General features: G+C 43.5%; 2 protein-coding genes across 2 annotated transcripts; one reads left to right on the top strand and one right to left on the bottom strand.

Moving 5' to 3' along the window:
• Nucleotides 1–577: 577 nt before the first annotated feature.
• Nucleotides 578–2,476, top strand: LOC309556550 (zinc finger MYM-type protein 1-like; the record flags this gene model as incomplete). Its single annotated transcript, XM_082258999.1, has 1 exon — nt 578–2,476. The coding sequence occupies one exon, from the start codon at nt 578–580 to the stop codon at nt 2,474–2,476; it is 1,899 nt and encodes a 632-aa protein (XP_082115125.1).
• A 39,709-nt stretch (nt 2,477–42,185) lies between these two features.
• On the bottom strand, nt 42,186–70,699 carry XKR9 (XK related 9; the record flags this gene model as incomplete). Its single annotated transcript, XM_082258998.1, has 4 exons — nt 70,562–70,699; nt 58,716–59,244; nt 48,985–49,187; nt 42,186–42,841 (listed from the first exon to the last, which is right to left on the bottom strand). Exons 2-4 carry the CDS (start codon nt 59,036–59,038, stop codon nt 42,186–42,188), a joined length of 1,182 nt encoding a protein of 393 aa, XP_082115124.1. The 5' UTR covers nt 59,039–59,244; nt 70,562–70,699.
• Nucleotides 70,700–72,089: the final 1,390 nt, after the last annotated feature.

The raw sequence follows: 72,089 nt of genomic DNA, 5'->3' as shown, positions 1-72,089 counted from the left end.
CATCTTTGCCTCTACTTCTACCCAGCATAACAGCATAAGCCTGCAGGTGGGTTTTTGCATGTGTGTGTGTGTGTGTGGGGGGGGGGGGGGGGGTATGCCTAGGCTACAACAAGACAACTACAATTTAATGTAATTTTAACATTTTTTATCATTTCTGAATATGCCTATGTGTTATGTTCCACTGCTCTGTTTTTTGAGTAATGTGCCACTATGTTGTCTGATAGAAATGCCTGGAGCTGAACCCCCACTCAGCCCCACTGCTGAGGATGAGCCTCTGTCAACTGACCCTGCTAACTGGCCCTCACCTGAGTCACCTCTGACTGACAGCTTTCGGACTGAGCTGGTTCGCAGAGGACCAAGTAGGTTGCCAACTGACTTTGTTTTCCAGAGGAATGAGAGTGATGGACGAAGTTGCCATCACCAATATTTTAAAAAGACATTAGTTAGTGGTGAAAAGATGGCAAGAAGTTGGCTAATATATATTCCATTAAGAACAACAGCCTCTTTTGCTTCTGCTGCAAATTGTTTTCCAAGAGGAACATTCATTTAACAATTTCAGGAATGGCAAATTGGAAACATGCGAGCACTCACATCACATGAAAACAGTACAGAACATCTCAATTGCATGAAAGCATGGAAGGAACTGGCAGTGAGGTTAAGAAGTGGACAAACTATTGATAAGCAGGAGGAGGCACTACTTGAGGCTGAGAGGGTGAGATGGAGAGCAGTGCTGACACGTCTCACTGCTATTGTACAGTCACTGGCGGTTGGAAATTTGGCTCTAAGGGGACACACAGAAACACTGTTCACACCATCAAATGGGAATTTTCTCAAAGAGGTCGAACTTATGGCCAAGTTTGATCCCATTATGAAAGATCACCTCAACCGTGTCGAAAGAGGAACAGCAAGTCACAACAGCTACCTAGGGCATCATGTGCAGAATGAGCTGCTTGATTTGTTAGGCAGCAAAATCATATCTGATATAGTGGATGACATCAAACAGGCAAAGTTTTTTTCAATAATTCTGGACTGCACCCCAGATATAAGCCACATAGAACAGTTGTCAGTGGTCATTAGAGTGGTGTCACTGATGGAGAAGCCCCATATCAGGGAACATTTTATGGGATTTTTGAAGGCAGAGGAGTCCACAGGGCAGCACTTGGCATCCATGATCCTGACAAGACTTGAGGAGTTAGGAATTCCTTTTGATGACTGCAGAGGACAATCATGTGACAACGGGGCAAACATGAAAGGCAAAAATAAGGGAGTTCAAGCCAGGCTCTTAGAAAAGAATCCCAGAGCTCTGTTTGTGCCATTTGGGGCGCATACATTAAATTTAGTTGTGTGTGATGCTGCTAAGGGATCTGTGGATGCTATGAGCTATTTTGGTGTACTGCAAAAGCTTTACACATTATTTTCAGCCTCCTCCCAAAGATGGTCCATTCTGAAGAACCATGTGAGCATCACCTTAAAGATGTGGGCAGAAACAAGGTGGGAGAGCAAGGTCAAGAGCGTTGAGCCCATGAGGTACCACGGAGCTGCCGTGAGAGAGGCTTTAATTGAGGTGAGAGACAACACCAAAAACCCTGCTATAAAGGCTGAGGCCCAGTCTTTGTCTGAGGAGGTGGGGTCGTACCGCTTCAGCATCTGCACGGTTGTTTGGTATGACATGCTATCTGCAATACAGCATGTCAGCAAACTCATGCAGTCTCCAAATATGCATGTCGACCTAGCTGTGAATCTTTTGAAGAAGACTGAGCAAGGTCTCCAGAGCTACAGGGCAAGTGGCTTTGTGACTGCACAGATGGCGGCCAAAGACATTTGTGAAGAAATTAATGTGGAAGCTGTTTTGAAACAAAAAAGGGTGAGGTCCACAAAGCGCCACTTCTCATATGAATCACATGATGAGCCTTTCAGTGATGCCCTTAGAAAGTTGGAGATTGGATTCTTCAATGTTGTTCTTGATGCAGCCCTGTCAGCCATCGTGGAGAGATTTACCACATTGGAAAATGTGGAAAACAAATTTGGGGTTTTGACAAATTTCCCTAGTCTTGCAGATGAGGAGCTGGCAGAGCAGGGCAATGTACTAGGTACCACACTGCACTTCGAAGGGCATTCTGATTTGGACAATAGAGAGCTTTTGCAGGAAATCAAGAACTTCCCTCACCTGCCATCAAAAACCATGAGCCTCCTTGAGCTTATCACTTTCATGCACGGTAAGGATCTATCTGAGATCTACCCCAACTTTTGGACTGCTCTCAGGATTGCACTTACCCTGCCAGTGACCGTGGCTCAAGCAGAGAGGAGCTTTTCCAAACTGAAGTTAATCAAGACATACCTGAGGTCAACCATGTCTCAGGAACGGCTCACTGGCCTTGCTGTCATAAGCATTAATCATTCAGTAGGGGAGCATATCTCATATGATGCCATTATTGATGACTTTGCATCTAGAAAGGCCAGAAATGTCAGATTTTAGTTTCAGTTTGTGTTTTCTGTTCTGCAGTGAAATAATTTTATTTTCTTTAGTGTGATTTATTCTATATTTTATTTGTATATTATTCTTAATAATTTAAAATATTTTTTCTTAAATAATATTGGTTTGTACAGAGTATATTTAAGTTATGAGCAGTTTATTTATTTATTTTGCAAAAATTGGTCTGTTACGGAATGACATAATATTACTACAATAAAACGTGTGGTGTGTACAAAATGTGAAGTTTTGTCATGTTATTTTTTTTGGGGGGGGGGGGGGGGGCGCCGGGAGGGAGTCTCGCCCGGGGAGCAATTTAATGTAGAACCGCCACTGCTCATCAATTCGTTTTGAAGGGCATCTAAATTTCACGGTTGTCCTGTATGAAGCCCTATTTGAACTTACATAGACATCAAAGTTCTCCTTTTTACACAAAGTGGTCTTTGCCTTCCACCTGAAAATATTGTGTTACCTTGCCTGTGTTTGGTATCAGTTCACCTCAAGGAGATTTTTCTTTTGTCTTGATGTGGTGAGAGCTGTCAAGGTTTTGGGATCAGGAGCCAGCGTGCGTTCCAACTGGTGAAAGTTGCATCATAAGAAGTTCCTATCCCTACGTGTTTTGTCGCTACCTGGATGTCATCAGGAGGCAAGGCTTCCACCATTACTTCTGCAACTTAAATGTCCCTCCTATTGCTGCCATTGGTTAATAGAATTACTTGATGTATAACCTGCTAAAATGTCAAGCTGCTTCCGTAAATGAAATGTGAGAAAAAGTATTTTACAGTGAGTACAAAAATAATTTTTTTTCTGATCAACCAGGTTTGGAATTCAACTATTTGACAATTTGTCTCCCACCAGACCCTTTTGATGGGTTAAAGCCAACCAGCCCAGGCTTCAAAATCCATTACGTTGTTACGTTAGAGAGGATCTTCACCCTCTCCTACCACTTGGCCAAACATCTGCAGTAACTCACACACATTCTAGATGCAAAAGAAAGTACTTACATTGTAAACAAAATATAACAGTTCACAACATGCCTGGTGGAAGGCAACCTGTCGGGGGAACACTCACAGATGAACAGCAGATGTAGCAGAGCAGATCTCAGCTGAACTGACAGCATCAGTCTTGAGAAGCAGAATGTGGCCTGACCGGTCCGTGCCCAGGGGAGGTTTTCAGAAGAAGTGGCAAAACCCTAGACTTTACCTAATCATCTGGTACCTTTTCTTGCCACTAATACTGTCCCTGACAGACAGGTAACCTAACCCTATACTACCCACATGCTAAATGCACGCCAAACTCAACAGCCAGTGTCTTAAATAGACTCTGCCTGACCCAAGATGGCCACCAAAGTCACATGGCTTGTCATCATCCAGCCAGATTACTGCCCCAGTGCCCCAGGAAACCATAGAGGAACCATGTTCCTCTTCACATCTCCTTCCCCTGCACTGCCACTGCAGTTGAGCACCACCTGCAGTGGAAAAAATAGACTGCACCTGCCTACACATGCGCCAGAAAAATATCCACTGCACTGCTCATTCACGTCCATGCATCATTATGGGGGCTTGTTAAATGAACCCGTAAGAGACAGCCGGCTCCCTGGCAACCTCACATTAGAAGATGGTAGCACGGGACCTGGAGGTCTTAGATGGAGCGATGGCTTATACCAGATAGCACTGGATTCACTGGGGGGGGGGGGGGGTGAGTATGTAAAGGGAAGTAACATTCCTCTTTAAGTACCAGTCCACACATATAAAGCATACCTGAAAAATACAGATGAGAGCATCGCAGCCATTAACTTTTCTACCTTTATCAGCAATATAACATGTTTTTTTACCACTGTAATCTAATTGTATATAAATTTAACTGGAGATTTGACCATACATCCCAGTTTTTTGCTAACAAGATCTGACCATAAGTGGACTCTGATTTCTTCCTCTGCTTACATCAATTTGAATCTTGTAATATTTATTTGGTAATTCCTTCTGCTTGTTAAATACCCCAGTAGGGAACAAGCAATGTGATTTGGGTAAAAATTCATAGAGCCACAAAATTACGGATTTTTCCATTTGGCAAACCTTCACCAAAGTGTAAACATTCAATGCACCAAAGCAACACACCTTCTATTCAGCATGGTATTGACATGTAATGCCCTGTGGTATGCTAAAAATGGTGCAGATGCAATTTTAGGTCTGTGATGTTTATTGGCAGCCTATTCAAATAAAGTGGCTACCTTAACACAACAATAGGGCATACCAAGGAATAGATCCTATGGCACAGAGCAGCAATCTGGGCACAGTGGGGGACAGGCAGCATGCTCAGAGCAGCTGAACACAGTAGAGTAGTTCACAGGGCAAAGGATCACAGGAAAGTAGTTCTTAGGACAGCAGATTACAAGGCAGCAAATCAAAGGACAGTTTTTTACATGGCAGCCAATCATAGGGCAGCAATCACAGTGCATAGGCGTGAACTACTCATAGTTGAAGCTTTGATGATTGTAGAGTAGTTGTTTTGGCGATGAGGAGGAGTCCAACAGCAGGAGGCAGATCAGAGTGAGCACTAGGAGAGTCTTGGATTCAGTGGACAGAAGGGACAAGTCCTGGGCACCTGGTCACAGCTCTTGGTCCACACAGGCACCAAGGCAGGCAAAAAGAAAAACATAATTCTTACATGCACACCTCTGGCCCTAGCTTCAGGTAATTAAAGTGGTTGTAAACCCCTACATATATCCAGTGAATTTACTAGCCTCAGGTGATACACAGAGATTAAACAAATCTCCCCCATAAGTTGTACCTGTTTACCTGCTGCCGTGTCTTCTACACAAATGTTAAACAAATCTCCCCCCATAAATTGTACCTGTTTACCTGCTACAATCTCTTCTCTACATCCATTCAAAGTCCAGAATTTACACAGCTTTTCTTAGCTTCCAGAGGCAGGGGCCGGTGATCTGATGTCTGAGAGAAGTGAATGTTATTTGGGACCTGAGTGAAGGGGAGGGACATACCCCTCTACAAAATCTCTTAGGGAAACATGTATAGCACAAGCTGTCAATCACAGGTTGTGCGCTGGAGCTCCCTCCCCCCATCCCCCTCTATTCCTTGGACTAAGTACAGCCTGTCAGAAATGACTCAATCAGACAGCGAAGGAACAAGACAGCAGACATAAATCACACTCAATGTTTTGGATTGAGGCAAGTTCCATTATAGAAGGATATGCTTTGTTAATTTTTCATGTCAGAGGTTTGCAACTACTTTAAATCTAAACTGGGGCACAATCCCACAGCCAAGCATTCTGAACCTTGATGCCAGGTTGCCCTGTCAACATGCTACGGCCCCTAGCTCGATGAAATCGAGGAGTGAGGTAGTTATTTCAACTGAGAGATGGTGCTGGGTTGTGGGATTTACCTGGGGAGCAGGGTGGCCTGTGTGACAATCAATATTTGTGTATTGTCACTTTAATTTGTTTATTTTACTTTTTTTATCCACAGTTTTTCCTTTGTGAAAAAAACTGTAAAATAATGAAGCTACAGAAGGATTTTTTGGCCTAAAAAAAAGTCCAGAAAAGTTGTATATAAATTTGGTAACAATTAGGAGCCATATTGAAACCACCAAAAAACACCTTATTGTATTTATCTCTTCTTCCCAGAATATTTTACAAGTCATATCTGATCATCATAGAATAGAAACCCTTACAAGGTACTGTACATTATTATTGGTAATGAAAGGAACAAACATTCTTAGTTATATTAGGATGGCTCCCACCCACTAAAATTCCTTTGTCTGACGTGGAAACTACCTCTTTAGTGGGGAATTCCTAATTACATCTTTCCTTGCAGTTATGATACCCTTCTACACTCTGACAGCTGTCATTCCAAAGTATATCATTACACTATCGAAGCAAGGCTAAATGGTTTTGTCATCGGAATCCTTGTGTATTCTCAGTAACTATGCAGAGGTATTTACATATCTGTCATTACTCATTGACAACTACACAGTGACCTGCGTTTAATTTTCCCACAATATCTTTCAGCTCCTGTAAACTGGGCTAACCAAACTGTTGGCAAAGGATATAATAGTTTATGTCTATCTTAAACTGAATACTTAGGCAAGTTCAGTCATTTCACAGCTTGATAAAATTCTCCACAAGTCAGGTGATCCCCACACAAATGAGTTCCTAACTCCAACCAATTATTGACATACATGGGTCTGTGGTCCAAGCCAAAATGTCTGGAGAAAGGGGATTCCCTACTGGGATTTTAGAGGGATTTGGCAAGCCAAAAGATGATGATTCTACCAGGGTCCAGGGTATCAGTTTATCAGTTTAGGGGGGTTTCCTTGTATGAGTTCTTAATAAAATGTAATACATTTATTTAACCACTTCAGCCCCAGACGGTTTCACCACCTTCCCGACCAGAGCATTTTTTGCAATTTGGCACTGCGCTACTTTAACTGGTAATTGCACACTTATGCAACACTGTACCCAAACAAAAATGTTGTCCTTTTTTTTCCCACAAATAGAGCTTTCTTTTGGTGGTATTTGATCACCATTGGAATTTTTATTTTTTGTGATATAAAGTAAAGAAGACTAAGTGCCGGTTCACACTGCAGCGGCACGACTTCGGGGGCGACCTGTGAAGTCGCGTGCACTGCGACTTCGGCGCGACTTGCAAGGACTTCATAAAATGAATGTCTATGCAAGTCGCTCCAGGTCACCCCGAAGTAGTACAGGATCCTTTTTCTAAGTCGGAGCGACTTGTGTCGCTCCTATTAGAAGGGTTCCTGTACCGAGCAATCGGACCGCGATGGACCGCGACTTGTCAGGCTGACAAGTCGCGGTCCAAGTCGGATCAGTGTGAATGGGCTCTAAAAATGTTGAAAAAAATGTTATTTTTCGACTTTTATCTATTATAAAAAAATATCTAATGAACTCAAATTTTGTCACACATTTAGGCCAAAATCTATTCAGCTACATGTCTGGTAAAAAAAAAGAGTCTCAATAAGCATATATTTATTGGTTTGCGTCTACAAACTATGGTATGTATACTGGAATTTACGCAGCTTTTACTTTCTGACTGCCTATCTCATTTCTTGGGGTGCTAAAATGGCAGGGCAGTACAACCCCCCTAAATGACCCCTTTTTGGAAAGTAGAACCCCAAGGGATTTGCTGAGAGGCATGTTGAGCCCATTGAATATTAAATTTTTTGTCACAAGTGTTTGGAAAATAACAAAAAAACATTTTTTTTTTTTTTTTTTACACAAAGTTGTTACTGAAAAGATTTATTGCTCACTCATGCCATGGATATATGTGGAATTAGACCGCAAAATACATTCTGCTCCTCTTGAGTAGGGAGATACCACATGTGTGAGATTTTTTGGGAGCCTAGCAGTGTACAGGTGCCGAAAATCACTCACCACCTTCAGGATTTCAAAGGGCGTAAAATGATAATTTCACTTCCTCACTACCTATCACAGTTTTGGAGGCCCTGAAATGCCAAGATAGCACAACACCCACCTCAATAACACCTTTTCAGGAAGCAGAAAGCCCAAGCTATTTGCTGAGAGGCATGTTGAGTCTATGGAATATTTTATGTTTTGCCACAAGTTTCTGGGAATTTTTTTTTTAAACAAAGTTGTCACTTAAATGATATATTGCTCACACATGCCGTGGATATATGTGGAATTAAACCCCAAAATACATTCAGCTGCTTTTCCTGAGTATGGGGATACCACATGTGAGAGACATGGGCTGAAGGAAAAAAGAGAACCTTTCAGAGAACAGATTCCTTCATTCACAACTGTTTTGGAAATTTTATAGATAGGAAACTCCTATCCTCATATAGATTAGTGGTTCCAAATAACTACTGCAGTAGGGAACAGACACAAAAAGATACACTCTACATCTTTCCAAAATAACTGTCCTGTTTTATAAAAAGTTGCCCCCTATGGACCATTTGTTCTTCTTGTTCTGATGTCCTTACAGTATAATTATTAATCCCAGCTCTACTGGGCCAGAACTAGGGTGGAATCTGTGAGTTGCACAGACCCAGCAAGTGCCCTGGCTGTAATGCAGCATCCTTATGCCCAGTACACACGATCCGAAAATCGGATGACATTCCGTCCGTTTTTGTTTGGTTGCTAGTACACTCTCAATTATATCGCAAACGGGAGAGGTTACTTACAATACGAATTTCCTCGTACAATGCGCCAAAAGCTTCCGGTATGCGTAACCAGGCTGTAGCGTGTGACGGGTCGTTCTTTCCTTTCCACTCATGCGCTGTCTAATGCTCACCATTTTTTTCGTACGAACAACATACTGATAATACGATTATCGTACAATGTGTTATAATACAATAAAACATTTTTTGGTTGCACGACCGGATAATATCGGACGAACTGTCGTGATCGCCTCTCATAAGCTGTGTACTAACGATCCGATTATCGTCCGATCTTTTCAAAAGCGTTATTTTTCGTCCGATTTTCAGATCGTGTGTACGGGCCATTAGTCACCTGGTTTGCTTTCCTGTGTGAGTTTTAACGTTGGTATGGCTACCTCAGCAGGAAGCAGGAAAGCTGAAGACAGACAATCAATTAACTTAGCATGCTTGATTGGTTTACCTGCTGAAGTAAATAGAAACCTTCTAGGCCTTCAAATGGCACCAAAATGCACCACCCCAAAGGCTCTCTAAATCTCTACTATCTATGTAAATGTATACCCTTTTGATAGCTCACAGACTTTGGTAAAGCATTAAGCTTTGCTTATTGAGCTGAGGAAGAAGCATCCAATGAATCTGAATACAGAGCACCCTTCTGAGTGAGAATTGCATACTCAGTATGGGTATTGCCATCCTCGGTATGAAACCGGGATCAAATCTCCAAAAAAAAATAAACATCTTGGATTTAAGGGAGTGTATCCTGCACTGGACTCACAGCAGCTGATTCCTACGTCATTAGTTTAACACATGTAGATTTTCTTTGTCCCCAGTCTCCTGTAATACAGGCAATAAGGTGGCTGGATTTAAATGTATACATTTTTCATTATTATATTTGTACATAAACAACAGATACAAATTCAGATTTTATGAACCTTTCATTAGAGAAATATTTAGTTTGGCTGTTTGCAATATTTGCTGCACAGAATGTGGGACCGTTAAAGTTAAAGCGGAGTTTCGGCCTCAAATACCTTTTTTAACTAAAAATACCCCTATAATACTAATCCATCGCCCTTTACAGAACCGCTATTCTCATACTTACAAGGTGTATGGTATTGAATTTTAGTCAAAATCTTACATTTAAAAACGCTGTCTGGGCGCGGCCATCTTAGATGTGGGCATCTGAAGCCGCAGTGTAAACTGCTGTGTCCTTCTTCCTGATTCCAGGGAATGTTCTGGGAGTTTTTCCTGATTCCAGCCTCCTGGGAGTGATGACAAACGGCTCCCAGGATGCAATGCAAAGGCGGAAGTGATGTCGGTGGCCGCGGCCACAGAGGGGGGGGGGGGAAGGAGGAAGTACAATCAAAAATGCCCTGAAAATAAGGTAAGGGACCCCCGAAAAAAATTGAAAATGCCCAATTGTTGATCAGCATAGCGAGCACTCCAGGAATCACTAAAGTTGCAAAATAGGCCGGAACTCCACTTTAAAGTGATTGTAAAGTCTTGTTCTAAATTAAAAGAAAATAACAAACATGGGCAGCCCATCCTCCACTTCTCAGATCCCTCTTCCCGCCTCCTTCCCTGCTCCTAGCCCCTCCCTCCTGCCAAGTGCCCCCACAGCAAGGAGTTTGCTATAGGGACACCCGAGCCGAACTGCAGCTCTGTGTGTCCATTTGTTTGGCACACTGACTTTGATTGACAGCCACCGGAGCCAATGGCACCGATGCTGCGTCTCAGCCAATCAGGAGACCGCCAAGGGACTCGTGGACATCGCCGGAAAGAGATGGGGCACAGCTAAGTATTAAGGGGGCCAAATGAGGCTGTTACACACAGAAGACTTTTTATCTTAATGCATAGAAAAAAAACTACATTTGTGACTTGCAACAGCTTTTGGGTAATTGGCTGTGTAGCCACGCCCATTTGGGCGATATCTCCTCCCACATCCCCCAGGGGTCATGTGGAGGCCTGGCCCTACATATTATATTTAAACTATGGACTTGACCATGGCCTCCAGGCTCTGAGGAAGAGGCACAGCCTCGAAACGCGTCAGCCCTCTGCTTCCAGTAAAGACGTTGATCCTCTGGTAGGAGGCAGGTGTATGGAATTGATGTGCCTGAACTTCTTGTTTGTTTGTGAGTATTTGATTTTAAACAATTTTATCCAAATAAACTTGCTGAGGATAATGCGCTAGGCTGGTGCGCCCTTCTTTTGCTTTGTATTTTCAAGATAAAAAAACCTGCTGACTTTACAACTCCTTTAACCACTTGCCGACCGCCTGCCACAGTTTTACGTATCTCTACATTGGTCACGCGCGTGGTGCTGGCGGGCAAGCGAGCGCCGGCAGCGACGCGCTCCCGCCCCCACTAGGCAGCGGGATGCGGATGCACAGGGCCAGGGGCCGCGATTGCCGCTGCGCACCAGCGATCGCTCAATGCTGAGAGAGAAGGACGGTCAGCTGTTGTAACCACAGCTGACCATTCTTCTCTCTGAAATGATCACAGAGCACCTGTAATCCTTCTATATAGGATCACAGGTCTCTATGGTCATTTCACAAGCCCATCCCCCATACAGTTAGAAAACACTCCCCTAGGCTCACACTTAACCTTTGGATCACCCCTAGGTTAACCCCTTCCCTGCCAATGTCATTATTACAGTAACAGTGCATATTTTTAGCGCTGATTACTGTAGTAATGTCACTGGTTCCCCCAAAAGTGTCAAAAATGTCAGTTAGGGGTCCGATCTGTCTGCTGCAATGTCGCAGCCCCACTAAAAATTGCAGATCGCCTCCATTACTAGTAAAAAAATTATATAAATCTTTCCCCTAGTCTGTAGATGCCATAACTTTTGCGCAAACCAATCAAAATACGCTTATTGCGGGGTTTTTTACCAAAAATATGTAGCAGAATACAAATTGGCCTGAAAGGATGAAAAATTTTGATTGTTAAATTATAATTTTTTTGGGAATGTTATATAGCAGAATGTGAAAAATATCGTTTTTTTTTTTTTTTTTCAGAATTGTTGGTCTTTTTTTGTTTATAGCGCAAAAAATAAAAATTGCAAAAGAAAGTTCTATTTGTGGGAAAAAAAGGACATCAATTTTATTTCGGTACAGTGTCGCACGATAGCTCAATTTTCTGTTGAAGTAACACAGTGCCGAATCGCAAAAATTGGCTTGGTCATTAAGGGGGCAAACCTTTCTAGTCCAGAACTGGTTAAATAATTGACTAAAATAATGTCTGTAACTTTTGTCTAGTAGCACCTTGTATATAGCTACTGCTCTGATATACAGTGCCTTGCGAAAGTATTTGGCCCCCTTGAACTTTGCGACCTTTTGCCACATTTCAGGCTTCAAACATAAAGATATAAAACTGTAATTTTTTGTGAAGAATCAACAACAAGTGGGACACAATCATGAAGTGGAATGAAATGTATTTATACTTTTGCAAGGCACTGTAGCTGGGTGAACCGTTCATTACTGGGACCAGCTTGCATAAATATATCTCAATGGCTTGTTTTTTTCTATCATGCTCTTTGTGTAAGGACTCCAATTTCATGTTTCAAAAAGAGAACCTTTTCCTGGCAATATTATAATTTCTCATTGCGATGGTGTTTTTAGTAAGATAATACAAGTCCTTAGTTTCCATCTGAAAATATTTTCCTGATGTCACAACATAATACGAAGGAAATAAGTACTTGATCCCCTGCAGTTTTTATAAGTTTGCCCACTTACAAAGAAATTAAGGGTCTATAATTTTTCTCATAGGTGTATTTTAAATGATAGACACAGACTATCAACCAAAAATCGAGAAAAAACACAAACACAAAATGCTATAAATTAGGTTGCAGTTCAGTGAGTGAAATAAGTATTTGATCCCGAAGCAAAACATGACTTAGTACTTGGTGGAGATCTTCTCTAAATCCTTAAGTTTTCTTGGCTGTTGCTTGGCAACTGGAAGTTTCAGCTACCTCCATACATTTTCTGTGGGATTAAGGTTTGACCTTAATGTGCTTCTACTAGAGCCACTCCTTTGTTGCTTTGTTGCCTTGGCAGTATGTTTTGGGTCATTGCCATGACCATGACCGATCTTCAGTATTCTGGCTGAGGGAAGAAGGTTTTCAGCCAATATTTTACAATACATGGTCCCATCTATTGGACCCCTCAATGCGGCAAAGTTGGTCTGTACCTTTAGCAAAGAAACAGCCCCAAAGCATAATGTTTCCACCTCCATGCTTGACTGTAGGGATGGTGTTCTTAGGGTAATATTCAGCATTTTTCTTCCTTTCAGCATTTACAAGCTATTGGGGGAAACTCCGGCGATTAGGTCGCACAGTGCCACATGCGCCAATTCCAAATTCAAAAAGGTGTCTAAAAAGTGGAATGCTTGTGTAATAATTGTCTATGTACAAGTGGTACCCCTTTCCGAATAAGGGTGACACATATTCCCAAACAACCTTGCCGCTGCTCCCTATGTGGTCTGGGCAGTTGGGGGGCTCCACGCTGCTATATTTTCCCTCGTGAACCAGGAAACTCCATGTATAGCCTGTTGCCCTGTCACAGAGCTTATACATTTTGACCCCATAGGGGAGAACTGTTTAAAAACAAGGCGGCCAGAAAACTTAATCAGGGACTCATCTACACAGACAGCTAGTTGGTGCATTTGCAAGGCTGCAAATTTTTGGTTCAAGTGGTTTACGAGGGGCTGAATTTTGTGGAGCCGATAATTTTTAGGGTCACCTCAAGGAAGACAGAATTCATTGTCGTTAAAGTGCATAAACCGCAAGATTTGTTTGTATCTAGTCCTGGCCATGGCAGCAGAGAACACGGGCATATGATAAATTGGGTCAGTGGACCAATATGGCCGCAACTCATACTTTTAGTAACGCCCATGTTGAGGAATAGGCCCAGAAAATTCTTAAATTCGGAAACTGATAGCTTTCCATGCAAATTGTCTGGCAAGGGTCAAATTTGGATTTGCAGTGATAATTTGATTGGCATATAAATTGCTTTGGTCCATAATAGATCTGTACAGATCTTCTGGAAAAAACAGCTCAAGAAAACTAAGGGGAGGTAAATCTGCTGTTTACCCCTGAATTCCAGGATGGCAAGTGATTGGGGAAAGTACGGGCACTGCAGAATTTTTGGCCTGCCAATCAGGATTTGCAAGCACATCAGGAAGGGCCTGTCTTTGAATTCTTGATGGCTACTTGTGCTAGCCACCACACCAGATTGAACTGCACTTATGGGACTTGCCACATCACCAAGTGCTACTGTTGTGCTGGTTTGTCAATGACCAAGATGTATTAGGCTGCTAGTTCACCAGAAGGTAGAGCAGCACTAGTGCTGGCACTCTGCTGCATATGAAAATCATGAGATTGTAGCACCTCAGTAACCTGAAAACGGGGACGGGTACACTGAACCTTAGCAGGTACCTCCACTCCGTCATCAGAGCTATTTGTCAGGGTGCTGCTGCTCTCTACAGGTTTGAATACTGAGCCTGATTCTGACACTGAGGACTCCCCACTGCTCTCATCTGTCATGCTTAGTATCCTGTAGGCCTCTTTACTAGTGTACTTTCATTTGACATTTTGGCCAATAAATTTATAGGTACCTAGCATGATTTGCAGGTAAAAAAGCACCTGGTTGTCGAGGACTGTTATAATCGTTACAAAAAAATATAATCAGGGCTGACTCTGCTAATGCTGCCGTTTTATGTGCTGTGTATCTAAAGTGACAGTGATCTACTAACACTGCACTTGTTGGGGGGGCTAAACGCAGGTGCTGGCAGGTATCGGGACTAATCCTGCTAGGGCTGCATTTTTGGGAACACTATATGTAGCTCTGCCTCCATAAGGACTGCTTGATATTCACTCTGTGGGTTCCCCCTGGTTACCAGCACACGGCAATAAGCAAAGACAATTCCTTAATTCTCCTTGGCTCATACTCCAATAATCAGTCCAGGGGTATTTGGTAATTTTTGTTGTTTATGGTAGAATGGGGATAGGAGAAAGAAAAAGTGGGATAATCCAACTTCAACTATTCACAGTGGTTGAGGACTCCTATCTTCTCTACTTTGCAATAGGTATGGAACAGCCAGGCTGTTGATTCATCCTGCCACTTTGGATGAATAGGAATTAAGTCTCTTATCTTTAAGACAACTTGATGAACAATTAGTTATCTTCAGGACACTCTCCCTAGTATCCTCTTTCTCTTCCTCTGCTGACACCCGTCCATTGACTGTCCTACAACCCTTAGGTCAGGCCCCTTGACACGAGTCCCTGTACTCACGATATTGCAGTCCCAGGGTCTCCAGTGCCTCCCCTCTCAGTCAGCTGAGGAGGAGGAGGCAGCCGCCCCCTCCCTCCAGGACTCCGCTCTCCAGCCAAAGACCCCACAACACATGTGCCCCTGGCTTTTATACAGTATCCCAGAATGCACCGAGGCAACCTGCCCTCTGCCAATAATCAGGATTGTATCAAAAGCCTATGCACCCATTTGTCAGGTTTCCTCCCACTGTCCAACATGCCTCCCTATTGGACCAGCGTGAAACACTCTCCAGACTGAATGAATCGCATACTGAGCACAATGAGCAGACCTCACTAACAGATCCTGCTCTCTGGTAGGCAGAGGGCAATATAGATTTACCTGCAGCCCCTCTGGTAAGCAGACAGAGCTCAAAACGATACTCTCTCACTAGCACCTACCTAGGAGGGAGGGTGCTACAAATACTATTGGGGACACTAGTATAATTCTGATTTGATCAAAGATATTGATCCGCTCAGATTATACTAGTAATGGAGGTGTATAGTGTGTGTGTGTGTTAGCGTTACTGGCAATCAAAGGGTTAAAATGTGTTAGCGAATATGTGGTGCACAATGTGACACTGTCTGAGATTGACACTAACTGATGCTAACGCTATCCGGAGTCACCTGTGACACTAATACAGTGGTCAGAAAAAAGATCTGTACACTATTGACACTGTAATAGGACAGTGAAAAGGTTAACTGGGGGTGACCAAGGGGGTTACAACTTTATTAGGGAATATATGGCAGGTACCCTGACCCTATCTGGGACTGCTTCTAACTGTCACTAACGTTATCTAGCATCACCAGTGACACTAAATACAGTGATCAGTAAAGTATCTGTACACTGTACTTAATGACACTGTTACAGGGAGTGAAAGGGTTATCTGGGGGGAATTAAAGGGGTTAAATGTGCTTAACTGTGTGTTCTGGTGTCAGTGTAGTGCTTTTATTCACTTTAGATGCTCTCTTCTCTCACGCTGGAACGGGCGCGAATCCCATACAGGTATGCGATTTCACGCAGAGAGGCTGCCCTGCTGAAGTAAATGTACGTGGGGCAGTCCAGAACTGGTTAAAAATGTAAACCACAATACATACTGTATGCAATGGCTTCACTAGAAGCTGTGGATGACTGGCACCCCTACTCTTGGATGGACACTGGGGTCTTCACAAACAAAATGTCTCTAAAGTGCTATCATGTGTGGGGAAAAAGACCATAAGTAATCGTTTAACTTCTTAGAATATGACAGTGGATTTGTTGAGTCTTGCCTTTTAACAAGAAGTAAATCAGTGACTGCCAGTTACTGACAATTGAAAGAAAGCAAAATCATAAAATTTCAAATGAAACTTCATGCAAACAGAAAAAATATACAGGTAAAATACATTTGAATTATCTATTCTACCTGTCAAAGGATATGTCATTTTTTTGAGACATACTTGTGATCCAGATAACAAGCTGTACAAAAAGATGGCAACCACCCCAAATTATACCTTGCTTTTGCAGTAAGTGTACATGGAACGGTGATGCACATCATAAACAAACACAAATTTCCTAGCACACCTATAAGCTAGCCTGTAAAAAATTGAATTGACCCTGTTTAACCACTTAAGCCCCGGAAGATTTTACCCCCTTCCTGACCAGGGCCTATTTTGCGATTCGGCACTGCGTGAATTTAACGGACAATTGCGCGGTCGTGCGACGCTGTACCCAAATGAAATTGACGTCCTTTTTTTCCCACAAACAGAGCTTTCTTCTGGTGGTATTTGATCACCTGTGCAATTTTTTGATCATGCGCTATAAACAAAAGAATAGCGACAATTTTGCAAAAATAACAATATTTTTCACATTTTTCTATATGAAATTCCCCCCCAAAAAAATGTAAAAAATCAAAATTTTTTAACATTTTAGGCCAATTTTTTTTTTTTTTTACCATATGTTTGGTAAAAAAAAAAAAAAAAAAAATCGCAAAAAGCGTATTTTGATTGGTTTGCGCAAAAGTTATTGCGTTTACTAACTAAGGGAAATATTTTTGTCATTTTTATTGTTTTATATTTTTGATAGTCTTTAAATTGGTAGCATATATAGCAGTAGATCAATTAAGGGCAGGTTTTCCTGGAGGGAGTCCACTCTTAAAGGCATAGGGATACACTGGACGCACAGCACAAGCAGAATGGCAGCTGAAGGCATCCCATATGTACCTGTGCCTATAAGGAGGAGTGTGCACCTTCCAGGCAAACCTGCCTCTAATTTACCCACTGCTATATGTGCTCCAACTTTGAGACTCATGAAATTATAAAGTTAGGACCGCAGTATACAGAGGAGCCTTGGCTTCCACATATATTTACAAATGTGTGCAACTAAACTCTCTGTTATGAATTGTTAGACAGGGTCAATTTGTTTTGTTTTTTGTAGGGTAGCTGGTGCATGTGCTGGAAAATGTTTGTTTGTGTTGTGGTCCAGGTACCCCGGGCCAACAGCACAGCTATGCAAGTGGCCCAACAGTTTAGGCCTCATGTACACTGGACAGTGATGGAGAAGAATAACGCTGATGAGATTCTTTCCTCCTATCAGAATCTTCAAACAGTTCACTGACATGACTGTGCTAGGTAATGGAGTCATGACTGACTCCCAATTCTTCCCTACCTCCTCTGTGAAGGGGAATACCCGAGGTTCATATCAAGGCAGAGTCAGGTGCTCTTACTAGTATTAAATAATTTCATGTATTTAATAAGGTTTGGTGAATACATAACTGGATTAAATGGTGTGTTTTATATCTGCTTCCTGTTCAACTGTAAAGAGAATTCTTGGTGTACATAACTATGTCACAATAAATATGTCATGGTCACACTAGTCCACATTTCAGAAATATCTTAGAGTCATTAGTGACAAAATGTGATATGAACATGTCATATCTAATTACATTGATTCTAAATAGTAAAGTATTTTTAAATGAAGGAAGAATACAACATTTTAATTTTTGAACGAATTATGACTGCTTTCTCTTACATTGCGTGACTGTTTTAATAAATGTCTTTGATATGTGTAGCACTGCCCCCTTGGGGGTTGCTGGTTAATGGGTGTTCTTCAGCACTACTGTGACCCTGCAAACCGTCCAGACCACCTGACACACTAGGTTCAGACATTGTGTGTATACCTTTAAGAATTACACTGACAAAGTACCAATAAGTTTTGACTTTAACTCAGTGAGTATTATGTCATTTATGTATTCCCTACCTCCTCTGTGAAGGGGAATACCCGAGTATTATGTAAGTGAAATTATGTCAGTCAGCTGAATCCCTGCTGAATCCCTGCTTAAACCACCAGGGTTCAACCAGACTGACACAGCAACAACAGAAAAAAAGTAAGTTATAATATTAAGGTACAGTAGTGAAACAACGTTCTATCTTCTTAGCATGTATAGTTACTTCCTAGAATGATGCAGCAATATCAGATTAATGGAAAACTTTAAGCTTAAAGAAGAACTCTAGGCTAATGTATGCTATCAGTATAATACTCAGCAGTGTAACCATAAACTAGAATGTGTCCCCTTTAAGAACTATGTGTATCAATGTTCCTCCTTTAACAAGGCCTTGCTACATTCTTCACCGGCAGTTGCAGCTCGTAAACAGTTTCCACTGTGGTTTAGTATAGCAAAGAGGATCAAAGGTTAGATTGCAATTCTAAGAGAATTGATGTTTGCTGTAATGTCTGCAGTCAGTGTGATGATGAGATGGTATACTTGCGATCTGAACCAGGCAAAGACACCTTCTCTCACTCTGAGATGTTCGCCCATGAGTGCCCCTGCAGGATAGGTGATGCGATCTCCCACGCACCGGCGTCTGGGAACAGGCTGCGCTCCGCCACCCTATGATGTCCGACCAACCTCCACTCTGTCTCCTTCAGCAACACTGTGAAAGCATCCACAGTACAGCGACCAGCATCCGCTTTGCTATGGCTGAGTTCCGTGAGCAGGTCAGGCCTCGTGCACTAGGCCGCAGCTGCCGTCAGTCACACACACCCAGCAATCCGATCTGTGCTCATTGGGTCCAGGGAGCAAGAGCATTTTTAAGCTGTGGCGCAGATGGTTTTATATATTTTCCCATGATGCTCCACTCCCCCCTCAGCCTTCTGGGAAGATAGTTTCCGCGGGTCTCCAAACAATGATCAGCTCTCTGCCATAAACTATATCTCCCACAATCCCAATCTTTCACTTGCTAAAGGACGATTCCACTGAAATTAACATTAAAGGGGTACAGGAACAGTTCAAATAACAATGATAAATCCGTGTGTTTATAATAGTAATCCAATCCCGGCTACATGTTTTTCACATACCTAGATCTTAACATGTGATAGCTTGGTATAAGCACTGAGTTTTTGTTGTACCTCCTCTTCCTCATACCCTTTCCTTTAGTGTTAAAAAAAGTCCATTAGGAATGTTTGCTTTAAGGGGACACTATAGTGCATTTTCTGAAAGTAGACATTTTCAGTTATTATTATAACATTTTTTCTGTTTAGGTTCAGTTTAAGGCTAGGTTCACACTGGTGCGATGTGAAAACCACAGCATTTTCTGTGTGGTTTCTGCACCGCATCAGAATCGCAGGCAGTTCACACTGCACTCTACTAGCCGCTGCGGATGTCAATATAAAGTTAATGACAACCCCAAATCTCTTCGCAGAACGCAGTGAGAACTGTGGAATCGGATGGAATCGGATCCCATGCGATCCAATTCCATTGCGGACCAAAAAAAAAAAAAGGGTCCTGCACCATTTTGGCGTGAATGCAATTTCAGCCATACAAACTGTATGGCTGAATTTGCATTTCACAGACATCGCATGTGATGTGCACAGGAATGCGGTGCGAATCACATGCAATGTCTGCAATTGCATGAGTGTGAACCTAGCCTAAAGAAAAATAAAAAAATATCATTTGAAGTGCCACATAGTCACATATTTCAATCAGGTCTTTGCAAAGCAGCGTGGTCCACTGCAATGCTCTGGTGCCATCCAGTGTGCAGCAGAAAATGTGGATTTTTTAACACTGCACCACACATCACACCAACGTTATTGTGTGAAGGAGGCACATGAAAAAAAAAACACCAGTCCCCACTCTTAATGTGAAAGAACTACAGAGATCCCCCATGACACTGATTTGGCAAAGCATTAAGGGTTTTCATAAGAGAGATTTTTTGTAATGTGTCAGTGTGTGTCAGGTGTGTGTATGTATAATTTGAGCTTCAGCTATTCAGCTCTGTAAACAGACTATTTTCACAAGTGGTAAGGCAATCCCAGAAAAGTGCTCCACTTGCTGGTTTCAGATAGTAATGATAGGATATTCATTTTTTTCCTAGGAACACTATTTTTTTCTTGATTTGTTCAGGTATGACATGCTGAGGAGGAGTAGCCCAACTCACAGGTCCTATAATTTGATGAGAAAATGATTGTGCTATAAAATAAGAGTGCAGTCCTATGCATCCTGATCTCTGTATATCTCGTTCCTGAATGCTATAAGGTATGTCCAGAGAACCTTACCTACCCTAAACCCCTCTTCCCTTCTCCTATCCACAACACTTTTTCTGATTTCTTTCGGGGGGCTATTTGCGCCAACACAACCCTGAGCTATGGCTGGGGAGTGACAGATCCCCCCCCCCTTCCTGTTAGTTTTAATGTCTTTTATATGTGAGAATATATGTACATTTTTAATGTTAATTAATAGGAGTTAATGTTGTCAATTATAAAAAAAAATTCCTGTATCGTAACCAGGCAACCCCAATCCAAGTATTATTATATAATATCGTTCCTTGTGCTGAGGCGATTTTTGTTCATGGTTGCATGACCTACTGTATAAGAAATTTATTTTAATTGCTTAGTAAAAAATGTGAGCAAGAAAAGAATATAGTGCAGTCAAAAGTCACAATAGACTCAATACGCTCTAGACACAATAGACACTCTAGACACAATAGGCCACACAATGCGATTAGAGGAGAAGCGTTTTAACCTCAGGCTACGCAGGGGGTTCTTTACAGTAAGGGCTACAAGATTGTGGAATTCTCTACCACAAGTAGTAGTAACTGCAGGCAGTATGGCTACTTTTAAAGACTCTTGGACGTACATCTCAAGGATCAAAACATTCAGGGGTATGGGAAATAAATACAGCCAAACACACCTACACAGGTTTAACTGGATGGACTATTGTCTTTTTTCAACCTCAACTACTATGGAATAGTGACTTGGCCCTGTAGTTTTTACACTTCTGGCCAGAAAAAAGATATCTAATGTGTTACTATAAAAAACCCAAATGTCCTTCCTACATTTTGTAAATTTGAAGACCATTCAGTAATATTTGATATTTGACAATCTTCTTCACTATACAATGTAACTTTTAAATTTTAAACCAATATGCTGTTCATAATTTGCTGCTGTCACAATACAAGCTCTGGTACATGGGAGGCTGAGCCCGGTCAATGTAATTACCAGCGTATTTCCTCTGCCCAGGCAGCCTAAGTTCAGTGTATTGCCTGCCTTTGACACAAATGGCTATACCGTGCTGTACTTGTGTTTCGCAGGATCCAAACCCATTTTGCTGGATGTGGGTCCGCCAGGGTTACCGCTAGCAACAACAGCACATTTAAGCATGTTCTCCAAGTGTGAGGACTGAGACAGGAAACAGTCCAGCATCTTTGGGTTTTGTATTTATTTAGGAACTTAAATGGGAGAAGGGAATAAGTGGGATACTCCTCTGGCTCAACTATTCACAAAGTAATGGGACAACTGAGAAAAATGCCTCTTGACGCTGACTTGACACCGGCTGAATGCCGATCATTGCCGGTTGGCGCTTGTTAACGATGACTTGCTGTCTGTTAACACTTAACTGACTTTGACACTCCCCGGTGACACAAAGTCCTTTGTACTGCCCCCTTTGGCCCTCCTGGCTGAGGTAGCTACTTGTAAACACTGCTGCAACTCTTAACTCTTCAGGGCCCACACTGGCACCCTCTTTACAGACTTCTCTTCAGGGCTTAGACTCTGGTACCCCCTTCTCTAAGCCTCCTCTACTGGCTAGTTGGCGCCTGGATCCCTCTGACCTTTTGGAGTGGTCCCCTATCCTAGGCAGATCTTTGGGCAGTTTACAGTACTCACGACACTGCTTTCCTGGAAACGTCCACCCCAACAACTCCACTTGGTCCACAGCACACTGGATCCCGTTCTGCAGCTCAGCTCAACCTGCTGTCCTCTAGGCTGATCGCCCAGGAGGACACCTCCCTCACGCTGACAGGTGGAGAGACAGCCGTCACCCTCCTCCTGGGACTCTGCTTCCCGCCAAAGACGCTCTGTCATGTGCTCCCCTCAGATTTATACCTCATCCCAGGATGCATTGCGGTATATTCTGCCCACTGGGATAGATACAAGCCTGGTGTGCTATTGGTCAGGTTTCCTCCACTGTCCAATGAGAGCCCCTATTGGACACAGTGGGGAGACTCCCCAAGCTCAGTAGGCACACCTGGGAACACATGCCAGCCTGACTAATAATCAAGGCCCATCTGATAAGCAGACAAGGCCCCCCTTTATGGTTTGCTTAGCACCTACCTGGGAGGGTATACAATGGTGCTATTGTAAACACCAGACCAGCATACGGTCGTATGCAAGAAATAGAAAATATTCTATTTTAAGCATGCACCAAATGCTTTACTGGTGTTTACAATAACATCACTATACATGAGTACAGCAGCACAGAGCTATTCATGTCAATGGCAGGCTGTAGCTGCACTTGGGCTGCCTGGCCAGAGGAATTATGACGGCAGTTACATTGAATGGGCTCAGCTGCCCATGTACAAGAAATCTTGAAGTATTTAGATTTTCCTGTAAATAGATACAAGGTGTGCTTTATTGGTTTTTCTGTGTGTAGAGGAAACCCTCAATGAAAAATATGTTGAGATTCTTCCAGGAACAGTTGGTTTAAGTTTCCACGTTTATTAAATTGATTTTGGTTTGGCTACTAAAGGGGTTCATTTTCCACCCATTTGTCCCAGACAGGTTTGTTTCATTTTGTATAAGACCTTTAAGTTGCCAGCTATTTGTTTGTCTTTGGCCTATTAAAGTGTTCCCTCTGTTTTGCTGGCTTGTAAAGAATGGCAAGCATGTGTGGATACACCATATTCAGTGTTCACCATTGATTTAACGTAATGGTCTGTCTGTTTTATTTTATAAATTCTAAGTGAGAAACAAAAAAATTTGAGATCTAAAAAATACTTTTCAATCTGAAGTACCGACATTCAAAAAGTGTTGAACTGAAACTGTCAGGCTACTAACCCTTAATGGCCAACTTAAAGCCTGATGCCTCATACACACGCAACGATTGTTGGCCGTGAATTTTCGGCCAACGTCCGATTGGCCGATTTTCGGCTTGTTAGTATGATGCTTCCGACAACCGACTGCGACTTTTCGGCCGAACAAAATCTGGTGTGCATGCTATAAAATTTTTGTTGGCCGTCAACAGAACGGCCGATTTTCCGTCAGTCAGTACAGATTTCGGCAGACAAAAATCAGGTGAGCAAGGCTGGGCATGCTCAGAGAAGAAAAAGCACACGGAAAGTAAACCATCACATGACATCACTTCTGAAGTTGGTTGTTGTTGGCCGAGAAAATTCTTGCTCAGTCTAGAGCACATTTCAACCAACACAACAACACTGGACAAAAGACGGCCGATCGGTCGGCCGATAATCGTTGCGTGTGTACGAGGCTTGATACACACCACTGACTGGGTTGAATGAAAAAAAACTGACAGCTCCGGTCGGAGCCGCTGTACTAACAATCCAATGTTAGTGCAGCTATCTCCCCTGCTGTTCTTTTGTGTTTTGACATGGTATCCATGGCAGTAAAGGAAATTTGGTGAAATCTACAAACAGGGACACAGACAGCAATAAACATCTGTTAAAGCTGATAAAACAGAATTCCAGGAATTCAGCCACTTCCTAAAATATGCAGGATTACTATGGGTTTAGTCCAACATGGTGGATGCCACCTGGAGGACTTAAGTTATCACTTTATTTACTATATATATTTTACGTTTGTTAGTGATGGGAGCATACTGTAGCTATCACTATACCTTCAGCGCTCCAATGCAGGACCCTCCAGCACCTGCAGAGTCAGTCGCATGCATCCACTTTGCCTGCCCCTCCTGTTCAACTGCTCAATAGAAAAGTTATTTGTATTGTGTGAAACTATTCACACAAGACAAAGCTTTCAGTGAATGATCAGCAGAAGGGAGGGGTAGGCAGAGCTGCTGCTGAAAAAACTGTGTCTCTTCTGCCAGATTGCTAGAAGTAGCAAAAGCTGTACTCCCAGTGCTCGGTAAAACTGTCATCTGTAAATAACAGAAAATCCAGAAGGTGGCATGCACCTTGTTTGATCTAATCTATATAAAGCCAGTAGAATTTAGAAAGTGGCTGAATTCCTGAAGTTCAGCTTTAAGGTCCAAATAAAAAAATATCCCTTGCAGTGGAGCTGTGCCTGCACTGCAAAGCTTAATTGCTTGTTTATGTCTAGGGAAACAATACAAAATTAAATTTACTCACCCGATCTTGCGCTTTTTGCAGCTAGACTGGTCCCTACAGTGTCTGCACTCCCGCACTCCACCGGTCTAGGGTCCTGATGTCATCAAGACCAGAGCAGGGTTTCATTGCCCTGCAAAGGACGTGAGAATGCTGAGGGACAGTCCACCCCCAGATCATAGAGGAGCACCACCTGCTAGGAGAATGGAGGATCAGGTAACTAAAATGATTTCTCTTCTCCCCTACACAAAACAAGATTTTACCCCAACTGCAAGGCATAATTTTTTATTTGCCCAGAGTTGGGTTTTTAGGTGTAAGTTTATCAAAAGCTTTTTTTTTTTTTTCAGTTTTAGAGTAGAAAGGGGTTAAACGCCGTACCAGGTTATTAAACTCTTCATGCCAGTTGTACATGCGGCCTTTCGGTGATTGGGACTTACGGCCGAGCGGCCGCATATATGTGTACCAGAATGTTACCAGAGCTGTGCCACGCTCCCGGCACAGTTACCAGCTCCCGATCTCTGCTTGCCATTAGGAGTTTTCTGATCATGTCAATGACAGTCAATCACAGTGGTCACATGTTTAGAAAACCTGCCCCGCTCCCCAGCATCAGAAACCTCTTAAAGAGCCGGGAGGCACCGGCGTTAAGGGGTTATTATGCTTTTTTGTATCAATGGGAAAAATTCCCTTCCCAGAGATGCAACAGGACATTAGTGAAAAATTGAGTGAGGGGAATTTCCCTTCTAGAGAGTTGCCTCCAGAACAAGTGCCCCATTAGAAAATTGCCTCTCACCTCTTCTTCTAGGGACACCTCTAAAATTTGGGATTTACCCTAATTTTCTCTTTCAGTGACAATAGATACCAGCAAAATCAGAAGGGTGAGTCTCCCCAATTGGGACTCAAACAGCAATAAAAGATCTAAACCTTCTCCTCTCCATCCAAAACAAAAAAAAAGAAACATTTAAAATTTTGCCTAGAGATACACTTTAAGGCCTCGTTCACACTACCCTGCTGTGCTTTCCTCGCAGCGTGGGTGCAGTACAGGGTACCCGTGGTTTTCATGTGGGTTACCCCTCTCTTTCACATTGACTTCCACTACATTGGACGTTTTCTGAAAGTGCACCAAAAGTCCTGTATACTGGGATCAAAAGCTGATTAAAAGTGATTGGATTACCAAAAAATTGCCAATGTATATGGCCAGCATTTGATAAAATTGATTTTTACGGGAGCATATTTATTAGGCAGTGAATGTGACTTTCACCAAATATTTACTGGTGTTGAACCAATCACTGTTGTTTAACCACTTCAGTAGCAGGCACTTTCACCCCCTTCCTGCCCAGGCCAATTTTCAGCTTTCAACGCTGTCACATTTTGAATAACAATTACACAGTCAAGCATCACTGTACCCATATTACATTTTTATCATTTTTTTTCACACAAATAGAGCTTTCTTTTTATGGTATTTAATCACCACTGTTTTTTTTTTTTTTGTTTGTTTTTTTTTTGCTAAATAAATTAAAAAGGGACTGAAGATTTTGGAAAAAAAGTGGTTTTCTTTTTTTTCTGTTATAAAATTTTGCAAATAAATGTAGCACCCTCCTATATAGGTGCTAGAAGACAGTATAGTTTTTTGGTCTGTTACAAGAGAGATTGCCAAGTGTTCACTGCCTACCAGAGAGCCGGATCCATTGATAAGAGTCTGCTCATGGTGCTCAGGTGCAGCTCAGCTTGTCTGAAATGTTTCACACTGGTCTAATAGGGAGGCATATTGGACAGTGGGAGGAAACCTGACAAGTGGGGGCACAGGCATTGTTACAGCCCTGGTGATTGGCAGAGGAAAGTGCCTTGGTGCATGCTGAGTGACTGTATAAATGCCAAGGGCACATTTGCTTGGGGTCTTCGACTGGTGAGAGGGGGGAGGAGGGTGGGAGCAGCTGCCATGCAGACTCGGGTAGTCGAACTGAAGGCCTGAAAGTCAGATAGGAGCTGAGCCAAGATGTCCTGCAGAGCTCACAGGAAGGGAGACGATAGAAAGGATCAAATTCTGCCTACAGTGTACAGATATTTGAAAAAACAAAAGTTGTGGGGGTGGTCCAAAATGGAGCACTCCCACGGAAAACCAACTAAGGATACTCAAGCAATACAATAGTGCAAAAAGGTAAATTTTATTTAGGCACTTGTGCCTGTGAAAATGAAAAATAAGACTAAATACAAGGCAATGGAGAGACACACTGCAATGACACTGTTTAAAAACATACAATAAAAAGTGGCATTGAACACATGTGAAAATTGGACTGGAGCATGTCAAATAATAAATGAGAATAAACCAATAAGATAACTGGAATTGCTGATACACCTAGGGGTGATATGAGGCATAAAAACCAGCTATTAGGTTGAATAACTCATACATGACCTAACATACCACCAGGCATATGTCGAACAATGAGGTCGGCACGATTGCCAGGTGGTATGTAATAATCTCTATGGATGCATCCAATAGCACAATCTAGAAGCGTGCTCCTGTGAAAAATAAATGATGATATATGATATAGCCCACTGTCACCTGTATGGCTCACAGTATTCCCATGTGGGTATGTGCATGAGGCAAAAAAAAGCTGTAGATCGTGCAGTCCTCTCAAAGGGGAAATGTAAGGGGGCTGTGAGCTCCGGATGTAAAAGGGATAGAAGATAAATCACGGGGAGTTAGTGGGGAGATATGATGGTCGGCTGCTGGAGTCCAGTAAGACTTCGGATCCGCTGCTGCATGTGCCGGTGAAGCGAGGATGTCCTCATACGGCAAACTGGAGTACAGAAAGCAGGGGAAATGTTCCACAAGTATGAAAGTAAGTGCAGCTTTACCTGTAGGTGTTGTAAAGGTATGCGGTCCGGCTGGGCTCTAAGCGGGATCCATAGAGGTATGAAGCTCCGTCCCAGTCCCGTTGTGCTGTGCAGTCCGGTCCACTGTCTTCTTCGGAGCGGCGTTCAACCCGGGTGTCAGCTACCACGGCATACAGGATTCAGTTACTTCCTGGTATGGGTGAAAAACGTCACTTCCGGTAGGTACGATCCGCCGGGTGCCTGGTAAGGGGAACAGACGCTGACAGTGACCATAAGGATGACAAGCAGTGTGGACAATGCTGCACAGGGGGACACAATGTGCGGGGTGCCACAACGCCAATGCTGACGCGTTTCACCGACGGACAGTCGGTTTCTTCAGAGCACTGTTTTTAAACAGTGTCATTGCAGTGTGTCTCTCCATTGCCTTGTATTTAGTCTTATTTTTCATTTTCACAGGCACAAGTGCCTAAATAAAATTTACCTTTTTGCACTATTGTATTGCTTGAGTATCCTTAGTTGGTTTTCCGTGGGAGTGCTCCATTTTGGACCACCCCCACAACTTTTGTTTTTTCAATTTTGAATCCTTTACCCAACGGCCACTCTATGCTTTTCTCTAGCCCCTAAGTCGTGTTATTATACACAATACTGTGTGGCTAGGTACATTATCTGCTCCGGCATTTTTGAGGCCCATTACGGATTACCACTAGGGATGATCGAACTTTTGAAAAGTTCGGTTCGACCAGAAGACCCGAACTTCACGAAAGTTCGGTTCGGATTTCAGAACCCCATTGAAATCAATGGGACCCGAACTTCGGTAATCAAAAAACACCATTTTGAAGCCCCAAAACCCAATAAATGCCCCTAAAAAGTGCCTATGGTTCTGGGTCATGCCCCATTAACTATTAATCACACAAAAAAAAGTTCTTAAAAATTGTCATTTTTGATAAAAAAGCCAATTATTGAAAAATGAAAAAAAAAAAAAAAAAAAAAGAGATTTTTTGATTTTTACTTTGGATTTAGTATCTGGGGGGTCTAAAAGGTGTGCATGTGAAGTTTCAGCTCTGTAGCATGTCCAGAACCATGAAAAAAAAGAGATAATTTTTCAGTAGAACAGGGATGTGGTTCGGGAGCCTCCTTTAACTTTAACACCTATATGATCTTTTTTTCTGGTTCTGGACATGCTACAGAGCTGAAACTTCACAGGTACACCTTTTAGACCCCCCAGACACAAAATCACACAAAAAAAGTTCTTAAAAATTGTCATTTTTGATAAAAAAGCCAATGATTGAAAAATTATAAAAAAAAATAAATAAAAAAATAAAAAGAGATTTTTTGATTTTGACTTTGGATTTAGTATCTGGGGGGTCTAAAAAGTGTACATGTGAAGTTTCAGCTCTGTAGCATGTCCAGAACCCCCCAAAAATTAGCATTTTCTTATAATGTTTATTAGAACAGGTATACGGCTTCTCTACGGCACTTTTTCTTGCATTTATCGGGCATTTTTGGAGGCAGGCATGACTTTTTTTGGATTTAGTGTCTGGGGGTCTAAAAAGTGTACCTGTGAAGTTTCAGCTCTGTAGCATGTCCAGAACCAGAAAAAAATATAATTTTTCAGTAGAGCAGGGATGGTGGGACCCCTCTTTTACACTTATATGATCTTTTTATGGGGTTCTGGACATGCTACAGAGCTGAAACTTCACAGGTACACCTTTTAGACCCCCCAGACACAAAATCACACAAAAAAAAGTTCTTAAAAATTGTCATTTTTGATAAAAAAGCCAATGATTGAAAAATTATTAAAAAAAAAAAGAGATTTTTTTATTTTTACTTTGGATTTCAGATCTGGGGGGTCTAAAAAGTGTACATGTAAACTTTCAGCTCTGTAGCATGTCCAGAACCATACAAAAAAAAGATTGTTTGTATTAGAAAACTTTAAGCACAGGAATATGGCTTCTCTGCTGTAACACCTTGCCGGTTTAATAGAAGGCATTTTTTTGGGTTCTTTGCAGTCAGGAAAAACATCTGAATTTGTGTATAGTGGTACTGTGCACAAGTTCTGATGTTTTGCCTGCCTCCAAAACCCCCCAAAAAATGCCAACAAAAACACACCTGGGCATTTTTTTTTTGACGCTAGCGTTTTTTTTGGCATTTTTTGGGGTTCTTTTGAGGCAGGCAAAACATCTGAACTTGTGTATAGTGGTACTGTGCACAAGTTCTGATGTTTTGCCTGCCTCCAAAACCCCCCAAAAAATGCCAGCAAAAACACACCTGGGCATTTTTTTTTGACGCTAGCGTTTTTTTTGGCATTTTTTGGGGTTCTTTTGAGGCAGGCAAAACATCTGAACTTGTGTATAGTGGTACTGTGCACAAGTTCTGATGTTTTGCCTGCCTCCAAAACCCCCCAAAAAATGCCAGCAAAAACACACCTGGGCATTTTTTTTTTGACGCTAGCGTTTTTTTGGCATTTTTTGGGGTTCTTTTGAGGCAGGCAAAACATCTGAACATGTGTATAGGGGGTATATATAGGCATATATGTCTGAATATATACCCCTAGACATATATAGGTGTGATAGTAGCAGAAATATATTACTGTAAATGATTTCATTAGCGCAAGCATTTATTTCTGCTACTATCACACCTATATATGTCTAGGGGTATATATTCAGACATATATGTCTATATATACCCCCTATACACATGTTCAGATGTCATGTCTGACATCAAACATGTCCTCAAAAAAACACTGGCAGTGGCAGCCCCTGCAGCATAAAAAATGCTTGCTGGTGAGAAGCCACATACCTGTCCCGAAGCAACTCAGAGAAATGATCATTTCTCTATAGCGGTCACCCTGCTATGGAAGGGTTTTGTCACCCTGCCATAGCAGTCACTGTCAGTTAACCCTACACTACACTACGGTCCCCTGACACTTAACACTTTCCCTACAGAAACTAAATTTTTGAAGCTAACTTAAGTGTAAAGGAGCACTCTAACTACACTAGATATCCCTTTCCTCACACTAAAAATAGCTAAATGACACTTTTAAAGTAAAATTAACAGAACTGCTTCCACTCTCTTCCATGTCCAGTATAACAATGCTGGGAATATGGCGGGGGCGATCTTATATACTGGGGGGCGTATTCACTAATGATTGGTCTAGGGACCCCCTAGTCACTCCAATCACATTCCTAGCATTCTCCTGCCCCCTCAATTGGCTTTTGCTAATGGTTCTGGTCCAATCACGGGCTTTTAAAGCCCATTTCCTGAAGCATTGCATTTTGGGCGGTTCTGGTTGCCGAATTCCGAACTTTTTGGGCAAAAAGTTCTAAATTCGGCCGAACCTCGAACACCCAATGTTCGGGCCGAACCGATGGTGGACCCGAACCGTTCGATCATCCCTAATTACCACATACTGTTTATTACCACATACCTGTTTATTAGTGTACAGATATTTGTAATGGGGCCTGTCATGTGAGGACCATCACTTCAGTGGTGTCAGTCAAGGGAATGCTAAAAAATGTCCTGAAGATAAAGTATTTGCATCAAGTCTGCTGCTAAAGAGAGCAAGACGATTTAATTTATCCATACAAATGGCAGCATGGTTAAAGCAGTGTGTCTGCTCCACAAATAACCTGGTGAGGCCAAGTGAAAGTTTTCCTTATCTACTGTGAATAGTTCAGTTGGAGTATCCCACTATTCCCTACTCCCATCCAAGTTCCATAATAAATACAAAACCAAATACCCTGGCCTGTTTTTGATTAACGAGCAAATGGGAGTAAGGATGGATGTTTGAAAAAAAATCCCTTAGTGACGGTCTGTAATCTTTCTTCATAAATTTAGGCCAAAGACTATGAGATATATATATATATATATATATATATATAAATATATAGAGAGAAATATATATCTGAAAAAAGATCAATCCTGGAATTACATTTCTTGAGGCCTAGAAATACCAGTACAAATATTCTCCAAATTACCCCTTTCCTGACAGACTCCATGGCAGCATACGTATCGGGTTTGGCCCCGCCTCCAAACCTACCCATAGGACATCACTCCCATAAATCTTTGCACCTGTTCAGCACACGTGTTCTTTTTTTGTCCTCCTAATGGATTACCTGTATCCTACCTGAAGATGGATCCCAGGAGATGGATGTCTCTACCATTCGGGTATTGAGTTCTCCAATAAGCCCCAGCTGTTGCGGGGTATGGAGCAGGGGCGAAGATTCTTCTGACGTGCACCTTGGCCAAAAAGCCCAGCTGCTGCGGGTGGCCGGTACCCTGAAAGAATCATGAAGTCCGGTGTGTGCTGTATGCTCATCCATCCCTGGTGGCTAGCAGTTCGTTGGTGGTCGTGAGTACTCCTTGCCTGTCATATTTGTTTAACTCCATGGCAGCTTAAGTTTTTATTTCAGCTGGTTTTGTATGTTCTTTCCTTATTTCCTGTTATTTCCTGGTGGCTAGGGCTACTGAGCATGTGCAGGCGCCTCAGAACGAGGCTTGGTTCTCGCACATGCTCAGTGATGATGTGGAGCATGTGCAGTAGGGTTTTTCGGCGCTGCTTGATGATGTCAGCGGGTGCCATATTGAAAACCCTTCAGGTGTCAGCAGAGTGTGTAGATAATACACTCTGTTGCTGGAAGTCTGTATTTTGCTGTCGGTTTCTCGGTGTGTCTACCTGCGGCATCTGCTGCTGCTCTGCATTTGCCCATACGGTCTTCCTGGTGAGTACCGGCCCCAGGTTTTTGGGAGTTATTCCCCCTCTCCTCTTTCTTCCTCTCTGATCCCGTTGTCCGGCTCATCCCTGTAGGTCAGCGCCAGATGGAAGCCTCCTCAGCCCACCCTTAATAGGTATGTGGGGCTTGGGGGTTGGGGTGTGTAGAGAGGGGGGGATTAGGGCATCATTTATGTCCTGGCTCCCTGTTTGTCTTGCTTTTTTTCCTTTGTCTTACAGCCCTCCTAGGTCGGAACGGCATTCCTCACGCAAGAGTGAGCATCGCTCAAGTTCTCACCACCGGCACTCCTCCTCGAGATCTGCTCGGAGGTCACAGTCAGGCTCCCATCATCGTGGGAAATTATCTGCCTCAGCGGGCCCCTCGCGACGCCCAGATAGAGTGGGCTGTTGGGGTTGTGGTGCACGTGTCCCTGAAAGCAAGTCAATGTGTGACAAATGCTTCTCTCAAGCTGCGGGAGAGAGGGACAATCCAGACCAGCGACTGGAGGCCCTAGTCAAGAGGGTCGTCAAGGATTCCCTGGCAGACGTGGGAGTAGGTTGGGCGCAGAGACCAGAAGTGACTCCTCCAAGCCCTCCCCTTGGAAGACAGCCTAGGGAAGATCCTGAAACCTCTCAACCTAGTCACCTGTCAACTTTCCTGTCAGAGAGTGATTCAGAGATTGAAGATCCCTGCTTGGGATTTGAGTATGCTCTCGTCCCCTTCTTAGTCAGAGCGGTAAGAGAGACCCTGAATTGGGAAGACTCTGCTGTTTTCTCCGCCAAAAACAGAAGAGATTCTTTAAGCAGCTCTGCAAAGAGCGACTCAACTTCCCTTTTCTGGGTGAATTAGGGGATATCATTACTGAAGAATGGAATAAAGTGGAAAGGAAGAGTTCCATGCTTTCCAAAATGTCCCGGTTATATCCTTTCAAGGAAGAAGATGTAAAACATCTAGAATCTCCTCCCTTGGTGGACGCCGCAGTCATGAGGCTGGTCAAACATGTGACCCTCCCACTAGAGGACAGAGCCTCCTTAAAGATCCTTTGGATAGGAGGATGGATTCTGATCTTAAGAATCTACCTGACTGTGGGAATGGCCTGCAAGCCGGCAAAGGCCTTAGCCTCATTATCCAAAGCAATGGAGTTGTGGTCTGACTTAGTGGATGAGTCCTTTCTGAGGAGGCTGCCAGAAGTTCCCCGATTCAGGAACTTAAGGTGGCTTTGTCTTTTCTGGGGGAGGCATCTATTGACCTTATACGTCTGTTGGCCAGGGTTATGCTGTCCTCAGTAACGGCCAAGAGGGCTTTGTGGCTCCGCCCTTGGATGGCTGACCCAGCTTCCAAACAAGTCTAAAGCCGTATTCCTTTTGGAGGCTCCTCCCTCTTTGGGAATAAGCTGGATGAGGCGAAAACCAGGGCCACGGGCAGCAGGTCTGGGTTTCTCCCTCAGGCTCGACGCCTTCTCAATTCAAGGAAAGGACAACCCAGAAGGTATGTTCCTGACCGTGCCAGGGAAGCACGTACCTATAGGCCTGGCAGAGAATTTGGTCGCAACTGGAGAGCATGACAAACCTCCTCGCGGAAACCTTCTAAGAGTGTCCCCTCCGGTGAACGTGATAAGACCAAGTCTTTTTGAGATTGGGCCCACTCAGACATGTCGGGTGGGGGCTCGGTTGCTACACTTCCGGCATGTCTGGGCGGCCTCAGTCCGAGACTCCTGGACTTTCAGGACAGTCACGTACGGGCACAAGTGGATTTTCAGAGAAACTCCAAGATCAAGGTTTCTTCCTACCTCCCTGCCACCCTCAGGAGAGAAGCGCCAGGCACTATTTTCCTACATAGAGTCACTAGTTTCTCAAAGGGCTGTCGTCTCCGTACCAGAACCAGAGTGCAGCCAGGGAATCTACTCCCCTCTTTTCTTGGTTCGCAAGAAAAACGGAACATGGAGGCCAGTCATCGATCTGACCTTTCTAAATCAATTCATCAGAAAGGAAGGTTCAAGATGGAAACTCTTCTTTCTATTCAACAGGCGGTCCAACCTGCGGACTGGATGGTGTCTATAGACTTAAAGGACGCCTATTTCCATGCCCCTGTTGCAGAAGATTTCCAGAAATACCTCCGGTTTTCCGTCAATTAATTACACCTTCAGTTCACTTGTCTCCCCTTCGGGCTCTCCACTTCTCCACGAACCTTCTCGAAAGTTTTGCTGGCTGTGGTAGCTCTATTGAGAACAAAGGGCATTCGCTTACATCATTACTTGGACGATCTGCTCTTCTTGTCCCAAGACAAATCTCGGCTGTTGAAGCACCTGGACCAGGTGGTGTCCACCCTTCAGATGTTTGGGTGGCTGCTAAATCTAGAGAAAAGTCATCTAATTCCCACCCAGTCTCTCGTCTACCTCAGGGCCTTGTTCAATACACTAACAGCGACAGTGTCCCTTCCGGAGGAGAAAATCACGGTGGTCAGGGACAGGATTCTCCATGCCCTCGCATCACCTCACCTCCAAGCGCGTCAGTGCTTGAGAATAATCGGGACCATGGTGGCTGTAGCTCCCATGGTAAAGTGGGCCCTATGGAGAATGAGGCCTTTCCAAAAAGGCTTTCTTCGTCAATGGGACACCTGGCATTTGGATCATACCATCTTCATCTTCCTGACCCCAGCCATGAGAGCAAGTCTTCCATGGTGGCTGCAGCGGGAGCATCTTCTGTGCTGCCATTCTCTTGTACAGACCTCATGGGTTGTGATAACATCGGATGCCAGCAGCACAGGTTGGGGGGCTCATTGCCTCTCGGAAGTGTCTCAGGGCAAATGAAAATTCCCCTCCCAGGGGATAATGTCCAACATTCTGGAGCTACTGGCGGCCCTTCAAGCTCTGAAAGCGTTCCCTCACAGGTTTTCCAGTGATGCTAAGACTGGACAACACCTCAGCAGTCGCATACATAAGGAAGCAAGGAGGGACACGCAGTTGGTCCTTGCTGCGAAAGGTGGAGCCAATTATGGTCTGGGCTCAAAAGAACTTGTCTGACCTGTCAGCAGTGTATGTGTCGGGAGTCCAAGGTGTCCAAGCCGACTTTCTATCTCGTGTGCAGTTGGACAACGAGTAGTCTCTCCACGAGGAGGTCTTCGAGTGGATCCTGAGCCTGGGGTTCTCCCCAGGGGTAGACCTGTTTGCCTCTCCTCGCAACCGCAGGTTGAAAAAATACTGTGCGAGGTTCAGGGATCCTCAGGCTCTGGGGTTGGACACCCTCACGGATTGTTGGAGGTTCAACAGGGCATATGCCTTTCCCCCAGTTCCCATAATCCTTCAGTTTCTCCGGAGACTCAGGTCGGAGGCAGCGGAAATAGTGGCGGTGATTAAATTCTGGCCCAACAGGCCTTGGTTCCCTCTGCTAACACTTCTCAGCGTTCAGGAAACGATTCCGCTGCCTCTCATGCAAGATCTACTATATCAAGGCACCATATTGCATCCTTGTCCAGCCCGGCTGCATCTGAAGGTTTGGCTGTTGAGAGGGGAAGGCTACAAGCCTTAGGGTGCTCTGAAGGGACCATCTCTACACTTTTGAGTGCCAGAGGGAGTTCAACTAATAAAGTGTATGAGAGAATTTGGTCAAGATTTTCCTCTCATCTGGCCACTAGGTTCAAACCTCATTCATCCATCAGGATTCAGGATGTGCTAAACTTTCTACAGTCTGGTCTAGATCTTCCTCTATCAGTGAGTTCTCTGAGAGTTCAGGTGTCGGCTATTTCAGCCTTTACCGGCATTTCTTGGGCTACCCATACGCTAGTCCGACAATTCTTCAAAGGGGCAATGAGACTCAGGCCCCAGAAGAAGCCAAGGTTTCCCAAATGGGATCTCCCCTTAGTTCTGGACTTTCTATCACAACGATTACGTGACACAGATGAAACTCTTACCATCAAGGAGTTGACGTTGATGACCGTGTTCCTGGTAGCCATTACATCAGCGAAGAGAGTCTCTGAAATCGGAGCTTTAGGGGCACAGGAGCCCTTTCTAACCTTCTTTCCAGACAGGGTAGTATTAATCCCTATGCTGGAGGCTAGACCAAAGGTTACTTCAGTTTTTCATGAAAACACGGAAATAGTTCTGCCTACCTTTAGGCAAGAAGAAGATTCTTCTGTCCATCCACTGGATGTTGGAAATTGCCTCAAGCAGTATCTGGAAGCTACGGTCTCCTTTCGACAGTCAGATCATTTGTTTGTCACTTTCAGTGGAAAGAACAAGGGTCTTCGGGCTTCTTCAAGGTCCATCTCTTCTTGGATCATCCAAACTATCCAATGGGCTTATAGGGCTAAGGGCTTGACCCCTTCAGTGGCGATTACGGCTCATTCAACTCGTGGTGTCTCTACGTCCTGGGCAGTGTCCAGTCACGTCTCCCCTGAAGTGATTTGTAGAGCAGCGTCCTGGTCCTCTATAAATACTTTTTTGTCTCACTATTGTGTTGAGCCGGCGGCTCTTTCTTCTGTTAACTTTGGTTTACAAGTCCTGTCTGTTTGACAGAGTAAAATTAAACTTTTGTTCAGCACCTGCCCACCCTTTTGTGTACGGCGAGTTATTTCCCGATACGTATGCTGCCATGGAGTCTGTCAGGAAAACGGAAAATTTATATCAAATACTTACCGTAATTTTCCTTTCCTGATGGACTCCATGGCAGCAGGAGTTCCCTCCCGGATTCTGAGGAGGATAGTTACAGAACACGTGTGCTGAACAGGTGCAAAGATTTATGGGAGTGATGTCCTATGGGTAGGTTTGGAGGCGGGGCCAAACCCGATACGTATGCTGCCATGGAGTCCATCAGGAAAGGAAAATTACGGTAAGTATTTGATATAAATTTTCCGTTTTTTAGAAAGTAGACAGTCCAAGGTATTTAGTAAGTGGCATGGTGAGTTTTTTTAAAGTTGTAATTTTTTGTCATAATTTTTTGGAAAATGAGGACATTTTAAAATGTATTTTTACATACTGTCACCAGTGTAGTACATCATCATCATATAACTGGTGTGGCAGTGATCAGGGACACCGTCTAGTGATACTATGAAAAAAAAAAGAAAAAAAATGTTATGTTTTTTTTAAATGTTTTAAATATTTTTCTACTTTTTTTTTTTATACAATTTTTTTTACACTGTGACCGGAATAATAGTAACAGTGTACTACTCTATGGAAGTGATCAGGATCTTTTTTTTTTTTACATCCTATTATTGCTTGTAACAGTGAATTACACTGTTATAAGCAACCATTTTCTCTGAAGAAATCTATTCATTTAGTGTTTACTATTGTGATTAACTGTGATTGGCCACAGATAATCACATGGTACAGATGGGCTGTGATTGACCCCATCTGTACCATGTGATCACTGAGACCAGTCATAGAGATCAATACAATAGTACACAATGAATGGCATGAATAGAAGTCATCCATTGTGTACAATTGTCATGTGATCTGCAATGAATGGTCACAGTGTTTACATGGTACCGACAGCTGTGTCTGGTGGACACAGCAGGTGACAGATTGTGCTGTAGCGCGGCCCATGGAGCGCGCAAGAGGCACGTTCTGGGGGGGGACATCATAATATATCCGCCCAGAGCGGTGAATGTTCCGTCTGGCTGTGATTTTACTATGGACCGGGAACACATAAACCTGCAGTAAATGCATGGTGAATGTCACTGCTTTATAAACATAGCCCATAGTAATTTTTCTTCTATGTAATAGATTTGAGCTAAACAAACTCTTCTTTTTTCCAACTTAATCTATTTGTAAGGATTACAAAACAGAACTTTATTCAAGATTTTGTGGCCACCGTACGTCATTTTAGGTCCATATGAAAAATTCCTCTTGCTATGAGAATGTTAATTAATCTTGCAGAAGAGTACAAGGAATGTGCCACTGTGCATGTTCCAAGTTTTTTAGGACAAATGTCAAACTAAAAAAAATAGTCATAGAGTTATTGTCAACTAGTTAACTGACACATACTTACACTGCTAAATTTGGCCTGGGTATTTTGAAAAGTTTATGTCACAAAAAAGTTAAAGAGCAATTTCATGCAATATGTTAAACCAGTGAGAGAAATACTAATTCATTCCAGCAAATACTGCAAATGTGTCATTGCTGCAAAGTTAATTTAATTTACATAAGCTGCCATTTCCAACCTCTCCTAGTAGCTGTGATGCTGATCCAATAAGCAACTGAAACAAACATGCAGGTCAAATGTTCTAGCTGCATTTGGTGCATACTTTTTGCAGATTAGTGTCTCGAAATGTATTGGGGCCAAAGGCAGACAGGCAACTAGCATTTTCAGAAAAAATAAAGGCCACCATCATGTTTATTTTAGAAGAGTTATCCTTAATCTCAAATGTCTATAATCCACAGAGTTTCTCACATGCTGAGTGGGTGTGTCTCCTTTCTAAAACCTCTGCTATGTAACTTCCTCTTTCACTGTTTGGTGCATCTCAGATAAAGATTGAAGCTGGATGTATCTCCAACAGCATTTAAAATATACAGTAATTCTGTCTGGCAGCATTGACCTCTTGATAGCTATCTTTTTGTATGTCATAGACAGAAAGAGGTCTACAGTTGTGTCTATGGCAGAATGTTTCCTGCAGGTAAGTAAAATGGGCTTTCCAGACCACCAAATGGACCACAAATTGGAATGAGGTGGACTACTACAATAACTGAATGAGAAGTTGAAGCCCTAAACTAAAGTTGTGCTTCCAGTGTGCATTTCTAAACTTCATATTTAATTGTGATCATTCAACTAAAGTAGAATGGGCAGGATCTAGTTCTCTGCTGGGCTTCCATTGATGTTTGGGAGTCCATTGGTAAGATATTACCACAACAACAGCGCTGTGACAGGTTATTCCTGGCTTCTAAGCCGGGTAACTAATTGTCAACAATCTTAATTAGTTCTTTATAATTTCCTATGAATTTCCTATGAACAATCTACTAGGGGTGTTGCCAAAAAATCATGATGCTTGCCCTAGGTACATAGTTAGTCTGGTTAAAAAAAAGACAGTCCATCCAGTTCAAAGAGGTATAAAAAAAACACACACACACACAGACAAAAAGAAAACCTACATATACCCAATCATATACCCACAGTTGATCCAGAGGAAGGCAAAAAAAAAAAACCTAATAAATCATGATCCAATTTGCTCCAGCAGAGGGAAAAAATCCTTCCTGATCTCCCAAGAGGCAGACAGATATTCCCTGGATCTGGAACTTTTCCTTTAAATATTAGAATCCAGTTATATTTTGTGCATTTAGGAAAGAGTCAAGGTCTTTTTTAAAACAATCTACAGAGATGGCCAGAAACAGCTTTTGAGGGAGTCTTTTCCACATGTTCACAGCTCTTACTGTGAAGAAGCCTGAACTTTCTCTACTTTCCCAATATCCTTTTTAAGAACTGGTGCCCAAAACTGAACTGTATATTCCAGATGAGGTTTTACAAACGATTTGTACAGGGGTAAAATGTTGACTCTCTCTCTCTGGTGTCTATACTTCTTTTAATATAAGAAAGAATTTTGCACACTTTGGAAACTGCAGCCTGGCATTGCATGCTATCACACAATGAGATTAGAGGAGAGACGGTTTAACCTTAAGCTGCGTAAAGGGTTCTTCACTGTAAGGGCGGTGAGAATGTGGAACTCTCTTCCACAATTGGTGGTTGCTGCGGGGAGTATGGCTACTTTAAAAGACTCTTGGACGTGCATCTCACAGATCACAACATTCAGGGTTATGGGAATTGATCAGGCCACTGACACACACACACACACACACACACACACACACACCTGTACAAGTTGAACTGGATGGACTGATGTCTTTATTCAACCTCAACTATTATATAACTATGTAATTATTAAAGTGGAGTTCCGGCCACAAAATCGACATAGTCGATTTTGGGCCATCCGCTTCCTATTTGTCACCTGAAAAAGAAATGGGAAGTTACGATTTTTTTTTACTTACCTTGTAATTGCAGAAAGAAAATACTCACCTTTCTTCCACTTCCTCCCTCGGCCACGCGGCCCACGCCGTCACTTCCGCTTTGCAATGATTCCTGGGAGCTGAACGTCATCGCTCCCAGGAATCAATGCGCCTGCACCGGCCCCGACGTCAGTTCCGGTTCAGACCTTGCTAAACAGCTTCTGGGCATGCCCATAAGCTGTGCAGGGATGATGCTGCGGCTCCGGAAGTGACGGCGGGGCTGGCGCAGTGCATCGTGGGACGGAAGAGGACGCAGAAGAGGATCGCGCTGGCTTCAAGCTGCCCACACCTGAGATGGCAGCACTGGAGAAGAAATTTGAAAAGAGAGTATTTCTTCTAAAAGGTAAGTGCGAACCGGGACAGATCAGAGGCTAGCCATTGTGGAATGTACTAGCCCTGACTGTCCCGGGGGTATGTTCATTGACATTTTTTTTTTGTGGCCGGAACTCCGCTTTAAGCTTACCAGAACACCCAGATCCTTCTCCACTATTAATTCTCCTAGTTGTACCCCCCCCCCCCCCCAGTATGGATGATTCATGCATATGTTTAGCCCCCAAGTGCATAACTCTACATTTATCAACATTAAACCTCATTTGTCACATAGTGACCCAATTAAACAGTACATTGAGATTGGTTAGTAAGTTGGAGACATCCTGCAAGGATGTGTTTCCACTGCATAGCTTGGTGCCGTCCGCAAAGACTGAAATGGTACTTTAATTACCAGACTATATATCATTTTAATATAAAGTAAGGGTCGCAACTTTGAACCTTGGGATACACCACTAATAATCTTACACAATGAATCATTAACCACTACTGTCTGAATATTGTTTTTTAGAGAGTTTTCTATCCATTTACAAAACAGAATTGTCCAGGCTTGTAGACTTTACCTTACACATTAGCTGTGTGAAGGGAACTGTGTCAAATGCTTTTGCAAAATCCAAGTATACTATTTCCACAGCCACTCCTTTTTCTACAGACGAGTCTCCATATTTTATTTGGTTGTAAAGACAGAAGGTATTTTTATCTTAATGCATTCTTTGCATTAAGATAAAAAGCCTTCTGTGTGTACCGTCCCCCCATAATACTTACCTGAGCTATCTCGATCCAACGATGTTCACGAATGGCTCGGCCATCCGGAACTTTCCCTCCTGATTGGCTGAGACACAGCAGTGCTGCTGTCAATCAAACTCAGTTGGCCAATGAGGAAAAATAGGCGGTGGGGCTGAACCGCAGCTCTGTGTCTGAATGAATACATGGAGCTGCGGCTTGGCTCGGGTGCCCCAATAACAAGCTGCTTGCTGTGAGGGCACTCAACGGGAGGGAGGGGCCAGGAGTTCCAGCCAGGGACTCGAGAAGAGAAGGATCCAGGCTGCTCTGTGCAAAAAACATTCCACAGAGTAGGGAAGTATAGGTCTAGTAATACCGATTCCTCCTAGAGGACATTGATAAGGTGTGGGCTTGGGGGGACTTTACTGGTATCATACTCAAAATTGTACGACTACTCATACATTTGTATAAAAATTATATTGTTTATTGATATCTAAAAAGACATTGAAATTTACATGCTGACATTACAGAACATACATAAAGAAAAAATCAATACATGACCAACAAAATATTGGTTCTGTAATGATACCAGTAAAGTCCCCCCAAGCCCACACCTTACCAATGTCCTCTAGGAGGAATTGGTAATACTAGACTAGTACAAATTGGGATGAAGGTATCGATCATATTAACATAATTATATTTAATAGAGCACAATCTAATTAAGTACGAGAAGGGAAGTATAACATGTTTGTTATTTTAATAGAAAAAAAAATCAAGACTTTACAATCACTTTAAGGAAGGAAAAACTTACAAACTAATAAAATATGAAGCTTGACTAAAATTCTGGGTTCAGCCTAATATGAGACTTTTGAGGATGGCAGTCCCAGAAAGCAGCAAAAACGCAATCTGCCTTGCCTCTCTCTCCATACAAAAGGGATAGGTTAATTTTGGGTGGAATTGCTCTTTGGCTGCTTTATACTACATGTAAAATGAAGTATATCTAAAAAAAAAAAAAAGTTCTAGATTCTTCCTGAGCAACAATGATCAAAAACTAACTTTGTTGATTGATGGCAAAACACAAGACTTGCATATGCAGCATGTTTAATGAAGAACTATACAATGGCAAACATTTTTCAAGGCATGATAAATTGTTCTATTCTACGGCTTCTGATTGTGCAAGGGCTTCTGATTGTGCAAGTAGGACCATCGACTGCATCCTCCATGTTCTGACCCAAAAGTCTGAGGCTGGGGTGGAAACATGCATAGTACAAAATCATAGAAATAATACCCAATCCCAGTGAACCAACTACAGCAATACTAAGTATTACAAATACTAAAGTGTTTGTAAAGACTGGCCTGAGGTAGAAGCACAAGGCAAGAATTCCAGTCGTGGCTAGGGTCCGAACAACATAAAAAATAGTAATAGGAATTAGAGTCCTTGATCCTTTTATATTGAAGAAGGTAAAAACCAAAATAATTCCTACTACAGTCCTGTACAAATATTCCATCCTTTGAGTTCTGCAAAAATTGGTTTGTTCCTTACAAGCCCAGAAAAAGCCACCAAGCCCCAGTACAACCACCAGACCTGTGAAGAGGGGAACACTACAGTTTAGGAGAAACACAATACTGACCATCCAGGAGGTCAAAGTGAACAATTTATAAAATACATAGGAGAACATAGGAGCTCCGACACTGATACCCTTCTTTCCTTGCAAAGATTTTCGTAGGGACATTTGATAATCAACAGTGGACCATGAGATACTGGTAACAGATACCAAGATGGATGCATCTGAAATCAAAGAGAGACCATTAATTATTTTTTTGTCCACTGGGATCTCCTACACATTTAAAGCATATGTATGGGCAAAAAAACATATGTACATCTCTGCAATGCATGCACATTTCCCATGTGACCCTGCAAGTACAAAAAATACCTGCTGATTTGCACTCTTATGTCCTGGTATGAGCTGACAACGCACAGCATTTTTGTGGACTGAGTGGTATCAGGCCTGCTCAGTGTGTGCTCAACTACTCAACTACTTCCACTCAGTTCTCTGCAATATAAAGGCTAATCATTTTGTAAATAAGCACTGAGAAACAGGGCCATCTTACCGAATGGGCACGCTGGGCAGTTGCCCGGGGGCCCCACTTGCCTGGGGGGCCCCATCTGCCCAGCAACCCAGCCCCAACCAAGCATTAGTCCCGATTCCCGCATCCCGCCACCAAACTTAGCAGGTGGCAAGCGCCTGTCGGCCCTGCGTGCTGTTAGGCCAGTGGCCGGTGGAGGGGGAACCTACAACTGCAGGAATGCCTGTCCACCCCCATGGGAACAGGCACACACAGGACAGTCGAGTCTGACTCCTTTCCGTGTGTGTGTTCACCGGATCCAGCCGCCGAACTTGAAAGCTGTCATTAGCCTGGCACTGCTGTACCAATAAATGTCACCTTATCAATATTTTGCATTTTTATTCTTGTGGGTGATTGCGTAGGCGGGGCCCCAGTGCACTGCATTGCTCGGGGGCCTTTAATGCTCTTAAGAGAAAGCTAAGTAGACTTGTTGAGATAACACAAATGGTGTGCACAAGACACAGGACAGCTCTGAATTTCTAACAAGTTCAACAGGTTTTCTTTGCTTTGCATTTATCAAACAAATATATCAAAGTGCTTCCAATGGTAAATTTAGCAGAATAAAATGGAGCAAATATGAGTTCATTGTTAGAGTTTACATACACCTTTAAGCCAGGTAACTATTGTGTTGAAGCTTTACCCTTACAAGCTTCCCTAGTACTGGGTTCTCATGAAAGTATGCATATGTAAATAATAAACCACAACTGAAGCCCATTTGATTTGATACACTTATGGCGCTTTTCCACTGCATGGAACCGAACGGTTCGGCTCGCTTTTGTGCTTTTCCACTGCTGGTACCGCATGGTACGGTGTAGGAACGGTTCTGTACGGTACGGTATGGCGGCGCTTTTCTACTGCATGGAACCGAACGATACGGCTCTCTAAAACAGTACCACCTCGATTGTGGTTCCAAGAGGTACCATACCGGTACCATATCCCACAATCGTTTGCATACAGTCACTACTAGCCACTGATTGGTCAGAGAATCGTTGTTATCCCACCCACTTAAATTTAGTACTACTTTAGTGGAAAAGCAAACCATACCAAACCGTACCGAACCGTTCCAACACCGTACCATGCGGTACCAGCAATGGAAAAGCAAACCGGGCCAAGCAGGGCCGAGTAGAGCCGAGCCGGTACTTGCAGTGGAGAAGTGCCATTAGTCCCCTTCCACATGGGGCCATTTAGGAGCTGTGCGCCCCTCTCAGATTTTAGAGGCACCTGTGTTTAGGACCCTGTGCATTCACAGACGAATGTTTAGAATGCAGAAGACCAGCATCCTGGACGTTGTCCCTGAACACAGTCCCTAAATTCCATTACCACTCAGGACAGCATTCAGCCCTGTCAAGCTACAGCCTGCCTTTGACAGGTTGCCTCAGTGTTGGACACTGCACCTGTCCCTCTCAGGCACATGCTCCTAGAAGGAGGGACTCACTGCTCCCAGACAGCCCTGTGTGCAAGGGGCCTTATGCCCCACCAACAATCATGTTTCTTCTTTGAACCCCAGGTCAATGCCATCATCTTTTTTTTATACTGAACAAAATGATAAACGCAACACTTGTTTTTGCCCCCCATTTTTCATGAGCTGAACTCAAAGATCTAAGAAAACCGGGATTCATCCGTGAAGAGAATACCTTTCCAAAGTGCCCGACACCACCGAATGTGAGCATTTGCCCACTCAAGTTGTTACGATGATGAACTGCAGTCAGGTCGAGACCCTGATGAGGACGATAAGCATGCACATGAGTTTCCCTCAGATGGTTTCTGACAGTTTGTGCAGAAATTATTTGGTTATGCAAACTGTTTGTTGCAGCATCTGTCCGGGTGGCTGGTCTGAGACCATCTTGGAGGTGAAGATGCTGGATGTGGAGGTCCTGGGCTGGTGTGGTTACACGTGGTCTGCGGTTGTGAGGCCGGTTGGATGTACTGCCAAATTCTCTGAAATGCCTTTGCAGACGGCTTATGGTAGAGAAAAGAAAATTCAATTCACGGGCAACAGCTCTGGTGGACATTCCTGCAGTCAGCATGCAATTTGCACGCTCCATCAAAACTTGGCTCACCTGTGCAATAATCACGCTGCCTAATCAGAATATTGATATGCCACACCTGTGAGGTGGATGGATTATCTCGGCAAAGGAGAAGTGCTCACTAACACAGATTTAGACAGATTGGTGAACAATATTTGAGAGAAATAGGCCTTTTGTGTACATAGAAAAAGTCTTAGATCTTTGAGTTCAGCTCATTAAAAATGGGGGCAAGAACAAAAGTGTTACATTTATAATTTTGTTTAGTGTACTTTCTTATAAACACACTTGAATTTATCAGCTGAATACAGATCAGTGCTACATTATCAGATATAGGGCAGTGAATATTATTACAAGAACAAAACCATCTAGAAATGTACCAGATAGTACAAAAATTGAACTGCATTGCTCACAGTGGATATTCACAAACTGTAAAAAGACTTGTTGTACAAATCAGCAGTATGCACTGTCAAATACACTATATTGTCAAACGTATTGGACACCTGCCTTTACACACGCATGAACTTTAATGGCATCCCAGTCTTAGTTCGTAGGGTTAGATATTGCAGCTTTAACCACTTGCCGACTGCCTAACGCCGATCTACGTCGGCAGTCAGCCCCTCACAGGCAAAGTGACGTAGGGCTACGTCACTAGCTTGTGAGGGTCTAGGGAGCGAGCGCGCGCCCCCGGAGGCGCGCTCCCGCTCCCACGTGGTCACGGACCCCCCCGTGCGTGTGACCAGCGGACCCGATGTCCGCCGGTCACTCGGCGATCGGCGGGGGAAAGGGAGAATGTCAGGCAGCTTGTGTAAACAAGCTGCCTGTCATTCTCCTCGCTGTAAAGACACTGATCAAACGGATCTAGTATGTAGATCCGTTGATCAGTGTCTTTACAGCTCAAGCCACACCCAATCACAGTAGAAAGCACGCCCCTAGGGATACACACAGCCCCTCCCTTCCAAATAAAGTTAACCCCTTCACAACCAGTGTATTTTTACAGTAACAGTGCATATGTATAGCACTGATTACTGTAGAAATGTCACTGGTAACCCCAAAAGTGTCACAAATGTCAGTCAAGTGTCCGATCTGTCCGCCCCAATGTCGCAGTACCTCAAAAAAAAACGCAGATCGCCGCCATTACGCGTTAAAAAAAAAAAACAACAAAAATGACAAAAATCTTTCCCTTTGTTAGTAAACGCGATAACTTTTGCGCAAACCAATCAAAATACGCTTTTTGCGATTTTTTTTACCAAACATATGTAGCATAAAACAAATTGGCCGAAAATTTTAAAAAATTTTGATTTTTACTTTTTTTTTGGGGGGAATTTCATATAAAAAAATGTGAAAAATATTGTTATTTTTGCAAAATTGACGCTCTTTTTTTGTTTATAGCGCGTGATCAAAAAAAATCGCACAGGTGATCAAATACCACCAAAAGAAAGCTCTGTTTGTGGGAAAAAAAGGACGTCAAATTCGTTTAGGTACAGCGTCGCACGACCGCGCAATTGTCCGTTAAAGTCACGCAGTGCCGAATCGCAAAATACCCCCTGGTCAGGAAGGGGGTAAAATCTTCCGGGGCTTAAGTGGTTAACAGCTTCAACTTTTCTGGGAAGGCTGTCCACAATGTTTAGGAGTGTGTCTATGGGAATGTCTGACCATTCTTCCAGAAGCGCATTTGTGAGGTCAGACACTGATGTTGGACAAGAGGGCTCATCCATGTCTTTATGGACCTTGCTTTGTGCACTGGCCCAAATCATATGGTGGAGGGGGGATTATGGTGTGGGGTTGTTTTTTAAGGGTTGGGCTTGGCCCCTTAGTTCCAGTGAAGGGAACTAGGGTGTCAGCATACCAGGACATGTTGGACAATTTCATGTTCCCTACTTTGTGAGAACAGTTGGGGTTGGCCCCTTCCTGTTCCAATAGGACTGCGCACCAGTTCACAAAGCAAGGTCCATAAAGGCATGGTTGAGCGAAATTGGGATGGAGGAACTTGACTGACTTGCACAGAGTCCTGACCTCAACTGGAGCGGAGACTGCAAGCCAGGCTTTCTTATCCAACATCAGTACCTGACCTCACAAATGCGCTCCCGGAAGAATGATCAAACATTCCCATAGACACGCTGCTAAACCTTGTGGACAGCCTTCCCAGAAGAGTTGAAGCTGTTATAGCTGCAAAGGGTGAGGCAACTCAATATTGATGTGCAAAAAATGGGTGCGCTAGATGTGAACAATGTGTGTTGAACAAAAAGGGAAAACACAATGAACAAAATACCTAATATATAAATATACACAGATATTATAAATGGTGCACAATGTGAACATATACATGCTATAGAAATATGAGCAGTCCAAAACAAGTCCAAAATGAAAAAAAAGGCTGAAATCTTCTTGATGAATGAAGGTGAAGAGGAGGATGTGCAAACACCAAATCCCTCTTGGCACCCACATGTAAAGAAAAGAGAGGTAATACCTTTACCAACTCAACATATTAAAACACTTGAGAAGATGACACCAGCCAGTGTAATAGATATAAAGTCCTGACCTTTCACTCTTCCACCCGATATGTGGTATATCAAAACTCTTACCAAAGGCAAGTATTTCACAGGTCAGATGGTGAGTGATAATGTTCTCCCAATCATTAGGCAAATTATCCAGACTAACAAGCAGTGAATTTTCTTGTAAATCTTGTTCTAACTCCTGTTTCTGTGTGGGGGTTGAAGAATGGAACAGGCAATAGTGCATTACCTCTTAAACAACTTTATTAAAAAAAGGTAGAACACTTACAGTTAAGTTGATTAAATAGGCGAATGCAAATTCAAACGTGGCCGCTCTGCAGTGCGGACCACGGGTGGTGATGGCGCAGGCTTTTCCCCCCTGCTACTCAATATTGAACTCTACGAACTAAGACTGGGATGCCATTAAAGTTCATGTGCATGTAAAAGCAGCTATCCCGATACTTTTGACAATATAGTGTACATGCTTCCTCCAAGCAACTCTTATATGTCTGTCTGTTTTCAAAGTACTACTTCCATGCTCCTTAGGGCTCTTTCACACAGGCAATCCGATCAGATCCGCCTGTCAGTTTTTTAGGCGGATCTAATCGGATCCTCCGTGCAGCTCTATGGGGCAGCGGATGTCAGCGGAGACACCTCCGCTGACACCCGCTGCAGTCCATATCCGATCCTGTCCGTGAAATCCGGACGGATGAAAACCTATTTTTCCATCCGTTCAGGGATCGGATCGGATGAGAGCGGACAGACGGTCTGCTCTCATACCATCCCCTATAGAGAGCAGCGGGAGCTGTGACACCTCCCTCTCCGCACTGCAAGCGGAGACAGAGCTGTCATCCGCCGGCTCAGCGGAGATCGGCTGATTGATCCCCGCAGAGCAGGAGGGATCCGCCTACGGAGGCGGACCGTGTGAAAGAGCCCTTAACGTAAAATATGTAATAAAAACAGATATACCATAGTTTACTCTGGTCACCACTAGTTACAATAATAAAAAACACAAGTACACCAGTTCTGTGAAAATAGTGTAAAATAAACTCTGGATGATTTAATACGTCTGTGCTCAGAGCAATGATGGTGTGCAAAGTATAGTAAATCATTATTAACCAATCATATTTCTCATTTTATCATTCAAGTCCAATTTAAAGAACTAAAGATGACTGCTGGCTGATAGCTATAGGTTACTGCACTTTACAAACTGTAATTGCCTTATTAACTATTTTTTATTTTTTTTAATGATCATATGGAGGTCCAAAATGTCTATTTCTACATACATTGAAATATAGTGATTTGCCCATGCTCCATCAGGATGTAGATCTGTAGAATTAGCTGTGGTGCACTTTCCAGATATGTTTTAAAGCACTTCAGCATACTGAGGTCTGTCATAGCGTCGACTGCTCTCTTCTTGGCCTCCTCACAATTCTTTTTTTGAGGGTCATAACTGACGTGGAACCCATATATTATAACATACATAGATCTAGAAGTACAATAGGAAATATATAAATATAATTAAATGAATATACTAAATGTAAACTGTATTTATAGTATGTGGATGTGTTTTTAGCTCAGACATGCAAAAAGGTGGACAGTAACACACAGCAGTGAGTTTATGGTTAAGAAACTAGTACCTACATAAAGACTAGCACCTATCCAATTCTGATTTAATCCTATATTTGCAAGTCAAACACTATGTCTCAATCACTGCTTACCCTTTGGGCGAGAGCAATTTACATCATTTGAATCTGTAATCTAAATATTAGTCAAAGCTCATTAAAAGTAGAAGTCCGGCCCAAAATCTAACTAAGCTTAAACCTAAAGGGCGCTCAGGTCCGGTCACATGATCAGGTCTCAGTGCCAGCTTTAGTGTAGAGGAGGGACAGCCGACAGTGGATGCCCCATAGTAAGTCAGTGGGTGAAGTTACTGCCCAGGCTCTGCAATGCTTGTCGCTTCTCTCTAATCTTCCATTATGCTCTTAGATTAGGTAATTAGGTTTAAGCGTAGTTAAATTTTGACCAGACTTCTACTTTCATTTTGTATGAAAATGGTAACTGGACCTAGGAACAGAGTTGGAACGTGATGACTGGGCCCACATTTGGAATGCTACTAAATCCAGACTACACTGGACATTGAGAACTTAACGGTTAAGCAGCAAGGCACTATGCCCAAATGTCTGGGAACCATGAGTCATACATTTCCTACAAACCCACTTTAACCACTGCCTCCTTAAACTATGACTTAAGAAATTGGATTACATGATTTGTTATTATTTCTCTCCTTTCTTCCCCCTGCAATCTTTGTACATCTGAGCCCCTTTCTGTTTTACTCTTTCTATTCCTTTTATATTGGTCGCACCTGACACTATTGCCATTACCCTCATGCATTATGTACCATCTATAGTTTACAAGATTGTGCTGTCTATGTGTACTTTTCAAGTAAATGCCTAAATATGCAACCTCTGGAGTTTCTAAATTATTTTAATTGGAAAAAAAAAATAGGAAAAAGTATAAGAAGAGAACCATGTCCTACTACATGCTTGTCTACTGATGGATGAAGACTCTTTTAGCCCATTTGGTCAGTGGGCAAACACAAGCTAATGACGAACAAAAGTTATAGTAGAACCAGATAAACCAGTAGGCCTTATAATTCAAGAATAAATTAATGTCCACACATGTGTAGCACCCTCTAGTGTGTGCTACATAAAAAAAGATAGATTTTTGTAGTGTAAGGTTTATTAGTGTAGGTAAATGGAGTTAGCTCAGGGCTAAGCCTGAGCTATTAACCTAGGTCAGGGTTCAGTGAGTCAGGGCTGGAGGACTCATCCTGAGAACAACTCTGGTGCCTCCCCCTGGACTAGAAGATTGTAGAACCTTCTAGAGCTTGTTGGTGGAGATTAGGGGGGCTGCCTGAATTATTTATGAGGCCAATCCCTAGTAGAGGGCTGGCTAGGGGCAAGGCTTAACTCATAAATAGGCATGGGCCATGCCAGCAGGGGCAGTTGGTTAGAAGATGGAGAGTCAGTGCTGTTAGTGCTGAGGAGGCTGTCATGGTCCTCTGGGGTACCCCCCTAGTCTGGAAGGGATGACCTTGGGTGCTGGAAGGATTCTGCCACAACACATGGAGGAAGCCCTTCCTGGATGAACCGAAGCAAGAGAAGAGAAAAGGACAGTGTGAGTAGAGCAGCACTACTAGGGACCTACAAGGGGGGAGACTGCCACAAAAAGACAGTTCTCCCTGAAGACAGTGGGGTGCCAAGTCTTCATGCCTTCCCCGGGAGATCTCCTGCAGGGTCAGCAGGTTGTCTGGTAAAAGTCAGTCTGAAATACTGTGGAAGAAAGTTAGCCTGGAGGGCTAGTGAAAGGGGCAGCTGCAGCCAGGTGGGTTGGCAGTGCCTGAAGAGGTGGTACTGGGACCAGTAGCAACAGGAGGGAAAGTACAAGCTGATCACTGTATTCTGCTACTCAACAAGGGGCTTTGAGTTCCTGCCTGCAAAGGGCCATTGCTAAATCTGACTGTGCCTGTCAGATCTACTAACAGTGATCTAGCTGGAGACTGCAAGCAAGTGAAGTGCAGGAGGAGTGTCAAGTATACTGTATATAGACTGTATAAAGGAAGATGTCCCTGAAGCTATTGCCAATGTTTTGGTGCTGAAGTTAAGTGGGCATCCCATAACCTCCCATCCTCATCCAAGTTAGTAATCCTCAATAAATAACAAAAAAAAAAAAACAAGGTCGTCGTGAACTGTTCTGTCTCTGGAGTGCCTGTGAAAAACCTGGTGTGCCTGGCTGTGCAGAGTGGGGGATCCCAGTTCAGCTACGGCCCTAAGGGGGTGCGCTACACATGAAATATATTTTCCACACTCTAATGTAGCTTTTCAAAGATGGCCATGACATCTAACATCACATTGACATACTAACATGTATTCTACGTCGCAGAACACCATACACAAGAGCAGACCTTCTGTAGCTGTCATTTAGGCATTGAATGCCAGCACATCATTTGTAAGCCATCATCCCCTTGCACCACTTTTCTCCTTGGGAGCCGCACAGTTTTGGGATCACTTCCTAATGTATACTAAGGCCACGGCATTCAGTTTCCATCACCAAGCATAATCAAGGTGCCCTCATTAGTATAGTATACCAGTCTCTTTCAGTGTCCCATTCTATAGCTCTGCTCAGCAGTGCATGCACCCAGATGACACACTCATTCCCAGGTGTACTTGTACTCACTTCAGGAGACTCTTAGCCTGGCCTAAAATGTCTAAAAAGACCTTTTTTTAGGTGGGGTGCCGTACAACCTACAGAAGACCATAAAAGAGTCAGGGTAACTACAGCTGGTCCTTCTGGATGTTAAACGACTTCACCTGGAGTTGTAGCCCTGTTCAGGGCCTGTGGCAGTAGCTGATTAAAATTGAATAGCTCTTGGGTGTTTGGCTCCTATACCCCCTATATTTCTCTAAAGGGGGCTTAACACAGAACTACATAATCCCCTTTGTCAAACTACGTTGTAATAGAGCCGCCTAGTAGCAAGGTGCAAGGCCCATTAGGCAGCAGTTTATGTAGCTGTTCTGTTCTCTATTTCCCATCACAGTACAGTGAGAAGAAGCCAGTTATTGCAACACAAGTGGCCAGTTTTAATAAGGTGTGATATATCCACCAAACTGGTTGTTTGTGTAAATTATCTCCTTCTTGCTACTTCACCTCAGAGGTGGCGATAGCAGGGAGAGAAGGGAGACACAGCCGTAATGTAATAAGGAAGTAAAGGAATTATATCCCCTGCTTCCTCTTTCCCTGCTCAGCAGGCCCTGTAAACGTTAGAGCAGGATTTATACACTGTATATACCAGGGCTCAAAATTTCAAGTCCAGAGCTACTAGCCAGGCTTTAAGAGTTACTCGCCACCAGTTGCCCCACCGAACTCCTACCCTGCCCTGCCCCTAATTCCGCCCCTAAACGCACCCTCGTAAATTATCTCATGAAATATTATCAACAACTTTATCAGTGCAGCTTTATCAGTGCCCATCAATGCAGTCTATCAGTGCAGCCTATCAGTGCCCATCAGTTCAGCATATCAGTGATCATCAGTGCAGCTTATCAGTGCCGCCTCATCAGTGCCAATCAGTGCAGCTTCACCAGTACCAGTCAATGCAGCCTCATCAGTGCCCAGCAATGCAGCCTCACCAGTGCCCATCAATGCAGCCTGATCAGTGCCCATCAATGCAGCCTGATCAGTGCCCATCAACGCAGCCTCATCAGTGCCCATCAATTCAGCCTCATCAGTGCCCATCAATGCAGCCTCATCAGTGCCCATCAATGCAGCCTCATCAGTGCATTCGGATTACTGCCCATCAATGCAGCCTCACCAGTGCCCATCAATGCAGATTGATCATTGCCAATTAATGCAGCCTCACCAGTACCCATCAAAGCAGCCTGGTCAGTGCTCAGCAATGCAGCCTGATCAGTGCCCATAAATGCAGCCTCACCAGTACCCATCAGCACAGCCTCATCAGTGGCCAGCAATGCAGCCTCATGAGTGCATCCTGATTAGTGCCCATCAATGCAGCCTCACCATTGCCATCAATGCAGACTGATCATTGCAAATTAATGCAGCCTCATCAGTGCCCATCAAAACAAGCTAATCAGTGCCTAGCAATGCAGCCTCACCAGTGCCCATTTATGCAGGCTCACCAGTGCCCATTTATGCAGCCTCACCAGTGCCCATCAGCGCAGCCTCACCAGTGCACATCAGCACAGCCTCACCAGTGCCCATCAATGCCCATCAATGCAGCCTCAGCAGTTCCCATAAGCACAGCCTCATCAGTGCCCATCAATGCAGCCTAACTAGTGCCCATCAGCGCAGCCTCATCTGTGCCCATCAATGTAGCCTCAACATTGTTATTTTCCTGCCTCTAATTTAAAGTTTGATTGAGAAGTACAAAGTATTTCTGCCCATGATCTCGTGAAATCATGGGCATGTATCTCACTTCTTGCTTTTACTAATCATTGAAGCCATTCACTGCATATTTCATTTACTGCTCAACTCAGTTAATAAACTCTCTTCTGAGAGCTTTATGCGCAGTGTGAATGGCCGAGATATGTAAAGGCAGATTGTACTTTATTTAAAAAGGATGTCTGTAAGTGTTTTGTATGCAACTGAGTCAATCTTTATTCCTTTAAGTCATACCTAGACATTTTATAGCTCCTGGGTCACATATGGTCCTTAATTTTTCCCTGTCCAGCCTGCAATGCCCTCAATGTCAGCATGCCTCTCCCTACTGAGGAGGCTGACAGGCTCAGAGAGGCATGCTGACAGATATTTGTGTGGATAGGAGGAACTGGAAGGAGAAAGCCTGAGGAGCTGATGGGTACGGTGGGAAAGCTCGGTTCTTGGGCAAATAAGTTTCCTAGGAAACAGCCTGGCGCTCTCCCACCATTCTTCTACCTGGTTCTTCCCGTAAGCGCCAGAATCAAGCCTGCAAACTAAGAACTTCAGGGGTTGTGCACCTGTTCTTCACTTAAGCATCTGCAGAAATCCCCACTGACTGTACCAAGGATCTTAGGCTCTCTCCACCCAGCTTCCAGATCTGCCAGTAATCTCCCTAAGCCAGTCAGTCACATCCACGCTCAGAATGGCAGATCAGTTAAAGTGTTACTAAACCCACAACAGTAAAATCAGTCTGTATATGCAGTAAAGCAGGCTTGTTATACTCACTGTGGAACCTAATGGCTTAATCTTCTGCCCTGTGTAAAAAGGCTATTTGATCCTGTCTTCTCTGATTCGCCCCTTCTTCCACTGTCCCCAATCCGTCTCCTGATAGAGCAGAGGCTAAGGGGCAAGCTGCACATGCTCAGTTTGGTGTGTATTGCTAAAGAGTTTTTAGTCCTTGGGAGAGTGCATGTGATCAGCACAGGGCCAATCAGCACTGTCCAGACAGAGGGTCAGGGGTCCTGCAGCCTAATGGGACAGTCAGAGCAGAATGAAAACTTCTCCTACAAGCTTTATCCAGACATTGATAGAAGTCACAAGACTACTTTAACTGCTGATGAGCAGTGGCGGCTGGTGCTTAAAATTTTTGGGGGGGCGCAAACAGAAAAATGTAATAGGCATTGCTTTGCGGCAAAAAACACTGTAAAAGATTGCGTGACTTTGAGGTCACAAAAGTGTGAAAGGAGCCTTCAGTAATTAAGGTATAGCGTGCCCCCTTTCAATGCAGAGAGACCAGCGTGCCCCCTTTGATGCAGAGATCATCGTGCCCCCTTTCAATGCAAAGATGCCAGCGTGCCCCCTTTCAATGCAGAGATACCAGCGTGCCCCCTTTCAATCCAGAGATACCAGCGTGCCCCCTTTCAATGTACAGAGACCAGTGTGCCCCCCTTTCAATGCACAGAGATCAGCGTGCCCCCCTTTCAATGCACAGAGACCAGCGTGCCCTCTTTCAATGCACAGAGACCAGCGTGCCCCCTTTCAATGCACAGAGACCAGCGTGCCCCCTTTCAATGCACAGAGATCAGCATGCCCCCTTTCAATGCAGAGATGCCATCATGCCCCCTTTCAATGCAGAGATGCCAGCATGCCCCCTTTCAATGCAGAGTGACCAGCGTAAGCGTGTACTTACGTGTACTCAGCCTGACAAGTCGCGCTCCCTCGCGGTCCATTGACCGCTACAGGACCCGTTCTAATAGGAGCGACACAAGTCACTCCGACTTAGAAAAAGGGTCCTGTACTATTTCGGGGCGACCTCGGAGCGACTTGCATAGACTTCCATTATGTGAAGTCCCTGCAAGTCGCTCCGAAGTCGTGGTGCAATGTAATGCACAAGTCGCCCCCGAAGTAGTAAGGAGTCGTGTCGCCTCAGTGTGAACCGGCTCTAAAACTATTGCATTTCCATGTTCTGTGTACTATGGGAGACCATATATAGTTGTAGCAAGGTTTCCAGGCCTATGGCCTTATGTGGGTCTGCCATTAGTACCGGTAATCTCTCCAGCCCATATGAGCTGTGACCCTGGGTGTGACAACTGAAGAAGCGAAAACTCCGGCATCTTTGTTTTTTTTTTTTTAATAAAGGGGATGGGAGAAGGGAATGAGTGGGATACTCCTTGAGGCTTGAACTAATTGCAATTGGGACTTTAGCCAACGCTCACTGACACTGAGAACACTCTGTAGAACAGAAGTGCTGAATCCTCGACTTATAGTCCAGAAGATCCAAGACTGAGAACTGTAGAACTCCTGACACTGTTGTACTATGAAAGTCACTGAATACTTTCCCTCCGCCAGGCACAGCTTGAGGTAGTATGTAGTAGAATCTGTATAGCTGTCACTGTAACTGGCATGCTCTGTACAATTCAGGGCCCAAACTGCAGGTGCCCCCTTTGACCTGGAACTCTTCAGGGTCCACTGACTATGTACCCCCCTCTGTAGCTTCAGGGTCCTCAACCTAGGTACCCCCTTTACAGCTAGCTGACACTGGATCCCAGAACGTCTTCCGGATTGGTCCCCTCTAACTTCAGGCAGACCCCCAGGGGCAATCCTCAGTACTCATGACCTGTGTAGGCTTTCCTGGGACTGGACCCCTCTCTCCGCAGGTTCTCGGCACACTGGATCCCCTCAGCTCAACTCATCACTCTCTGGACACTCAGGCAACACCCTGAGACATCCACCTTCCTCAGACAGGAGGAGAGCCAGCCGCACTCTCCTTCCTGGGACTGCTCCTGCCAAAGACACCGTGCCACGCACTTCCCCCCAAACTTATACCCACTCCCAGAATCCTTTGCAGCATAATCTGCCTTCTGGGTAGTTACAAGCTGGGATGTGTCCCCTGATTGGGCTTCCCACACTGCCCTATGAGAAGTCTCTCACAGGAGCCAGTGGGGATACTTCTCCCCTCAGCGGGCACATCTGGAAAACCTGACACCCTAGCTAAATAAATCACAGCCCTGCTGTTAGGCAGACAAGTCCCACTATACATTTACCTAGCACCTACCAGTAGGGTGCTACATAGTGAATGGAGGCTCCTGGGTTTAGTAGCACTTTATTAACCCCTGTGATTGTCAGCTCCCTCACTGCTGATATTTCTCTACTACTTTTTCTAATATTGTGTGCATACTATTTCATGAGAAGTTATACCTATTATTCCTAGTGCCTATGTCTATGTACATACAGACCTTCCCAGGTCCAAATGTAATAGTGATCAGAATTAAGTTCAGCCTAGGGCCCCTTTCAGGGCCGGTGCTTCCACTAGGCAGCCGCCTAGGGCGCATTGCCACCTAGGGGCGCAGGCATGAGTCGGCACTCTCTCTCCATCATGAATGATCCTTGTGAGCTGAGGGGAGGGGCGGCCGTGGGGGAGGAAGAAGCGGCAGTGGAAGATGCCAGGTGTCTTGGGCAGTGAGGAACTACCAGGCCCTGGCTTTCCACCACTGTTAGGGGGCCCAAAGAGGCAGAAAGTGAGTCCACCAGCGTGCTGCCTGAATGATGATCCTCTTTGGCTGGAGCTGAGCGGCCTTAACCCCGGGCAGGAAGTGACTCTATGCACTGAGATGATGGGCAGCCGTTCATTTCCCTGGGTCGGTATTAAGCAGGGAGCTGAGGAGAGATGAACCTGAGCCAGAGCTCGGCACCAGAGGGCTGAACCTTTACTGGTGCAGAAGCGACAAGGCACCGGAAGGGTCTGAGGAGGTTGAAATAAGTGTGGAGCTCTCTGACTGCTGCTTTTCCCTCCACCAGGAGACAGTTGGAGCTGTGGTCAACACTGTGGTCCAGGAGAGGAGTGTCCTCAGAGAAGGAATCAGCAGGATCACAGTGAAGGAGGGCAGAGTGCGGGCCACTCTCTTCATACCGCCCAGTGAGTGTGCCCAGAACAGGGGATCGGGGTCCCTGGGTGTTACATGGAGCATCCCTGGTATGAAAGGGAATCTGGGTCATCAGGTGTGCCATGGGGAATCGGAGTCACCAGGTGTGACATGGGGGATAGGGGTCACCGGGTGTAATAGGGGTTCGAGGTCACCAGGTGAGCCATGAGGAATTGGGGTCCCTGGGTGTGCCGTGGGGGAATGGGGTCCCCAGATGTGACACAGAGAAACATTAGGGTCCCCAGGTGTGACATGGAGGAACATCAGGGTCCCCAGGTGTGACATGGAGGAACATCAGGGTCTGACATAGAGGAACATTGGGGTCACTGGGTATGACAGCATGACATGGAGGAACACGGGGTCCCTGGGTGTGACATGGAGGAACATTGGGGTCAGTGGATATGACAGCATGACATGGAGTAATATTGGGGTACCAGGGTGTGACATGGAAAAACATCAGGGTCCCTGGGTGTGACATAGAGGAATATGGGTGTCACTAGGTATAAGAGCATAACATGGAGGAAGCATTAGATCAGGGTCACTGGGTATGACATAGGGGAGTTTTTTTAGCCATTTCCCTTTTTTTTTTCTTTTTTTTGGGGGGGCGCAAGTAGCTGGTCTTGCCTAGGGCCTAAAATAGTCTAGCACCGGCCCTGGCCCCTTTCACACAAGAGGTATAATCAGATATGGCTGTCGGTTTTCCAGCTGGACTCAATCGGACCCTCCATTCTTCTCTATGGGCAGTTAGATGTAAACAGACTTGTGTCTGCTTACAACTGGCTACCTCTGATCTGATCTGGCAGGAACAAAGGGAAAGGGGATCCATTCCCAGCTGTTTTGCCGGATCGAAAAAAAAGAGGGCAGTCAGGTGTAAATGGACAGCTGGTCTATATACATTCAACTGCCATTAGAGCAGACTTGTCATCCAGCACTCTCCTCTGTAGGGAATCTGTCTGCTGATCCCCTGCTGAGCAAAATCGAATCCAACCCGTGTGAAAGGGGCCTAATTGTTCGCCCCTCTACAACAGTCCCAGTTTCTTTTGTGGCCCCCTGGGAAAATTAATTACCCAGACCTGCTCTAAGTAAATAACAGCTTGACAAGGGCGTTTAGAAGATGAACCCCAATATTCTGCTACAGACAAGAAAGTAAACTAACTTACCTTATAAATATTCCAAGCAGGAAGATGTGAAGGAATACGATCCCTTTAAGTCTCCAAAAACTGTCTTCATGACAGTCATCTTTAAACCAAGTGTAACTAAAGGCTTGTATTATCAGAGTAGACACAAGAACAAAGAATATGGTCAGCAGGCCAAATACAGGGAGTCCTTGCTGGAAGTATTTGTACGTAATCCACAAATCTATTCCAATGTCAACTAGTAAGGAAAGTGCTCCAAAGATGGTCATGAAAAAGTTCCATTTTGTAAAGCTCATGATCCAGCATCCAGGAAGTATTGTGTTATACCATTTTTCTAAGAATCCCATAAATAATTTCAGATCAAACTGATTTTAATAACAATTCTCATTTTACATTTCCATGATGTTCAGGTTTAACTAATGTTTTGAATACTGAAATGAAATAACCTGCATATCTCTTTGCAGAAATATTGGATCATGTTGGAGATTGGGTTTTCACATCTATGAATTTTCCATGCTTAGTTGACCAAATACAGTGTAAATTTACCAGCAGTCTGAAATGGAAAATTAATACATTTTATTTTTCATCAAAACTATACAGTAAGTATATTTAGCAATTTGCTGATTTATCTTGTTTAATTTAAAGTGGTTGTAAAGCCTACACATTTTTTACCTTAATGCTTCTCCCCCCCCCCCTCCTTTTTACTTACCTGAGCCCTTATGGAAGGAGCCAATTCCCACTGCCTGTGTCAATGGTTGCAGCAGTGGGGCTTGGGTGCAAACACGCACAAGTGCCCCCATTGGAAGTGGCTTCCGCCTGAAAAATTGACAGGCAGACCTGATCAGAAAGCCCACGTGAACGGGGCCTAAAGTGCTAGTGCATCAGAAAACAAAGAAAAATAAATAAAGTGTTTAACCACTTTAATACCGCTCACGGTAATACTACTGCGGCAGAGCGGCACGATACCGCTCAGCCACGTAGTATTAACGTGATGCGCGATCACGGCTCCAGAGCGCGCTCCCGCGCGCCGCGGGTCCCGATCCCGATGTCATTCGGTAGGGAACCGATCAGTCATCAGATACTGACCAATGATTTTTGGTCAGTGTCTGTAGATCGGTCCCCACCAATGGCAATCTGTCCCCTGTCTGTGTAATGTAAACACAGACAGGGGAAGTGATGTCACTGTCCTTCCTGGAGTCCTTTCGGTTCCAGGAGAGAGACAGAGACACACCAAAAACGTGAGTTCCACCAAGCAGCACACTGACACACCTCACATAGGTACATTTAACCCCTTCATCACCTCTGATCACCCCCTGATCACCCCCAAAACCCCTCACAGTGAACACTATATACAGTGGTATACAGATATTTTACTGATCACTGTATAAGTGTCACTTGTGAGCGTAGTTTGCGCCTGCGTTAGGCCCAAATAGGGTTAGGGTACCCGCCACCTATCCCCTAATAAAGTTTTTACCCCTTGATCAGCCCCAGTTAACCCCTTCACTACCTATTACTCTGTGCACTAAATACAGTATATAGGTAAATACTGATCACTGTATTTAGTGTCACTAGTGACCCTAATTTGCGCTTGCGCTAAGCCCATATAGGGTTAGGGCACCCGCCACCTATTCCCTAATAAACTTTTAACCGCTTGATCTTCCCCAGTTAACCCCTTCACTCCATATAAATCAGTGCACTAATATATACAGTATATCAGATAACTACTGATCACTGTATTTAGTGTCACTGGTGACCCTAATTTGCGCTTGCGCTAGGCCCGAATAGGTTTAGGCCACCCGCCATCTATCCTCTATAAAGGTTTAACCCCTTGATCTCCCCCAGTTTAACCCCTTCACTTCCCTGTCACAGTGTTCACTATATACAGTGATTACCGATCACTGTATTAGCGTCACGGGTGACACAACTTAGGCTAGCTAGTTAGCGTCAGGGTCCCACTACACCACCGTTACTTAGCGTCAGTTAGAGTCAAGTACACTAACACACACACACCACCGTTACTAGTATAGTGTTTGAACAGATCAATATCTGATCTGATCAGAACTATACTAGCGTCCTCATAATTTAGTGTTCCCCAAACGCAGTGTTTGCACAATCAGCACTGATTCCTGCTAGCACCTGCGTTTAGCCCCCCTGCCCAGCCCACCTTACCCAGGCAAGTGTAGTAATCAATAGATTACTGACACTTCCAAAAAACACAAATCACACAAAACCGCTGCGTTAGCAGAGTCAGGCCTGATCTCTGTTAGCACTAGCAGTTTTTCTTTGTAGCGACCAAATAGTCCTCGACAACCAGGTGCTTTTATTACCTAGTAGTCGCATCACTGTACGAGTAAATTTAGCTACCAAAATGACAAAACGTTCGCTCAGTGATGATGCTATATACAGTATAATGGCCATGTCAAGTGAGAGCGATGGGGAAGCCTCACTGTCAGAATCAGGGTCAATATACGAACCAGATGACAGCAGCGGCTCCCTGACAGATAGCTCCGACAGAGGGGTCCCTGCTAGGGTCAGGCGTACCCGACCCCATTCTGGAGTTGTTGACTTGCAAGAACTGGAGGTTTCTGGTATGCAGCAGAGTGCCAGTACTAGTGCCGCTCACACTTCTCGTGAACTGGCAAGCACGAGCGGCCTAGTACACCCTGGACCTTCAACCAGCACTGCAGTATCACCTGGTGACGTGGCGAGTCACCTGAGTGCAGTTGAAGCTGGTGCGGTGGCTAGCACGAGTAGTGGCCCGCAGCCACCGCGTATCCGAAGACAGGCCCGTAGAGCCCATAGTGTCCTCCCTGAAGCGCTGGCATATCCTAATTGGCAGCCCACAGATTCCACAGCGCCAGTACTTCCCCCATTCACCGCCCAACCCGGAATCCAAGTGGAAACAGCTGGTTTTAATCCCATAAACTTTTTTGAGCTGTTTTTCACTGAAGATCTTTTCAGATCTATTGTGGACCAATCAAATTTGTACACTCAACAATTCATCGCCGCCAACCCAAATTCACCCCTTGCCAGACCATTCGCCTGGAATCCTATTACGATTCAGGAGTTTAAAACCTTTCTGGGCCTTTCCTTCAACACGGGCATTACAAGAAAGAATGAATTGCGGTTATATTGGTCCACTGACCCAATTCATCAAATGTACGTGTTCTCTGCTGCTATGTCCAGGGCTCGATACCAACAAATATTTCGGTTCATGCATTTCAACGACAATGAACTCTGTCGTCCTCGGGGAGACCCTGAATATGATCGGCTCCACAAAATTCGGCCCCTCATAGACCACTTCAATCAGCGGTTCGCAGCCTTGTTTACCCCCCAACAAGATGTCTGCGTTGACGAGTCCCTGATTAAGTTTACTGGTCGCCTTGCTATCAAACAGTACCTCCCCAGCAAGCGTGCCAGATACGGGGTCAAGTTGTATAAGCTTTGTGACAGGGCCACAGGCTATACAGTTAATTTCCGTGTCTATGAGGGAAAAGATAGCACTGTGGAGCCCCCCGACTGCCCAGGCTACATAGGGAGCAGCGGCAAGATAGTTTGGGACTTGGTGTCACCCTTATTCGGAAAGGGGTACCACTTGTACGTGGACAATTTCTATTCAAGCGTGCCACTTTTTAGACACCTCTATCAATTGCAAATTGGCGCTTGTGGCACCGTGCGATCTAATCGCCGGGGCTTCCCCCAGCGGCTAGTGAATGCCCCACTGAGCTCGGGGGAGAGAGCCTGCTTGAGGTGCGAGGAATTGCTTGCAGTGAAGTGGAGGGACAAACGAAACGTTTACGTGCTGTCCTCCATTCACCCAGACACGGCAGTCCAAATTACTACGGTCACCGGTGTTGTTGTTGAGAAACCCCTCTGTGTCCACGACTATAACCGTAAAATGGGAGGGGTGGACTTCAACGACCAGATGATGGGACCGTACTTAATTGCCCGTAAGGCCAGACGCTGGTACAAAAAAGTGTCTGTATACCTATTTCAATTGGCTGTTTACAACGCTTTTGTCTTATACAAAGCTTCTGCTGGAACATTATCCTTCTTTCAATTCCAAGAAGAGATAATCAGAGCCCTTGTGTATTCAGCTGGTGCTCCTGCCCAACTTCCCCAACCAGATGCAGTGAGGCGGCTGCATGAGAGGCATTTTCCGCAATACCTCCCGAGTACCGATACCAAACGATACCCCCAAAAAAGATGCCGTGTCTGCAGCAAGCGCGGATTTAGGCGTGACACCCGGAATTATTGTCCCGACTGTCCTGACCGACCTGGTCTTTGCCACGGTGACTGTTTCCGTCGCTACCACACACTAGTGGATTATTAGCATAGGGTACAGCACGGCACAGTTTAGGGCACATTTACACAGGGTCTCAAAAGATGTTCGATGGCTATCGTCATTTTGAGAGACCCGAACCTGGAACCTGGAACTCGACGTTTGAAGAAAAAAAAAAAAATACATAAAAGCCAAAAATAGTTGTCGTCTCAGTCATTTTTTATGTTCTTCTACACTTCCTATGTACTTTTAATGTACTTTGTTTGTTTTTCATTCTTTTGTGACCTGTTTCTCTTGCAGGTACTCGTCGGCTACCACGCATTGATTTCATATATTCTGACACAAACAGTGTTTGCGCTCAGCATACATGGATACCTTTGCTGATAGCAGCTGTGGTGATTTTCTGATTTCAGCACTGCAGTTAAAATCCTATTTTGGTATACGTGGATAGCGCCGTGTATACCCATCATTAAATTCAGTGGGTGGTTGTTTGGGCGGTTAATGATGAGAATCCAAAAACTTTTGTTGTGTCAGTCATTTTATATGTCCTACTCTTCCTAATGTACTTTTTTTTAATGTACTTTGTTTGTTTTTTCATTCTTTTGTGACCTGTTTCTCTTGCAGGTACTCGTCGGCTACCATGCATTGATTTTATATATTCTGACACAAACAGCGTTTGCGCTCAGCATATATGGATACCTTTGCTGATAGCAGCTGTGGTGATTTTCTGATTTCAGCACTGCAGTTAAAATCCTATTTTGGTATACGTGGATAGTGTCGTGTATACCCATCATTAAATTCAGTGGGTGGTTGTTTGGGCGGTTAATGATGAGTAATACTACGCATTATTCCTGTGCTGATTTCTGATAGGTTCTCTTTTTTTTCGTTCAGCCCACAGGCTGCATGAAAAAAAAAAAACCTATATGCCAAACAAAGACCAGCAATGTACTGGTACGTTGCTGGACTTTGAGTGGTTATACCAGGATGATGCCTGCAGATTTAGGCATCATCTTGGTATCGTTTTTTACAGCAAGCGGTCGGCTTACATGTAAAAGCAATCCTAGCGGATAATTGGCCGCTAGACTGCTTTTACATGCAGTGGGAGGGGACTCCCCCCCCCCCTCCTGCCGCCTTCCGCTGCCTTCCACGGTTTTTCTCGGGCTCTCCTGTCCCACCGGTTAACCCGAGAGTGCAGCCGGTGGTTCAATTATCTAACCATAGAGCTGATTGGAGATGAGAATGGCTCCAATCATCTCTATGGCCTAAGATGCCGGAGGCTACGAGCATTTCATAACTTCTGTTTCGCCAGAAATAAACAGCGCCATTGGGAAATTGGGAAAGTATTTTATCACACCAATTTTGGTATGGTCAGATGCGTTAAGGTCAGAGGAAAGATCTAGAGTATAAAAGACCCCAATTTTTTTTAAAAAGAGTACCTGTCACTACAGATTGCTATCATAGAGGAAATTTAAATTCACCGTGATAACAATAAAAATGATTAAAGAAAAAAAAATGAAAGAAAAGGTGTCAAAATAACATAAGAAAGCAAATTAAAAAAAAAAAAAAACAAAAAAAAAAATCAAGCCCCCCTGTCCCCCCGTGCTTGCGCGCAAATGCGCGCACAAGCGTTGGTCTAGTGTCATATGTAAACCGCAATTTCAGCATGCATGTGAGGTATCGCCGTGAACGCCAGGTCGAGGGCAGTAATTGTTGTGGTAGACCTCCTCTGTAAGTCCAAAGTGGTAACCTGTAAAGACTTTTAAAGGCTTTTAAAACCGTACGTAGTTTGTTGCCGCGGCACGGGCGTGCGCAATTTTTAAAGCATGTCATGTTAGGTGTCTATGAACTCGGCATAAGATCATCTTTTAAATTTTACCAAACAATTTGGAATTATATAGTGTATTTCTGCATTAAAAATAAAAAAAGTGTTTTTTTACGCAAAAATTGCGTTTGGAAAATGTGTGCGCAAATACCGTGTAACAAAAAAAATTGCAACATCCACCATTTTGTTCTGTAGGGCCTCTGCTTTAAAAAAATATATAATGTTTGGGGGTTCAAAGTAATTTTCTTGTGAAAAAAAAATATTTTTTCATGTAAACAAAAACTCACAGAAAAGGCTTGGTTTTCAAGTGGTTAGAAGAGTGGGTGATGTGTTGCTAAAATTGAGCATAAAATGCCAGGACTGTTCAAACACCCCCCAAATTACCCCTTTTTGGAAAGTAGACACCCAAAGCTATTTGCTGAGAGGCATATTGAGTCCATGGAGTATTTTATATTTTGCCCTAAGTTTCAGGAAAATGACAATTTGTTTTTTTTTTTTTTTTTTTTTACACAAAGTTGTCACTAAATAATATATTGCTCACGCATGCCATGGGTATATGTGAAATGACACCCCAAAATACATTCTGCTGCTTCTCCGGAGTACAGGGATACCCCATGTGTGAGACTTTTTGTCAGTCTAGCCGCATACAGGACCCGGAAAACCAATCCGCACCTTCTGGCTTTCTAAGGGCGTAAATTGTTGATCTCACTCCTTACTACCTATCACACTTTTGAAGGCCATGAAATGCCAAAATGGCACAAAACCCCCCCAAATGACCCCATTTTGCAAAGTAGACACTCCAAGCTATTAGATGAGAGGCATGATGAGTCCATGGAATATGTTATATTTTGCCACAAGTTTCAGGAAAATTATTATTTTTTTTTTTTTTTTTTTTTTTACACAAAGTTGTCAGTAAATGATATAATGCTCACACAAGCCATGGGTATATGTGAAATGACACCCCAAAATACATTCTGCTGCTTCTCCTGAGTACAAGGATACCCCATGTGTGAGACTTTTTTGCAGTCTAGCCGCGTACAGGACCCGGAAAACCACTCCCCACCTTCAGGCTTTCTAAGGGCGTAAATTGTTGATCTCACTCCTTACTACCTATCACACTTTTGAAGGCCATGAAATGCCAAAATGGCACAAAACCCCCCCAAATGACCCCATTTTGCAAAGTAGACACTCCAAGCTATTAGATGAGAGGCATGATGAGTCCATGGAATATTTTATATTTTGCCACAAGTTTCAGGAATATTATTATTTTTTTTTTTTTTTTTTTTTTTTACACAAAGTTGTCAGTAAATGATATAATGCTCACACATGCCATGGGTATATGTGAAATGACACCCCAAAATACATTCTGCTGCTTCTCCTGAGTACAAGGATACCCCATGTGTGAGACTTTTTTGCAGTCTAGCCGCGTACAGGACCCGGAAAACCACTCCCCACCTTCAGGCTTTCTAAGGGCGTAAATTGTTGATCTCACTCCTTACTACCTATCACACTTTTGAAGGCCATGAAACGCCAAGATGTCACAAAACCCCCCAAAATGACCTCATTTTGCAAAGTAGACACTCTAATCTATTTGCTGAGAGGCATGGTGAGTATTTTGCATCTCTCATTTTTTTTGGAAAATGAAGAAAAAACAGGAAAATGCATTTTTTTTCCTCTTTTTTCAAATTCCAAAACTTTGTGACAAAAAGTGAGATCTGCAAAACACCCAACATGCCTCTCTGCAAATAGCTTAGGGTGTCTACTTTCCGAAAAGGGGTCATTTGGAGGGGGGTTGTGCTGTCTTGGCATTTCATGGCCTCCGAAACTGTGATAGGTAGTCAGGAGTGAAATCAACAATTTACGCCCTTGGAAAGCCTGAAAGTGGGGGTTGGCTTTCGAGGACCTGTACTCGGCTAGACTGCAAAAAAGTCTCACACATGTGGTATCCCTGTACTCAGGAGAAGCAGCAGAATGTATTTTGGGGTGTCATTTCACATATACCCATGGCATGTGTGAGCAATATATCATTTAGTGACAACTTTGTGTAAAAAAACAAAAAAAAAAATAATAATAATATATTTCCCGGAACTTGTGGCAAAATATAAAATATTCCATGGACTCACCATGCCTCTCAGCAAATAGCTTGGGGTGTCTACTTTGCAAAATGGGGTCATTTGGGGGGGTTTTGTGCTATGTTGAAATTTCAGGGCCTCCGAAACTGTGATGGGTAGTCAGGAGTGAAATCAACAATTTACGCCATTAGAAAACCTAAAGATGGAGATTCATTTTCGGGGTCCCGTACACAGCTAGGCTCCCAAAAAGTCTCACACATGGGGTATCCCCATACTGAGGAGAAGCGGCAGAATGTATTTTGGGGTGTCATTCCACATATACCCATGTCATGTGTGAGAAATTTATCTTTTAGTGACAACTTTGTGTTAAAAAAAAAAAAAAATTGTAATTTTCCCAAAACTTGTGGCAAAATATAAAATATTCCATGGACTCACCATGCCTCTCAGCAAATAGCTTGGGGTGTCTACTTTGCAAAATGGGGTCATTTGGGGGGTTTTGTGCTATCTTGAAATTTCAGGGCCTCCGAAACTGTGATGGGTAGTGAGGAGTAAAATCAGCAATTTACGCCATTAGAAAACCTAAAGATGGAGATTGATTTTCGGGGTCCCGTACACAGCTAGGCTCCCAAAAAGTCTCACATATGTGGTATCCCTGTACTCAGGAGAAGCAGCAGAATATATTTTGGGGTGTAATTACACATATACCCATGGCATGTGTGAGAAATTTATCTTTTAGTGACAACTTTGTGTTAAAAAAAAAAATTTTTTTTTTTTTATTCATTTTTCAAACACCTGTGACAAAAAAATTAAATATTCAATGAGCTCAACATGCATCTCAGAACATTCCTTAGGATGTCTACTTTCCAAAAAGTGGTGATTTGGGGGGGTCTTGTACTGCCCTGCCATTTTAGCACTTCATGAATTGAGATAGGCAGTCAGAAATTAAAGCTGCGTAAAATTTCAGTATTTACACCATAGTTTGTAGACGCTATAACTTTTGCGCAAACCAATAAAAATACGCTCATTGAATTTTTTTTTGTCAAAGACATGTAGCTAAATATATTTTGGCCAAAAAATATGACATAAATTGAGTATATTGGATATTTTTTAAAAGACAAAGTTGAAAATTTCATTTTTTTGCAAAATTTTCGCTCTTTTTTTATTAATATCGCAAAAAATAAAAAGCGCAGAGGTGATCAAATACCACCAAAAGAAAGCTCTGTTTGTGGGAAAAAAAGGACGTAAATTTTGTTTGGGTACCACATTGCATGACCGCACAATTGTCAGTTAAAGTCGCACAGTGCCGAAGCACAAAAAGTGGTCTGGACGTAAGACAGCAAAATCCTCCGGTTGTAAAGTGGTTAAACAAGCAAAATTCATGCAAGATAAATAATTTTATAACCAACCAAAGAAAATTCATATGAAAAAAGTGCACAGTGCAAAACAGACCAGCAATATACTAAATGTTCAGTGCAAAACAGTCCATATGCGTGATGCCCAAATCCTAAGATGATGCATGTATGTATACCACTTCACACCTAAGTGCGCACTCCACTCACAAGCCGCTTACCGACAGGTAAGACCCCCAAAGATGGAGGTCTGGCTGTACTTTTAGGGAGAAATCCCACTGGGATGGATGGATAGCACAGTCCTGGGCTCAGGAACGATGACTTCAAAAGTGACCAAGGCAGTCCACAAATGGAGCTCAGGAGGGGGATTCATTTAAAAAATTGACTCATAGTGTAGCCATATAAAATACCAACATTTATTTTGATTTATTTAAAAACAATTTGTGAAAAAATTGATTGGGCCCCCCCAATTCCATACCAGGCACTTTGGGTCTGGTATGTATTTGGAGGGGAACCCCATGCCAAAAAGTAAAAAAATAGCGTGGGGCACCCTCTCCCCTCCTAAACCATAACAGTCTGCATGCCCTCAACAGGCACCTTGTCCCCATGTTGATGGGGACAAGGGTCTCTTCCCCACAACCCTGGGCTGTGGTTGCGGGGGTCTTTGGGCGGGAGGCTTATTAGAATCTGGAATCCCCCTTTAACAAGGGGGTCCCCAGATTCTGCCCCCATGTGAATGAGTATGGGGTACATTGTACCCATACTCATTCACAAAAATAGTGTCACATGGGGCGGTGACATCACAAGGGCGCCCTGTCCCTTACCTATTTAAGAACTGTAAGATGGAGTAGTGGGCGGTCAGCAGCTAGCCTTCGACGAGTGCGGATTTTTAATTTTTTTTTCAGGGTCTGGCGGTCGGCATGATTAAGGATGGATCTACATGGGGGGGGACATTATTTTTTGATTTTAAAGGAATTGTCAAAAACGGGGTTTGTGTTTTTTTCCTTTTTCTTTTCTATATTTTCATTTATATTTTTTTTGGTGAATAAGTCGGCGTACAATGTACCCCGACTCATTCACATAGGGGGGCCAGGATCTGGGGACCCCCTTGTGAAAGGGGGCTTCCAGATTCTGATAAACCCCCGCCCGTGGACCCCTACAACCACAGCTTTAGGTTGCAGGGAAGAGCCCCCCTGCCCCAAAGCAACCCCCCCATGTTGAGGGCATGTGGCCTGGTATGGTTCAGGAGGGGGGGGTGCTCGCTGGTCCCTTTCCTTTCCTGACCTGCCAGGCTGAATGCTTGGATAAGGGTCTGGTATGGATTTGGAAGGGGACCCCACGCCATTTCTTTTTTTTGGTATGGGATTCCCCTTTAAATTCGTATGGATTTGGAAAGGGACTCCCATGCCATTTTTTTTTCGGTGTGGGGTTCCCCTCGCCTAAATTCATACCAGACCTATAGGGCCTGGTATGGATCTGGGGGGGGGGGGCCCAATGACAGTTTTTCACAATTTTTTTTTTGCCGGCAAGCCTTTTTTTTACATTCAGTAGTCAGCGGGGAATCCCGCTGACAGCTGATGACTCATTGGTTAATAAGGACGCAAATGGCTTTCCGGTCTGCTCCTTAGCAACCAGCTATATACAGTGTTTTTAAAGGGGGGAAAAAAAAGCCAACACTTGTGTTTCTGGTGAGACTCCATTGAAGTCTATAACACTCAAAATTCAATCTGCTGTGGGAATAAAGTCCCAGGCCCTTTCCAAAAATGCACCAGCTGAAAAACGTATAGATGTGAATGAGTACCTCAGGAAACCATGTTAAATGGACTGTAGTGCGTTTCTGCAAAACTCACCAAAAAAGGCATAGGTGTGAACGTAGGGTAACACAGCAAGGAGGATTCCTTCATCTACCTTGCTTGTGTGGATGGAGGAATCCATTCAGTTTTTTTAGTCAGCCTGCTGGCTGATCAAAAAACACTGGTCAGTCTTAGGCTGGCCATACACTATACAATTTTCTTGTTCAACTTTCCTTTAGATTTACCAAAACCATGTAATATAGGGTCAAACCTAAACACTTTCAATTTGTATGCAGTCAGGCAGGCCCTTGCACTACATAGTTTAAGGTAAATCTAAAGGAAATTGAATAAGAAAATTGTATAGTGTATGGCCAGCCTTAGCCACACCACACCCTGCCAGCAAATTCTCTGTAAAAACTGAAAGTAGTTTCAATGCCATACTTGATACCCTTGGTTAAAGTCTAGTGATAGTAAGAATATAGAACAGGAATTAAATTTAACAGAGGAAGTAGAATATAACAAATGTGTAAAACCCTCATAAGGTGTTCTTACCTTGCAGGTTAATATTTGATCTGTAGCAGAAGTAATGAATCTCCAGGTAACACATCCATAGACTAGAGTGAAACTTTCACTCTGTCCTCCTCCTTGAAGAAGGGAGTGTATGCTTTGTACTCTCATGTCACGATGAAGGAAGTGCGCTGACGATGGGCAGGTCTGCTTGCTTGCTTTCATTTTGCATTAATAGTATCTCAGGTAACCACTTGGATGAAAGGTTACACCTAAGGCTGGGTTATGCTAGTGTAGTTTGTCATGTGTAACTGGGACACCATAGGAAACTGAATATGTAAATATTCCAGAACCAGAAAAGTTGTATTTTTTTTACAGCTACTAAGAACTGTCATGGTTCAATAAAAGCAAAAAAAAAAAAAAAAAAGGAACCTTAAGTTGACACTAAACTCTCTGGTTTAGAAGGAAAAATCTGATCAAATATATATTATTAGGTAAAATATAGTATACAAATAAGCCGCAAGCATTCAGTGGAAATTCCTTTGCAAAAAAAATAAAAACCCCTAAAATTAAAGTGAAGAGGTGCTGCACTAAATATAACTTTTGACACACAAAAACAAGTGTTCGAATGTGAAAGTGACCAACAACCCTATGATCACTCTATCACATATGTCCATAAATCCGTGATATCCCACATATACAGTGTTTATAACAGGGCCCAGAGTCATTTAAAGCTAAGTTTACTGTTTAAAAAAAATAAATAAATAAATGCACATATTTTTTGCAGGTAAAAAAAAGGCCATTTATTATTTTTTTTATAATGCTATCCTTTGATCCTTCTTCCATTTACATCTTGATGAAAAAAGTATGGTGTTGTGTGTTGTGTCAACAGCATTTTCACATAGTGGGATTGTAGAGTGGTTGTTTATTTTTTTCACGTTGATTATAATATTTGTATACCAATAATAGTTAAATTAAGTGCAGCATCCTCACTTTATCTTCACTTTTATTTACGTATATATATTCCTAATAAAAAAGTACTGTCTATTTCTCTCCTCCAAGTTCCCAAATTCTTTTCTTTTGCTGCTGTGATCTTATTTTCTGTTAGGGTGGCTGGCTACGTTTGTTCTCCATGCATGTAGGAATGTAGTCACCCTCTCTTGCTCACGCCTGAGATGGGTTAGAGACTATGGGATTTTTAGCATACATACAGTGCCTTGAAAAAGTATTCATACCCCTCGAAAGTTTCCCCATTTTGTCATGTTACAACCAAAAACATAAATGTATTTTATTGGGATTTTATGTTATAGTTCAAGACAAAATGGCACGTAATTGTGAAGTGGAAGAAAAAAGATAAATGGTTTTAAACATTTTTTACAAATAAATATGTGAAAAGTGTGGCATGCATTTGTATTCAGCCCACCTGAGTCAATAATTTGTAGAACCACCTTTCACTGCAATTACAGCTGCAAGTCTTTTTGGGGATGTCTCTACCAGCTTTGCACATCTAGAGAGAGACAGATTGGATGGAGAGCGTCCGTGAACAGCAATTTTCAAGTTTGCCACAGATTCT

Source organism: Pelophylax lessonae (genome assembly GCF_965119305.1).
Source record: "Pelophylax lessonae genome assembly, chromosome: 5".
NCBI lineage: Eukaryota > Metazoa > Chordata > Amphibia > Anura > Ranidae > Pelophylax > Pelophylax lessonae.
Note: the sequence above shows the minus strand (reverse complement) of the source record. Positions and strands in the feature narration are given on the sequence as shown.